This window comes from Myotis yumanensis, unplaced genomic scaffold (assembly GCF_028538775.1).
Source record: "Myotis yumanensis isolate MYYU_CA2020_CCGP unplaced genomic scaffold, mMyoYum1.0.hap1 SCAF_9, whole genome shotgun sequence".
NCBI classification, from domain to species: Eukaryota; Metazoa; Chordata; class Mammalia; order Chiroptera; family Vespertilionidae; genus Myotis; species Myotis yumanensis.
The window spans coordinates 50,276,186-50,348,274 of record NW_027223760.1 but is presented as its reverse complement, the minus strand read 5'-3'; the positions used below and the strand labels follow the sequence as shown (position 1 = coordinate 50,348,274).

The window sequence follows — 72,089 nt, the reverse complement described above, 5'->3', positions numbered from 1 at the left end:
CCTTTAAAACTTACCTCACTAGCCACTGAACTGTATGTTAGAAATGGATTTTTTTGGAGAGGGATGTGCTTGCTCTCAGACATTATTTCTCATTCACACAGTGCCTGTCTCAATGTCAGGCCAGAAAACAAGTTTGTGGCCACTGTGGAAGAGAAAAAAAACACAAAAGCTTCTTTGTCCTCATAAGCACTGTAAGCAATTTAATTATACTCTATAAATTATCTTTTTCATGAACCACATGGCCTGCTGAGTAAAACCGTTTACTGATGGCCCATTCATAAACATGATAAATAATAATGTTACTAGCTGCTATTTACCAGTACTTAGTATGTGTCAGGCGCTGTGATAAGAACTTTATGCATTATTGTAATTCTCACAGCAAACCTGGGGGCCATTCTTATTCACTTTTATAAAGAGATCCACAGCTTAGCAGAATTGTGTGATAAGCTGGAGCCACACAGCTGGCAGTAGCCAAATTTGAACTCAGAAATGTCTGTGAGCCACGCTCCTCTTCCCCAGCAACATAAAAAACCTAGAGGAACATTGATGGTGGTTGTGTGGGAAGGCAGGGTCAAGGTTAGAGGAACATGAATAAGCAATTGTCTGGAGAGGTGACTTATCTGGTACAGAGCTAGGGAGGAGCCGAGACACCACTTCTACTTGCTGCCGGCCAATATGTAGTCCCAAGATGCCTGGATGCCTCATGATGACCAGGCAGACAAGCAGGAAGTTGGGGACAAAGGGCAGCAGCCTGGTTAGGGCCAGAAGGGCCCTTCAGACCACTCTTTTCAGATTTCCCAGTGGTTTATTAAGATTCATCCCTGCGACTGTCCTTTAACCTAAGACCTTCATTTCTCTTCTGACTACATCTTTCAGAATGCATAACAGGCATCCCTTCTCCAAGCTTTCCATTGTGAGGTCAACTCTACGTCTAAATACCTCTTGCCTCTCAGCTTTTTACATGTGAGAGCCCCCACAGAATATCATAAAATATGGCTAAAAGTGTTTACTCCTCAGGGAAATCATCTTGCATAATTATGCTTTTATGAAAATAGAAAAAATGACACAAAAAGCTTCTTGCTTCTGGGTGGCTAATTAGTAGCCCAGAGTGTTAGTTCTCAGGTAACATTCAAAGATGCTAAATTATTCATGGACAACTTCCCCAGATTCAGAGGCTGAGTGCAAGCCCCAGATGACTCCGGGAAAGCCCACAACTCGTTCACTCTGCATTTGGCTTAATTAACTGAGAAAATGGATTCTACATTTGCTCAGAAAAGCTGTTTAGTGAGGCACCAGTTCAGTAAGTAATATTCACAGCCCCCAGTAACTGCTCTGTCATCCACCGCCCTCCCACAACTACTCCCTCAGACGCACAGGATGTTCATGCCAGGAGCAAACTGGGTGCTGAGAGGACAAAAGTAAGAGTAAATAACCTACAGCGTCTGCATCTTCACAAATAGAAATGAAGCACCTGAGATGCAGGGAATGAAAGGAGCCCAGTGTTTGTGTCACAGATGGAAGGTCATACCTGGGGAAAGTCCATCAGAGCAGCAGAACCAGGCCCGTCCCCTCGGGGTTTCCTCCTACCCCAGCTCCTTCCTGGTGAGCGGCAGAGTCAGCAAAAGAGAGCCATGGCTTTCCACAGAGAAGGTTGTCAAGTCCATTGGGTTTAAGTAGTCTTCCTGAATTTTTCTCATTACAACAGCCATTCCATGACCTGTTTCATTTCCACCCCAAAGGGCTTACAACAATTCAGTTCTGACACTACCCAGAGTTAACACCCATGGGTTTAAGGGCCAAGTCCTCTACAAGACTGCCCTTACTTCAGATGCCAATCACACGTTCCAGGAGTCCCCAGGCCACCCACACTTCTGACTGACTTGGCTACAAATTTGAGGGTTCTCATGACCACCTCCCTCGGTTTTGACAATTTGCTAGAACACTTCTTAGAACTCAGGGAAGCAATATGCTTACAACTGGTTTGGTTATAATGGATATACACAGGGCCCGTTCTGGGAGGGTCCTGGGTGCAGAACTCCCATGCCCTCTCCCAGCACATCAGTGTGCTCACCAGCCATGAAGCTCCACCAAGCCTGGGTATCCAGAGATTTTATTGGGACTTTCATTAGTTTTCAATGTGTAGGCCTGATTGATTAAATCATTGGTCATGTGATTGAGATGCTATCTCCAGCCCTCTTTCCTTCCCTGGAGGTTGTGCTGGCCCAAAGTTCAGACTCAATCATGTATTTGGTGTTTCTGGTGACTATCCTCCATTCTGAAGCTACCTAGAGCAGTGATGGCGAACCTTTTGAGCTCAGCGTGTCAGCATTTTGAAAAACCCTAACTTAACTCTGGTGCCGTGTCACATATAGAAATTTTTTGATATTTGCAACCATAGTAAAACAAAGATTTATATTTTTGATATTTATTTTATATATTTAAATGCCATTTAACAAAGAAAAATCAACCAAAAAAATGAGTTCGTGTGTCACCTCTGACACGCGTGTCATAGGTTCGCCATCACTGACCTAGAGGCTCACCCTGAATCACCTTGTTAGCATAACATGGTATTCCTGTCGCTTAGGAAATCCCAAGGCCCTCTGCAGAGCACTCTTCTCACTCCTGGCCTGGCTAATAACTAACTCCTCTCTGACTGTGACAAAAGAGATGGTATTACAGAGCATTTGCCCTTCTTATTCAAGGCAGAACACATTCACCCATACACAATTCACACACGTACCTTGGGGAGTAGGAGCTCTCTCTTATGGATCGATCCTAGACCTTCACTTTCTTGTGGAAACTGGGGTAATGGGTCAGTTTACAATGGCAAAAGAGAAAAAAAAAAGAAAAAGGCAGAGACACTAAATTGCTCTACTTTAAAAGACCTATACTAGAGAAGGCATAGGAAGAAGAGTCAGAAGAACCAGGAGCCTAAATTTGAGGAGTACTTTTTTGGGTGCTTTACACATGGAAGATAGAAGGAGAAGAGAAAAGAACAGAAGAGAAAGTTTTAAGAACTCTCTTTCCAAGTGATAATATAACATAGCTGTTATGGGACAGAATATTTGGGTCTACATCCAATTTCTATTACCAGCTGTGTGACCTTGGGCAGTTGTTAAATCTCCTTGTAGCTCAGTGTCTTTATCTATAAAGCAGGGGCATTAATGGTTTCTACCCCCTGAAGGGAGCTTCACTTCACACATAGTGCGTGCTTAGTAAATGTTACTCGCCTTCGGTGGGAAATCCCTCTTTGGCATTTTGTCAAGAAATTGCATGAAAATTTTAATTTTAAGCAGTTTTTGGAAACCAGACTGATATTCCTGCAAATGTGACACCATGATAAGACAGAGTCATGATGTGAGCCTTCAAATTATATCTCAAAGATGGCCTGGGCAGGTCCCCCATTACATAATCTCATTTCCTCCCACCAATGTCTTGGCAACACTCATCTCACAGGAAATTCCTTTGTTTACTGGGTGATCCTCAATAGGACATAAACTCCACAAAGGCAAGAAACATGTATCTGTTATTTATCATTGCATTCGCCATGGATAGCAGAGTGCCTAGCACCTTGTAGCTGCTCAACATACATTTCTGATGAATGAGCAAAGGAATTAATGGAGTAAAGAGTGACTGAAGGAGTCAATCCATAGCCAAAGGTATGACAGGGTAGGTGAAGCACTGGTAGGTGCTGTCCCCCAAGAGCACAAGTGAGTCTTGGGCTAAAGTGATAGGATACTGTAAGTACTCCATACAAAGTAAGAAAATAGTCGTTTGTATCCCAATTTTGCCAGTTTTGTGGGCAAGTCTTTCAAAATTCTCTGAGCCTGTTTCCTTACTTGTTAATGAATTAAAATGGAGATGATCATACTGACCTTCTGGGTGGTTAAGAGGATTAAATGACATACATGAAAGTCCCTAACTGCACAGTTAATACATGTCTGTCCACTCCAGAGGGAGATCTGACACGCGTCATGTCACCTCTTGGTATCATATTGAAGGCAGTCCAGGAACTAGATTCAGGGGATATAATAAACCAATCAGTGATGCCACACTGCTAGTTGGTGACTTTTCCATTGACCCTTTAAGAATTGGCCAACCTGCCCCATACACCAAAAGGTTTCGTGTTTGATTCTGGTCAGGGCACATACCTAGGTTGTGGGTTTGATCCTGGTCTGGGCGTGTATAGGAGGCAACTGATAGATGTTTCTCACATTTATGTCTCTCTTTCTTTCTCTCTCCACCCCCTTCCTCTTCTTTAAAAAAAAAAAAATCAATAAAAACATATCCTTGGGTGAGGATTGAAAGAAAAAAAAAAAAAGAATTGCCCAACCTATGATACTTTGGCAAATATCAAAACTCAGAAAAGAGCAATAGAAAGTTCATCATAATTATAAGTCAAATACAAAAAAATTTAATTAGTGTAAGAAAGATTCTATTATTTGATTATGACAGTAACTGGTGAAGATATTGACTGAAAATGAGCCCTCTGGTGAATTTAGGATGTGAAGCTTAACAAATGAGATATTGCTATCTATAATTTGCAAGGCACTAATCACAGTTACTGAATTGAGGGACATTATCCTTGACTTGCAGACAGTATAGTCAGTACAAAAGCCAGAAATGATGAATTTGATGTGATTCTACCTGACAATGTAAGTGTAACATACTCTCAATTAATTATATCATTGGACTTTAGCCCGGGGAATGTAGTCATAGAAATGTTATGAAGTCATTTTATTCTCAGTGACTCCTGCATATGCTAGCATTTTTCCAAAACCAAGAAAAAGAGGCCATAACTTTCTGTTTTCCCTAATTATTCTACCCAGGGTCTCTTTTCTCATCAGTATTTACCCAGAATGTGAGCCTTATACTTGACTTGTTCAACATGCGTTCAGAACTATCATAACTTGTTTTTTCCCCTGTTATTATCCCTCCCCCCCAAAACAACCCAGATTATCAGCTATGAAGGGTTTGTCACAGCCAAATTAGTGTGTGGATGTTCCTGCACAGACGTCAAAATAAAGTCTCTAACAACCATTGACAGAGAATGTTGACTGACAGGCTAGGAGATAGATTTTTGGCAAATTGTAAATATTTATCAGCCTATCTTTCTTAACATTGGAATTAATTTTCAGGTTTACAGCCTCCCTGGCATGGGCTTTCAGATTCCTTGGAAAGTGGTAATACTGTGTATTGAGTGCCTGCTCAAGGCAGTCTTGGTTACCTTTGTGGAGGAGTGAATCACCTTTCCCCTCTCCCCATGTTACTGGCCCTGCCGCAGTTCGCCTCAGTCCCGCCATCTGCTCTGCTCTAGGTTAGGCTATGAGAGGAGAGGAAATCGCTCTCTGGAGCCTCTCCTTCAGATGTCAGGGCAGTGCCGGGGACAGGGCTGGGACAGGAACAGGTGTGCTGCACTATTGCAGCGTGAGCTGCCAGATGAGAGCAGGGAGCTCCACCCTGCTCCTCCCAGGTGCACGTGGGCTTCCTGTGGTGTTCACCCTGGACGCCTAGCTCTGGGGACGCAAGGCAGAGGCGTTGCTGACAGTACAAGTTACCATCTTCGGACCCTATGTATGCGCCAGGCTCTTTGGTAGGCAGTTCACATACGCTGTCACAACAATAGGGCCAGCAACCCTATGAGGGAGGTACTACTGTTATGTCTATCTTACAGACGCAAAAGCTGTGTTCAACAGAGTCAACGTAAATTGCCCACGACATTGCAGGGTCTCCAAGACTCCAAGTTCTCTGCTTTTGATCCCTCTACCATATTGAGGTCCCATTTCATACTAAATATAAATGCAAAAATCTCCTCATGCTAGGTCATTTATTCCCTCAACATATTTTGAACATGTGCTCTGTGCCCCTCTCGTGGGCACGGAATCCCTGCTCCTCTCACCTCCAAAGGATGTCACTCCAGCAATTCTCACCTCTCTTCTGTGTCAACTTTGTCCTCTCTACTAGATCATCCTATCAACAAACAAATATGCCATTATTTCTTCCATGTTAAGACAATCATTTTTTGACTCCACATTTTCCTCAACCTATCAAGCCATTTTTCTGTTTCCCTTTAGAGCAGCGGTTCTCAACCTGTGGGTCGTAACCCCTTTGGCGGTTGAAAGACCCTTTCACAGGGGCGCCTAAGACCATCCTGCATATCAGATATTTACATTACGATTCATATCAGTAGCAACATTACAGTTATGAAGTAGCAACGAAAATAATTTTATGGTTGGGTCACAACATGAGGAACTGTATTTAAAGGGCCAGAAGGTTGAGAACCACTGCTTTAGAGCAAATGAATCATGGATTCTCCCTGGCATTCAGTAATCCAAGTGGCTGATAGTCCTCTATATTCTCTCCTGAGGTTTAAGATTATGGAGACAACACCTTTACCTCAGGTCACTTCCTTGAACAGATTGAACATTCGATTATAATTTTCATTTCAAATGTGCTGTGGTTTTTGTGGTGTGGTGTGTTTTGTGTGTGGTTTTTACATTAAATTGGAATTTGCAGTAAAAAGGCATGAATTCAGCTCTGGAATCTACAGAATTCTGTAGATTTTTTGGCCACCCTCTGCCATTTTGCCAACATTGCATGACACCGGGGCCGGGAGTATGGAGCAATCAGTGGGAATCTATTGCCACCGGGAGAGAAAGCACTTCAAGTCTCCTCCCAGTATGTCTGCGAAGTGCTCTTCTTCTACAGATGGAGCTTACTTGGTGCAATATTTTGCTATAAAGTTTATATATAAATCATTTTCCGTAAATGAGTTATGTTTTACTCATAGTTGAGTAGCTTGCCGGGTAAAAAGACAGATGAAACAGGGTGTGCAAAAAAGAACATAGAGTCACAAAAGAGCATTATGTAAATTATTGTGGATTCCTTTGTAATCCAGAGGATGCTTTTGTATTGAAAGCATTTATCTTTTCTGCAGCTGCAAATGTTCATGTATCACACGCACTTTACCAGGCACACCTGCGTGGGAAGGAGGGTATTATTTGTTAGTATGTATTTTTATAGATGTTCTTTTTGTACTACATGATTCATTTGAAATTCTATAATGAGCATATATTTGGGAGTTTCTCTCTCAGATTAGTTTTAAAAGCAGTTTTAAATGACTCATGAAATATAGTACACAGAAAGCAACATCATAAAGTAACTGTAATATGGTTATTTCCATAAATTTGAGTTCCAGTTATTTATACAGTGTTCTCAGAAAAGAGGTTGGGGCTATGGACTGAGGACAAACTCTCTAAAAGAAACTCAGTATAAAGTTTTGACGTAAATGTAAATTGTTGTGGGAAGAAGGAAGAAAGAGTGGGGCCCAGCCACTGTGCCTCAATGGTTGAGTGTTGACCCATGAACCAGGAGGTCACGGTTCCATTACTGGTTAAGGGTTGTGGAAGAGGCAGTCGATGATGATTCTCTCTCATCATTGATGTTTCTATCTCTCTCTCTCTCTCTCCCTCTCCCTTCCTCTCTGAAATCATAAATAAATAAATAAATAAATAGGAATGAAAGAAGGAAGAGGGGGAGGGATGGGCTAAGAGGAGAGAGAGGGAAGGAGAAAAAGGAAAGAAGGAAGGGAGGGAAAGAAGCAAGCTTTTTCAATACCTTGTTGTCATTGAGTACAAGAAGGCAAATCTGGGACCAAATTGCTAAATAATAAGTAGCTACTTTTTCAACAATTAACAAAGTATTAAGTACTATTCTTAACTTTGGATATGAAGAAACTGTATTTGGCTAACAACATACAGATTTTTAAATCCTTGCAACATATACTGAGTTGAATTTTCAAAATTTCTACAAGTCAATAGGAAAAAGACAATCCAATTAAAAATGGGGGAAAAAAGCTTAAACAGTCATTTCACAAAAGTGGATATTCAAATAGCCAATAAATAATGGTGTCCAACATCATTACTTATGAGGGAACTGCAAGTTAAAACCATTACGAAATACCAAAACACACCCACCAGATGAAAGAAAATTAGAACACCATTATGCACCAGCTAGAACTCTGGTAGGAGTATAACTTGGTATAACCACTTTTTAAATTATTTGGCATTATCTACTGAAGCTAAGCATATGCACATCCTATGGCCCAGGATTCCACTCTTCTCTATATACCCAACCAAACGCAAATTATAGGCACCAAAAGACATGTACAGGAATGTTCAAAGAAGCATAATTCATCTTGTCACTATGACATCTCAGTGAGCAGTGGTACTCCTGAGAGTCCCTGACACATTTTCAGGAAATTTGTGAACCAGTTCTGCTGCTAATTTGAATCTGCCACGATGGGAGTACTTACATGTCGGAAATTGGCAAATGCCACACATCAGCCTCACCTCCAGAGAGCCGGTTGTTATACGTTTACCAACACAGCATTGCATGGATCACTGTGCTGACCTTATGAAGTGGGAAACTGAGGCTCGGGCAAGTCACATGCCCTCTCGGAAGTTAGCCATCTCCTTCTGCAGAGTCGGGACTTGGAGCCTGTTCTCCAGCTTCCCGCCCATGCTTTATCCCTTAAGTCTTGCTTTGTAATTGCAGCATCACTAATGATCTACTTCATTAGAGGTATAATTTGAGTTTAATTGAAAAGCCTAACTTGTAATTTGAACAATCATTTTCTTCATTTGTTGTCCTACTATTTTATTATTTAAAAATTATAGGGACCCTTCAAATGGCACAGCAGAGGGAAACTTGCTTAATTACGTTTTCATTAATTTTGCTAAGCAGGCCCTTTACCAATGATTGCATAATTTGGTCCCAGAAGCAAAATCACGTAGTATGCTCAGAAAAAGATGGCTTTCATCTCATCAGAACAAAGCAGTTCACTGGCAATAATCATATTGTTTCATTCCACATCAGGAGACCAGTAACCTCAGAGCCATGATTTATTACCCTGAAGGGCGCCTGTGGAAGGCAAAGCTGTGGGGTCAGTGATACCAAAGCCTAGTGTTGAGGAACTGACGTGAAATCGGAGGATGGTGATTCCTCAACCCTGGCTGCAACAGTACATTTTAAATGTCCGGGAATCATCCCAGACCAATGTAATCAGAAGCTCTGGAGATGGGACCTGGTCATTGGCATTTTTTTACCAATCACTCAGGTGATTGTTCATCCAAGACCAACTCTAGTCAAAAAGGAATTGTTTTCTTCCTCTGTCTTCACACAGTACTGCTGGGTCAACAGTTGGATCTACCTCCTTACCAACTCAGGTAGAGCCGGCCCCACCCTGAATTCCACGCCCATTCTAACTCCACAGCCTATGCTCTGGCACCCCCTGCCAGCAGACTTCCAAAGAATTCAGAGCTGGACAGAGTCCTTGACTACCTTCCTTCCACTTCTAGAATAAGCAGATTGCAATGCATGCAATTAAGATTAAGATCTTATTAAGATTAATAAATGATTAAGATCTCATTTATTCTTCCTCAGTTAAGATGAATTACTTACTGTCTGGCTGGTGGCTCAGTTGGTTGTGCATCCTCCCATACACCAAAAGGTTGCATGTTCGATTCCCAGTCAGGGCACATATCTAGGTTGCAGGTTCAATCCCTGGTCAGGGTGCATATGGGAGGCAACCAATCATCGTTTCTCTCTCCTCTCTCTCTCTCTCTCTCTCTCTCTCTCTCTCTCCCTCCTCCACCCTCTCTCCCTCTCTCCTTTACCCTTCCTCTCCCTCCCTCTCTAAACATCCATAAAGAAGATGAATTACTTACCTTTTTACTCCCCATTCACTTGCTCATTCATTCCTTCATTCCATCCAGCAGGGGAAGAGTACATCTTTTGAGTCAGTTTCCAGTCCTACAGCTCTTTATGCCTCTCCCGTTAGAACTGTGTGATTACAGACAAGTACTTGACTTTCTAAGCCTCAGTGTTCTTTCCTAAAACATGTAACAATGCCTGGTGTGTACTAGGTTTACAAAAACCAAGTGATATATTAAGTACAGAGAACCTAGTGTAGTGTCTAACCCATGAGTATATGTCATTGATAAAGCAACAATGTCATCAATTGATTTTTTAAACAAATGTTTTGGGCACCACCTATGTGCAAAGCATTATATGATGGAATATATATATATATATATATATATATATATATATATATATATATATATATTAAGGACTGCCCTCAAAAAGTCTGCAAGGTAATAAGGAAGACAAGATGAACATATGAATCATAATAAGACAGGAAGTGCGCACTTCCATAAAAGTGGCATTGAGACAAGGAGCGATATTGTGGCTTTTCATAGGGAATGGGCTGAAGAAGTAAAGTATTTCATTTAAGTTGTGAATCTACAGATGACAGCTCCCAGGAATAAAGTTGTATCCAACAAGTATTTACTGAACTTCGACCTTTCCAATATTGTCCTTGCATCCCACCATGACCTCTGCATGTTAGGATAATAGCTCCTCATTGTCCCTTCTCATAAAACCCATTCCCACCTCCAGGCCCTGGCTCATGACACTTTTTAATGTGAAAGGCTCACCTCTTTTTCCAGACCCATATCATGTTTTAAGACCTACCCAACCTCTTCCTTAAAGTCTTCCCAAACAGATATTGGACCTAAAATAGCCTTTATTGAGTACTTGATTGTAAGCTCCAAGTATAGTGTTCCTCAAAATGAATTACCTGGAGCATTTTCTAAAACACATATTCACAGGCCTTAAACCAAATCTACTGAATCAATCTCTGGTGGTAGGAGCCTTGGAATCTGAATTTTATAGACATGATAGATTATATGCACACCAATGTTTAAGAACCACTTACCAGTCTATTTAATATCATCTGTTTATGTTGCTGCCTCAACCAGGATGCAAATGTTTCCATCTTAAGAGAGTAGCTCTTCCGTAGCCTCCAGCTCCATCACAGTGATTTCCACAACCAGCACCTATCACTGTGCTCGGTCTGTAGCAGAAGGGCACACACACCAACCTGTGTCTGTGCCCACATGTATTTGAAGGAACCTAGAGACCTTACTTGGAGACTATTGTTGAGGGTACAATTTCTCCAATTTTAGAGAAAAATGATATATAGTCTGAAAATGTCACCCTACTTGTCAAATGTAATTAATGTAAATATAACATTTTAGAATGATGATGGCATTATCCTTTGCTTTGAATAACTCACGGGGTTGAATTTCGGAAAGAAGTGAAGGCAAGAATTGTTTAAACAAGAATGTTGAGCTTAGTATGTCTCAGAGCTTTTATCATTCGAGTGTATTGCTACACTGGTGTTTTGACCTCTAGCTTCCTTAACCTGTGTGTGGGTTTTTTCCCTCAGGGAAGAATTTCTTTAAATAATTTTTTAATGTTCCTGTTTCTCCTGTGGTAACAGATAATTGTTAGCTTAATATTCTTTAACTCGACCTGAAATAGAAAACACAGTGTTTTACAAATCTAGTTGGGAAAGGAAAGGGAACTGGTGACTCTATTAAATGGAGGCTCTCAGGAAAAAAGGTTTATCATGGTTTATCAGGGTCCAGCTTCAGCTTTCCTGGGAGTTTGCAGGAGCCATTCACGGGGCTCACCATCACTGAGGTGTCTGGCTGCAGAGTAATTCAGGAAATGTGGAGGAATTCCATTTATGTTTCTGTATTTGGTACATCTTGTGACAGAAAAAGCATTTTAGAGTTATTGGATTCAAGAGAAAGCCCAGGGTAATTTCATTCTCAGCTTTCTTCAGATAATGGTCCGGCAAACTGATAGCTAAGTGGTGTCTGTGGCCTGCTAATTGCCTTGTTCTAACATAAACAGATAGAAAGAATGGGGTACTTTAGCATGTGAAGATGTGTATCGGTTTACAGGTAACAGGTTGGTGCAACCCTCAAGTTCTAGAAAATCGTAAAACTGCTAAAATGCCTCTTCTCTTGGCTCCACCCCTTAGACACTAAATAACATTTGACAAAATTAAAAGTTCAATGAAATACCCCCTATGGGAAACCAGTAAGTAGAGCTGCTGAGTGACTTAGAGTTTATTTTCAAGATTAATTTTGCATAAGTTATTAATGAAAATAACTTATGCAAAATTAATATAGCTTTGGATCAAAGAGAAAATGAAAAGGCAGATATTAGGTAAGCTATATAGAGAAAAAAGAAAGAGCAATGAACCTTTCTAAATTAATAACTCTGTGGAAAATATCAGCAAATTCTGAGTTTGATGGATAGAAATTTAATTCTTCAAAATGCCTACCTTTGGAATTTGTGTCCACAAAAGATGAAAAAAAGGCCTTTATAAAATAAATCAAAGAAAGAGGTAATTTAAAAGCATTCCCTTATCTAGGCATTATCATGCATAAAAATATATTTAGAGCATTTTCAGAACTTTCTCTACATTAATATTATAAAATTAGATTCTCTCTTAGTACATTATAATGTATTCTAAGTAGATATTAAGCCTTTGAATAAATATTCTGCATTTTAATTTTTTCTCACACAGTTCACTAATTTTAAGCCATAAATGTGTTTTTTAATTCCAAGGAAAAAATTTTAAGGCTGATTTTTGTGTTGTCATTCCAATTTAATGGTTTTTTTAGGTGCCAAGACACAATATGTCTTCTTAGTATGACTCCAAGACACAATAATTATGATCGTTTCTACCAGTTTTGTAGAAGAGAAGCTTGTTGCATTATTACATCAAAGCATGCTGGGAAAAGTCATTCATTGATTCAACACATGTTACTTGACCGTTTTTAGTGTTAAGCACCAAAATAAGTGCCATAGCAAAACACTGAAAATTGTAAAATGAGACCAGTATCAAACAACTCACAATAGGAAAATTAAATGTTCACAAATGACAAAAACATAGTGAGTGCCATCAAAACTACAGATAAAAGAAGATAAGTTATGTGAGGATTTAGACCACTTATATCCCACTTTCTGTTGAATCTTCTACACCAGGAAGATACCTTGGCACTTTGTAGGTGTTCCTTGAAAAACAAACAGGTAGCATTTGACCTGGGCTTGAAATATGGAATGATCCATGCAAGACATGAATATGAAAGCAATTTGTAAAATTCAGAATTATATCTGTGGGAAAATGAAAGAAGTAGTATAACTAAGCAGATGATACAATTAACCATAGAGCAAAAGAGATTGCAACTCTAACTTATCCATTCATAATTAAAAAGATATTAACTCCATGGAGAGGCACAGCTAGCAAATATAACAGCAATAAAAGCTGTCATTAGTTTAGCATCTATCATGTGCCAAGCCCTGTATATACACCATCTCTAACTTTCTAATAACCCTGCATGGCAGGTGTTATTACTGTCATGTTATAAATAACAAACTGGAGTCAGAGAAGTTAAATGTGACCAATATCCTACAGCAGCAGATCTGACTCCTGACTCTCTCTCAGATTCTTCTTCCAGATTACTTCAAACAAAACAGCTGAAATCAGGGAAATACATGCATATCAATAGTGCAGGGAAATGTATTAAAGTTTCACCATTTATGTTCAGTTTTCCTTGAAGAATGATTTTCGTTCTGAAATCCCAGTCGATGCCATGTGTTTCGGGCATAGTTTAGTGGAAGTGTCCAAGCCCAGGTAATTGCTAGGGAACAAGTGGGCAAGAGAGGTTTCCACTCAGAGATGGGCACAGAGTGGGGAATGCTAGACATGTGACATTGCACATGGAGGGTCAAGAGGTTCTATCTGGCTTTGGGGACACTATGGAGGTTCACCATCCTGAGGATGGGAAGGTTGGATCAGCCATCATCCCACTGTTTAGCTCCTCACCTGGTAGAGCCTGCCAGAGGCACTGATAACAACACATAATAAAAAGAACCTTGACTGCCATGGCCAGTGTGGCTCAGTATCAGCCTGTGTACCAAAGGGGTCACAGGTTCGATTCCCAGTCAAGAGCATGTACCTGGGTTGCAAGTTTAATCCCCAGCTCCAGTCGGGGTACATGCAGGAGGCAACCAATCGACCTCTCCTGCCGGGGTTCTTGATCCAGCATCTTGAAGGGTTCAGCAATCTGGAGAAGGGCTGTGTGTAACTGAATAAAGAGTCCAGATACGAAGCATAATTTTGAAAGGTATTTTGGGGTCAGAGGAGCTTAGCTAAAAGGAACTAAGTTCTCCTTGCCTCAGGACCCCTTGTTGTTTATTAACACAAATTGTCCTAAGACAAGGTGGAGATATACACTTCAAATGGTAGGCTTTGGTACAGTATCCATTGTTAGAATGGAAGAATTTGCCTACGGCTGTTCAGGTGTTTGGCCAGTAGGAGGCAATAACATCTACAGTAAGATGCCCTTAGCTGTCTGGCAGTAAGCAATCATCCTTTTCAGGTTTGGGGAAATGCCCTTGCCACTCCAGATGATTCAGCCCTTGCTGACATGCTGGAATTGGCTTCCGGCACTGTCCCTCTCACATTTATGTTTCTCTCTCTCTTTCTCTCCCTGTCTCTCCTTCTCCCTCCCTTTCACTCTCTAAAAATCAATTGAAAAAGTATCCTTGAGTGAAGATTAACAAAAACAAACAAAAAAAGAACCCTGACCATTTTTTAAACTTCCGACAAGTTTATCATTAGGACATTGTAGATGTTTTATCTTGTTAACTGCCATTAGGTTTTCTGCCGTAGACTTAAAGGACATACTTCTATGTTTTAGCTGAAATATTTTGGGGGGTCATGAGTTCCCAATACAAAATTCACATGTGGGAGGATAGGAAGATGGCAGGATCATCTCTTTGTCTGACTTGCCACATATAAATTGCTCTTTCTAATCTTCCTTGAAGATGTCAATTATGTGGACCTGTTTTCCCATGATGCGCATGGTATAAATGGTTCAGTACCCACGAACAAAGCTTTCTTTAACATCTAAATGAAAGCCTACTAGAGTGAAATATTTAACATGCAGATTGGATCATGTGACTCCTCTGTTTAAATTCCTTCAATGACTTTCATTTGCTGTTAGAATAATAGCCAAACTCTTTACCACAATTGGGGGGGGTGGGGGTCTGCTTGCCTTTATATCTTTGACCTTGGCTTTATAAGCCTGAATGAATTTACTGCCCCTGTGGCAATGTAGATCCAGAAAATAAGGTTCAATTTAATTAAATACTATTCATTAAGTATCTATCATGTGTCAAGCTCATGGTAGATGAAGGAAATACAAGTTATATAAAACATGGACAATTATGCAGTCTCATGGGGGAAGCATATATAAATCAATAGGTATATGCCCCCTAAAAAAAAACAGAACAATGAGGTACATGTCCCCTAAAAAGTAAGTTCAAGATGTAGTGATGAACAAAGTAGGGATAACTGTTGGGAGGTAGATAACCCGGGAAGACTGCACAAGAGGATAAGGTGCCCGAATTGGGCTTTGAAGGATGAAGACTATAAAGCGGAAAAGAACAGTTTGGAAGAGCAGCCAGCATGTTACAAGGCCCAGGAGCATGAAGCCACTCTCTCAGGATTTTGTCATGTTGGGTCATAACACACACGAGAGACAGGGCATAGAGGGGGAAGACAAAGCTGGGAAAGACCGTGAGGGACTTGAATATCATGCTGGGTGTTTGGTTGCTAGTCTTCAAATCAACGGTTTTCAATAAGTTTTGAGTCTAGAGATCTGAATGGCAATACATCAGATTAAAAAAATATATGAAGTTATACAATGTTATGTGTGTAAATATATACCAGTATAACTAGAGGACTGATGCACAAAATTCATGCAAGGGGCTCAGCCCTCGCAGCCCCGGTTGCCTCGGCCCTCACGCCCCCTAGCTGCCTCGCAACCCTGCAGCCCTGCCCACTGGTCATTCCGGATGGTCATTCTGGAAGGTCGTTCCATTGCCCAGTCTAATTAGCATATTAGCTCTTTATTATATAGGATGAATATTTCTAATAAAGAGATGTAGTACCATGATTATTCAAAACTGTAATTGTACATTAATTTATGTTTTAAATGTGAATCTTGAATCTATTTATCCCTGACAAGTTGGCCCCATCCACCCAGGCCATTTGGGAAGTCACCTTCAGACAGTTCTCTCACACCCCAGTGTCTTCTTTTTGTCTGAGGGCTTTTTCTGGTGGCAAAAACATATTCTTCAGGACAAATGTGCCTAGACAGGCCCTGAGGTGCCTGTGAAACAATGAAAGAAGGGTGGCAGTGAGAAAATACCCCTGCTTCCTCAACCCTCGGGCAATTCTCAGACACACGGGGACTTTTGCTGCTAACAGGACTAAATGAAGACCTTTGTGTTTGTTTCTGTGAAAGGAAAGTCAGATTGAGTAGCTAACAGAGTCATTTGGACTAAATGAGAGCTACATGAGCCCATGTATCCGGTGTCAATCTGTGGCAGATTGAGTCACCGGGGTTTTATGCAGAGCTGCAAGGAAACAATGCCAATTACTTCCACCAAGAGAAAGGAATTGTCCAGCTGAGGAGTGACTTTAGCATGCTTATTCATTCAAGGAATAAGACCTTTCTTCTTTTTTTCTTATATTTCCCTCATTTCTTCCTTCTTTCCTTCCTTCCTTAGGGGGGAAAAGGGGATCTTGGAAGTTAAAAGGCAAAACTAACATAAGAAGTTCAAATTTGTCCTAGGTGTTTGCTAGTGTTGATGTTGGGGATATCAATCCATAACCTTTTTTACTACTTTCTGTTTGCCAAGCACCATGCTAAGAGCTTTAGAATCATGACCTCACTTCATCCTCCTAATACCTCTGAGATAGGTATTATCACTCCCGTTGTATTGAAAATAAGAGAACTGAGGCTTAAAGATGTTAGGTAACTTGCCCACAGGAGCCCAGTGAGGAGAAATAGAGTCTGGCAGATAGGACTCAAAGCCAAGTCCCTCTGATGTCATACCCTGTATTTCTAACCACTGTACTAGTGCTTCTTAAGCTTAACGCGCGTGGAAACACCACTGGAAAAGCTGGTTAAAATGCAGGGGCCGGCGATTCTGCATTTCTAATGAGCTGCAGGTCATGCTGGTCAGTGGACCACATTTGAGTAGCAGGGCTTGGCCACTTACTGGCATTAGGATCTACTAGAGGCCGGGTGCACGAAAATCGTGCACTTGGGAAGGTCCCTCAGCCTGGCCTGCGCCCTCTCGCAGTCTGGGAGCCCTCGGGAGATGTCGGCTTAAGTCGGCAGTCACACATCCTTAGCGCTGCCGTGGAGGTGGGAGCGCCCCCCCCCCCCCATGGGAGCGCACTGACCACCAGGGGGCAGCTCCTGCATTGAGCGTCTGCCCCCGGTGGTCAGTGTGCATCATAGCGACCGGTCGTTCTGCCGTTGGGTCAATTTGCATATTAGCCTTTTATTATATAGGATTCTTTCGGGAAAGTGAGAATCCTATTCCTCTGAATTTGAAAAGTTAAAACAAATGGTAAAATTCCATGTTCACTTTAAAATCTTCAGATAGTTTCTAGTCTCACCAAAATTTAAAAAACAATAACAGTGAATTCTAAAGTTTTTAGAGGAGCAAAACAGTTTTAAAAATTTATACACTACATTTTAGAATAGTTCCCATTTTACAGAAAATTTTCCCAGAAAGTACAGAGAGCCCATATATACCTTCTCCCTACACACATAGTTGTCCCTACTACTAATATATTGCATTAATGTAGGGCATGTGTTACAGTTGATAGGCCAGTACTGATACAGTAACTGAAGTCCATTCTTTACATTAGGGTTCACTCTTTATCTTGGACATTCTGTGGGTTTTGATCCTGCCCTGATGGGACCCACATGCTGGAGCTCCCCATAGTCCTCTCCACATCCTTCTGTCTCCCCAAGATCTGCCATTCAGCACATGTGTGCTCTGTTGTTTTTCTTATGAAAGGAAAAAAACATTTTTTGGTACTCATGTCTCTATCAAAAATGAGAAAATAAAAAAACAGAAAAAGCTTTGTTTCCAGAAAAGTGGATGAGAGAAATCCATCGCTCTACTTGCATTTGTTTTTGCCCAGTCCCAGTTATTTTCTGAGTTTGAGACGCTCGCTACAGAACTTCTTGCTCCTGCAGCTTTGTTTGTCCTCTCCGCCCCCAGCCAGGTAGGACAGCTGATTCCATACAGGAGAGCGGGCACTCCGCGCTGCAGGACACCTGGCACTTCCCAAGGGCACTCAGTTCTCCTCTTCTCGTCCCCTTCAGCTGCCACCCCCTCCCTGCCCAGAATATACCACAGTGTCAGGTTCCTCCCCCGCAGGCCAGCGCTCTCCTAGGGGCTGTCTTGAGTTTCTTTGGTACAAAATACAGGATACTCACTTAAATTTGAATTGAGTATGTTCGTTGTATTCATTTAGTATGTCTACTGAGACTGACAAAAAATACTACACACGTTTTTTAGTTTATTTGAAATTCAAATTTAACCCAGTGTACTGTTTTTGTTTGTTGTTATACGCTTGTTTTCTTACTAGATTGGCAAGCCCACTTCTAAGATACCTCCCAGCTGCTCAAATATCACCCCCCTGAAATCAAGTGTTTCTTTTTTTTAAATATATTTTATTGATTTCAGAGAGGAAAGGAGAGGGTGAGAGATATAGAAACATCAGTGATAAGATAGAATCATTGATTGGCTGCCTCCTGCACACCCCTCACTGGGGACTGAGCCTGCAACCCAGGCATGTGCCCTGACCCAGAATCAAACTGTGACCTCCTGGTTCATGGGTCGATGCTCAACCACTGAACCACACCAGCCAGGCAAGTGTTTCTTCTTTTGCTGGGACCTACTCTGTGCTCTTCCCCACACAGATCCACTTCTTAAGTTAGTGTTCCTATTCTCACTCTAACTCCATAGTTGACATATAAAATGTCCTGTCACCCTTTCTCTGGCATGATATTATTGATAGACCTCTCTGCTAATTTTCACTTCTTCTTGTCTTTCCCTGTCACCAGGGCAAACGTCAGGACAATCCTTAACAGAAATAGGTTGGCAAAGAAATAGGTTGTTCTTCCTAAGAATCCTTCCTTGGCACCATCTTCTTTTTAGGCGCAACCTTGTTTGTAGGCTGCCCTTCGTTTGTTTTGCCACATTTGTTTGCTGCTATTCACCCCTCTCTTTTTATGTTATGCAAAATCTTAAAATTACCCCCTTTCAATCCTCCCTTTAGTTTACTAGGGACAAGGCACTTTGCAGTTATAAAGTTGCCATCTTTTATATATCAGGGTCATTTTTGTTATAATAGTTTTAGAGCCAGAGTCATAAAATGTGAATTATTTGCTCAGCCCCAGGCTTGATGAGCCATCACCATGGACCCGTGAGCGCATTCTGGGTGGAACTGGGGAAGGTTTGCTGCTTTGTTTTTATGTCTCAGTGGCCAACCAATGAAGGGACTCGTTTTGTAAGTAGAGGTTGCGAAGGTTTCAAAGGGCTCCTCTGAGCCTCACTACCCTCTCTCCAGTATCCAGCCCATAAAGGCTCTCAGACCTTGTCAGGTAAAGGCATGTGCTGGTGTCCTCCGTCACTGCATTCCTATAAAACTAAGAGGAATAGCCGAAAGAAGTAGAAGTCATTTTGAGAACTAGATCATTCAAGACTTACAACATACTTTTTGAGTTTCAAAGCTGAGAGGGTTGGGAATTAGAGGTGGCACATAGGGAACTGTGAGAGCAAAAATCAGAACAGAAATCTTAGTGTGTGAGCATGTCCATCAGGGTCCCACCCCTCAACAGAACCACCCCAGCTACACAGGAAATCAGTCTGTGCAGCACCAGCGTTTTGGACCCTCACCCGTACTGTCACTCCAGTCACTCACCCAATGGGCTACCCTGGACTGTTCTCCGAAATCAATCTCACACCAAAGGCGGAAAGGAAACTGCCCGAGACATATCCAAAAGAATTTGCCAAAGTAACATTTATGTTTTTTATCTCTTCTTAGGTATCCCTGTAATCTGGGCCAAATGACTTGATGCAGCTGGGTTTCAGTCCATTAAGTTTGTTAAAAAAAAATTTTGGCTTCACCAACTTGGGTGGTGGTGGTGTTGTTGTACCATTGCAGTGAGGTGAAAATCGCCTGTCAGTGAGATTTTTTCTTTCTAATTAATTTAATCAAAGCATCAAGAAACAAATTTGTGAGGAAAGCTAAATCAGAAAGAGTCCAAAGGTAGTAAATGGTTACCTGTTGACATTGATATTCAACCATTGGTTTTTTTCATTTTGTTTTTGTTTGTAGACCCAAGTTCCTTTAGGGACTGTGCCTGAGAGGTAAGGGATGGTGTGACAGTTCTCACTCCAAGCCTTAGGGTCTCATTGAGGTCCCACTTTCACTTTTGCTTCAAAAGTTGATGAATGCCACCTACGCAAGTTAGACAGTAGAGTAATAATATTCTGGTCCATCTTTTTTGTATGCAGCATTTTCTTTATCAAAGATATTATTTTTCCAGAAGTTAAATGTACCCAAATAATTAATAATGGGCTTAGAGGTTTTAAGCTTGCAAAGTTGAATATTATGAATGTGATTACAGTCACCTGACTTTTATACAGGTCTCATTAGCATGAGAGCAGGAAAAATACTTCACAAGTCTGAAAATAGTACAAAGATGCAAAAGAGCACAAGTTCTGACATGGGGTGGATTGTTAAAGGCATCGATTACACACAGCCTATTTATGCGTCCTCTGTGGTACTGAAGCTCTGGTGAATTTGGGATAGATTTGCCCTAAATTATGGAATTATATAATGTTACAGCTAGACTAATGGCTGAGGCAATAGTCTAAATATCTACTACGGGAGATAGGAGGTGAGAACCAAAGTGAGTGTGTGATTCCTCGGAAGTCACAGTGTAGGGCAGTGGTGCTAGGGTCCATGGCCAGATTCCCTTTACACAGTTAGACAGTAGAGTAATATTATTCTGGTCCATACAGCATCTGTTCCAACCTTCTTCTTGTTTGGCTTCCTGGACCATAGATGCTGGAGCACCTAAACACTGCATCTCCAGGCTCCCTGTCAGCTGGGATTCCACACATGTCCTGGTGAAAGGAAGTAATGAGCAGCGGGACTGTGAATCTTATTTGAGCCTCAGGGATGCTCGAGTAGAGTTTGGTCTTTATTTAAATGTTTTAATTTTTGTTGTTCCAAACAAATTTTAACTTTGTATTTAAATTTGTTGAAGCATTTCACAGAGAATTTGTCTCCAGGCAAAATTCCTAAAAGCTAGTTCTGAGCCCACATACGTTACACGATTGCTTGCAATCACAGTACTTTAGCTGCATTTGTTTAAATTTATTTGAGCAGTGTTTTATAACCAAAGCTTTAGCTGATCTAGTCTCAGAAAGATTCTTTCAAGATAAAACTGTCCACTGTGAACTGAGAGAACAGTGTGATAGAGAATGAATGTCCACCTTCAATTCTGCAGGTCACTGTCCTGACATGGTATCAATCAGTTTGATCTTCGATTTTTTGAAGTATCCATGTGTTTAAATGAGAGACCTAAGTACTCTGTGCCTGGTTGTTGAGATTGTCATATGACCTGTAACTTAGGGACTGTGGCTGCACTGAAGAGTGGCAGCTCGGCAGGTGACCTGTGGGGTGCAGGGTGATCAGCTAAGTGTTTAGGCTCTGGGATGCTGACCACTCTCTACCCCCTTTGGTACATGATCACATTCACTTCAGCTTCTTCTCATTTCTTGTGACCAAAAACATACCCAGTGCATGTGATTGCGACGCCAGCAGCTGCAATATAAAGCCTCTGTGATGCTCTTGCCCTGGATGCTCTCTCTTCTGGATCCCTTAAGGCAGCGGTTCTCAACCTGTGGGTTGCGACCCCTTTGGCGGTTGAACGACCCTTTCACAGGGGTCGCCTAAGACCACCCTGCATATCAGATATTTACATTACGATTCGTAACAGTAGCAACATTACAGTTATGAAGTAGCAACGAAAATTTTATGGTTGGGTCACAACATGAGGAACTGTATTTAAAGGGCCAGAAGGTTGAGAACCACTGCCTTAAGGCTAAGTAAACACTGTGCTGGCTAAGCCTATTTGCCTTGAAAATTTGAATGACAATACAAACACTTCCATGTGTCCGCCTGGATACATCCATGTTTGTGGCAGATACAGGTAATTGCCTCCCATTTTTCTCATTAATAGAACCCCTTTTGTACAGGAGGTAGCAATTAGTCCAGTTGCTAGAATGGCTCACAGAACTCCAGAAAACCCATTTATCATGAAATCGCTGACTTATTACAAAGGATATAATTCAGGAACAGCCAGTTGTGAGTCTATATTTCCCAGCCTCCTTTGCGAATGTGGGTGTGGACAGTTACGGCTGGGAGTAGTTGGATATAGGACTTCTGGGAGAGCCCCAAATAGAAGGGATATAGACTCAGCCTTTGACTCTTCCTCCTTTTTGCTGTTTGAAACATGAACTTTAAAAAAATGTATTAATTTTTAGAGATAGAGGGAGAAACATTGATTTGCTGTTCCACTTATGTATTCATTGGTTGCTTCTTGTATGTGAAAGCCATTAGGAAGGAAATGTAGAAAGATGAGATGGTGGCTTGAACTGAAGAAGTAAACGTGTTGATAGAAAAAATGAAATGAATGTAAGAGAACTATTAAATACTTTGAATGAACAGGACGTGGTGATGGACTGCATAAAGCTGAGTCAGTAGGCAAAGGAATTTATTTCACATGGAGGAGCAATATTGTGATTTATAAGAAATAGGTATTTGGTCATTTGGTTTTAGTCCATAGTTCCTGACTCATAGCTCCCCAAACTCTTAAGTTTCCTAAGGGTTTAGAATGATGGGTCTTTTTCCCATGTGAATGAGGTGACTTTCAGAAGCACCTATGGATGGGGGTTCAGAGAGCTTCCAGGTTGGTGAGCACAGAGGTGGGGGAAGTGGGTGGCTTAGGGAGCATATGGAAGCTCCACACCCCGTCCCACATCACACACCTTGCCCTGCGCCTCCTTCATCTCTGGCTGTTCCTGAATTATATGCTTTGTAATAAGTCAGCGATTTCATGATAAACGGGGTTTTTGGAGTTCTGTGAGCCATTCTAGCAAATTAACTGAACCCCAAGAGGGGGGACATGTCACTGGGACCGCCCACCTATAGCTGGTTGGTCAGTAGCATGAGTAAGAGCCTGGGCTTTGGCTGGCATCTGAAGTGTGTATGTGGTGGGGAGAGTCTTGTGGTACTGAACCCTTAGCATGTGGGGTGTAATATTATCTATGGGTAAATAGTGTCAGGATTGAGTTGAATTTTTTTTAACACTCTGCTGGTATCTGAGAATTGTGTATTGGGGGGAACCCCATACCCCTGCACATTGGAATTGTATCCGGGAAGCCAATTTAGGAGGTGAGAAAAAGCAAGCCATCATGGATAATACTCAGTCTTTGATAATGCCAGCTGGGTAGCTGAATTCATAAAAAGAAGCCCAGACTGAAGGGTAATCAGATTTAGGGCAATCAAATGAATTCACTTTTGAACTGTGAAGGGAATGAGAGAGATGACACTCAAGAGGAACAGATTTGCACTGGAGAGAGATTTGTGAATCATCAAAATACGTGGTACAGAGAGTCAAGGGAGGTGATGGAGTGAGGAGGGGTCTAAGGCCAAAATCCTAAGAACAAAATATAAGGATGTTTGGTATGGTTATTAGAGTAAACAGGGTCCTGAATTTGAAAGATATGCTGTTTTCAGATTTGAAGGCCATTTGTGTGACCTCAGAACCTTGGGAAATTTGCTAGTCTCCTCCTTTGGGAGAGTTGCTATCATCTAGTGTTCACTGCCACACCTCAGTGTCTCCCTGAAGAGAGGACTAGAGTGGTGTCGGCCCCATCTGTTGGCATGACTACCAGGTGACCAGTGTGTGACGCTCGTCCTTGAGAAACTGACTCAGAGACCCTCTGAGAGGGTAAGACCACTGGAAAGCAAGTGTCTAAAGGGCCACTTGATGAGTACAGAACCAATAGGTGCTGACCCAACAGGGCATCCATCTATCACTTCCATCAATTCAATTACTTTTCCTTTGGGAGGAAGTACAATGCTGCAGTGATTAAGGCACAGGTGCTAGGCAAACTAAAAAGGTTCATCCCAGCTCTTGCATCAGCTCCTTGACCTCAAGGAAGTTATTTAACTTCTTTAAGCTTTAGATAATTCATCTATAACATAGAGAAAATAATAGCATCCCAAATCATAGGGAAGTTAAGGTTTATATGAGAGAATCCATATAAATCCCAGTGTCTGGTGTATTGTAAGCATTCTATGTTAGCTACAGGTGCTGGGTACCAGCTATTGCCTCTCCTCTCCAAGTCACCCACATTACCAGCTGTAGGATAACGGAGATTTAAATACTTCTCTTTTGCAGAGAGCACAGTATTAAGCTTTGTCATTGCGGGTTATTACAGGAGAGGGATTTCTTGCTGGTTTCTTGCTCCTGCTGCTTGGCTGTCAGTGGCACGTGTGATAGGATATCCAGTGGGACTCCCTCTAGCAGCACACCAGGATGTAGTCTCTTGTCAAGCTTGTAGCCTAGACTGGTGATCACTTAACATGGCCCTCCCAACATGGACACTGAGCATCCCAGACCCCATGGCACCATCTCACCATCTACAAGTTGGTTTCTGAGGCCTGACTCACTGTGTGTGCTTGCCACCAACCCCAGCCGGCCTGCATTCCCCAAGTTGTTTCCCCAGGCTGCAAACTGCCATACTGCTGAGCAGAACCCTTATACCCCAACTTCCTCTGCAAGCCTGCCTGCCAGTCTCAGTGCACCACCAGAGGGCAGTTTCTGCTGGCCCAGCAAATACAGACCAGCTCCAGCCTGGGCAACACAGCAACCAGCTCTGCTAGCCCACACCTCCCCCAGGGAGCTCTGAATATAGAATTTTACTATTCTTCTACTCTGGTGCTTGGTTCTCCTTTCAGTCATCTAATGTGAGTGACAATATTCACTAGATTTGTCATTACTATGCAGATAGTTAATTCTTTTAAAGTTGCTTAGCAACTATTATTCAACATTTGGCTTTTATCAGTTTTTGCACTGAGATGATTTGAAACCCTTGAAAAGGGCGTACTATTTCAGGTATCTAGCACTGAACTCTATTTCTTTGCTAAAATAGCACAAGTTAATATTAAATTTGTATAACAATAATACATTTATTTAAGCCCATAATTGCCAATTGAGCCCAGCATTTCTGTATGTCTCTATCAGAGATCTGCAGAACACAGAATTAGTTGGAATAAATCCATTGTTTCAAATTCACTAATCTTGAGAGTCAAGATGCATCTCGATCAAATTAATTCTGAAAGGTTGAAAAATGTGGTCAGTGATGGCGAACCTATGACACATGTGTCAGAGGTGACACGCGAACTCATTTTTTTGGTTGATTTTTCTTTGTTAAATGGCATTTAAATATATAAAATAAATATCAAAAATACAAATCTTTCTTTTACTATAGTTGCAAATATCAAAAAATTTCGATATGTGACACGGCACCAGAGTTAAGTTAGGGTTTTTCAAAATGCTGACATGCCGACCTCAAAAGGTTCGCCATCACTGGACTAGATGTATTTACCAGCCTCTTCAATTTTGATACTTTCATATGAATCTAACTGACATTACAGAGGTCCTCCAGTAGTCTAACAGGTCTCTTACCAAGAGAATAAATTAGAGATCAAATAGAAAATGCAAACAACCCTCAGTGTTGTTGACTGCAAAACCATGCTTGAACAAGAATAGCATTAAAAACAAATTTATATGTCTAAAAATTTTTGACAGAATTCTACAGGTTTGTCCAGTTTCGAGCTCTTCTTCCTTATTTAATCCAAAAATCAAATCCCATCCAGCAAGTACTGATATTTACCTTAATAATGTAAAGTTCTGTCCACCGGTGACCTGATCTATACGTTGCAGAGAGGGTTCATAACATTCCCAAATAAAAATACATATTTCATTAACACCAGCATTCTCAAAGCCTAAAAGCTCAATACATTTTTTAAAACCAATGATAGTTAAAATAAGGGGTTCTGAACTTGAAATGCTTTTGTTAAGCTTTATTGTACAGACTAACATTTTGGTTTCCCAGACTCAGTAATACTAAATTGCCTATTGGGTTTAGTGGCTTCTTGCATCAGCTCCTGCAACTGTCCTATTTGTTCATCACGAAAGTCATTAAGTTTCTCTTCTGGGAGGGCGGCTCCAAAACATGCTTTTTCAGTTGAATTTTGGCTGTTTTCGTTAGCTTGTTGCCATAGCACTGCTGCATACGCCTAGTAAAAAGAGAGAAAAATGAAGGTTACAGGTATAAAATTAAAATAAGGTCTGTATTCATTCAACATTGGAGGACTTAATTCTAATTCCAAGTACCTGTTTTTCTCCATCACTGAGTCTTCTGAGCTTGATGAAAAACATACAACGTTGTGTCTTTACTATTCAGTAATAATTTTTAGTATTTTAAGATATTTAATAAGCTTTTAGCAAAGTTCTTTACCTGAAAAGCTGCAGGGTAGGGGCGATTGAGGGTGGGTGAGAATTGTCCGTGAATGGGCTTCAGAAATGAGTACAAACTACCCAAAAATCATGTGAAAAATTGTATGTAAACAAGCATGGCACTGTCCTGAAGCCATAGCTTTCATTAGGTTTTCAAAGGGTAGCCACGGGTCTTAATACGTCTAAAAGTGGGTCTCAAAATTTATTAAGTTCAACCCCCTCTTCAATTTAAAAACTAATTTAAATCACACTAGAGATTAAAAAAAATGTTTAAGCCTTTAAGTCTTCAATATTTAACAATCATTTTGTCAGGAAAAATATTCTGTATTATTTTTATGCTGTAATTTTTCTCTCATTCAATCACCATCTTCAGCCTAATATTCCAACTACTATCGTCATACACAAGTGACACTTTGAAGCAGATTCTCACTTTAAAATTAATCTTCAATCAGGCTGGAAGTACTACTGTATTTCAATTCGTGAAGTTAATGATGATGTGGTTAAGCGAATTAATTCATTAACTCTAGATAATGTTGCTACTCTAAGTGGTTTAAGAGAATTAAATTGCTTATAACTGCCATTATCACCAAACAAACTTTAATTCTAGACATTCCCTTTTTTTGGGGGGGGGGGGGGGTTGTAATTGGTTTTTAATATCAACACAACACTAAAGTGGCTTACCCACTTTTCAGCAATGCATACTTAATCCAAGCATGGAAAAGAGAAACAACGATTTCATGACTAGTGTGATTTTTCTTTATATTTACTTTTAATTGAATTTACTGGGGTGACATTGGTTAATAAAATGACATAGATTTCATACCATCCCAAGTCAAGTCTCCTTCTATCACCATTTATCCCTTTACCCTTTTCTACCTCCTCCCTCTGTCAATTACCATACTGCTGTCTGTGTCCATGAGTCTTTTTTTTTCTTAATCCCTCCCCTCTGACAGCTGTCAGTCTGTTCTCTGTATCCATGAGTTAGTCTCCACTTCGTTAGTTTATTTTGATCATTAGATTCCACAATAAGTTGTCATATGATACTTGTATTTCTCTAATTGGCTTATTTCACTTAACATAATGTTCTCCAGGTCCATTCATGCTGTCACAAAAGGTAAGATTTTCTTCATTTTTTATGGCTGAATTGTATTCCATTGTGTAAATGTACCACAGCTTTTTTGTCCACTCACTTACTAATGGGCATTTGGCCTGCTTCCAAATCTTGGCTACTGCAAATAATGCTGCAATGAACACAGTGGTGCATATATTCCTGGATTTCTTTGGCTATATTCTAAACCTTTACTTGTATAAGAAATAATATTTTCTTCATGTTTTATAGAAATCCAATTCATATAGTGAACTAAGAAACACTTCTTAACCAGTTTATACAGATTCACTGTGGCTATCCTTTCCAGAGACAGCAGACTGAGACTACTTAATCCCATGAGAGACCCATTTGCAGATCTTGAAAACCTGTGATTTGAGGGACAGGCTTCTAATTTAGTACACAGGTAGTGGCTGACTGCAATCTGCCCCAGGGATGGAGAGGCTGGCAGGTACCAACTTAGCACTCTTCCCTTGCCCCAGTGTAAGGCACTGGTACACGTCTGATGCTCTGTTCCTTGTGGCTGCTGCCAAGAGGACACACCTCTGATAGCCTGACTCTGATAGCCAGCAGACTTGTGTTCACAGGTTCAAAAGGAAATAGTTAACACTTGGAGTGGGGGAAACGAGTTAAGTCGGCTCGCGTGAATTGCGCGTACTCCGCGGGAGCCGTCTTAACTCGGTTCATATAGATTTGCGGTGGAGTGCGGGAAACGTGTAAACTCGGGCCGATTGTAACTGCGTATTACCAAATATTTGTTTGTTTGCCGTTCACAAAGATACCTACCTGCGTATGCGAACCGTTTCATACCCATTGGGGTAATAGGTATCATAAAAATCCCTGATTTTGCGCGGGAAACCTAAATAATTGCCCGCGCCATCTTATATTTTGGCGGGAAATTCACCCGACACCGTAGTGTTAACTGGCTGCCACCCCAGGACTTAATACAGAGGGAGCAAACAGAAATGCCAGTTTTCCCTGAAAGAGATATATTTGCATACGTTAGGGACTGCTGCCTGAGAGTCCTGGTCCAGGTAGCCTGCATGTAGGTGCTGACTGAGATTCTCCACTTTGGGATATTGACATGTCTTGTACACAGTCAACTAGTTGTTATCTCAACTTCTAAAATATCTTTGAAATATTTTTCTTGTATATCCATTAGGGTTCAAAGAAGAACCTGATAGTTAGCTTCAAGGGTATCTTTTCTCAATCCTGTGACTTTTATTTCCAATAGGGTCATAATGATTACATGAGTAACAAAGTTTTGTCCCTTTTAGTTCTTGCTGTTATTTTTGTTTAATTCTCATTTTCTCCTGCTGTCAATTAAGCCTACATTTACCAGCAGTTTTTCTTCTTTCTGTTTCTGGAAATATTTCTTAAATACCTTTAAAATTATTATAATTTCTTAAGTCATACACATTTTAAAAGTCTAAGTAAAACACACCAAAATTATTTTCAAATAGGTTTCACAAGAATTTCCTTACCAAAAGAATAGATTTGAATTGATACTTTAGCACATGCTTGTGAATTCTGATAAAATTCACTTCATGTACCATTAAGCTACCATTTGTACTGATAGAGTGACTTGTTGGATTTGTGCTACCTGCCCCACACAGGATAACATCGAAGTGGAATAAACTTTCTTATGCACCTGGCATACAAAATTTGAGACTGACTGTTGTTGTTTTTTGTTTTGCTAATCCTCACCTGAGGAAATTTTTCCCATTGATTTTTATTTTTTTATTTTATTTATTTTTTAAATATATTTTATTGATTTTTTACAGAGAGGAAGGGAGAGAATAGAGAGTCAAAACATCGATGAGAGAGGAACATCGATCAGCTGCCTCCTGCACATCTCCTACTGGGGATGTGCCCGCAACCCAGGTACATGCCCTTGACCGGAATCGAACCTGGGACCTTTCAGTCCGCAGGCCGACGCTCTATCCACTGAGCCAAACTGGTTTCGGCCCATTGATTTTTAGAGAAAAGGGAAGAGAGACCTGAGTGGGAATCGAACCCAGGACCCTTTGGTCTGCATGCCACAATTTTTAAACATGGGATAGAGATAGTCACAGAAAGCCAAGAATGTATGTATGGAGAGAGAGAGGCTAAAAAGATGCCCACAAAAGTTTGGGGAGCAGTCTTTAACATTTTGTTCTGAAAATCTCACCTCTGTACTGTTTTGATCTCATAATAAAGATGTAAATAATATTTAATTAAATGGGAAAGAAAGCAAGGAGGAGAGAAGCTTTTAAGTAGAAATTTTGGAATGGAGAAAAGTTATAGGTTTGGTTTTTCATGATATGTCCTACCAACTGAGACCAAATCAATTTGCCTGTTGTAATTAATTTGGCTGTAAAGATTAACACAAGAAATTGTAAATTCTCATTACTTTGTTTAATCACATTTTTTACTATTTGCCCTTCTTTGTTCTTTAAAACAAAACTGCAACTAAATAACCCAAAAGTACAGTTAGAAACATTCTTGATTCTGTAGAAAACATGACATATGGAAATCCAAACTATCAAACTCTATAAATACAAAGATAATTGCCTCACAAAAGGATACTCATATTTAGAAAAACATTTAGCGTAGGCTCCTAAATGGTATAAGAAGCCGCCGCCTTTTGAACTACATAAATCAAATTATAAATTCCCTTACAAGATAGGTATATATGGTGCTGCTATGGCCATAATTTCCTAGAAAACTAAAACGACAATAATTTTCCAGTTTCAGCAAATTAAATTATTTGTACTCCTTCAATATAAACTCCCAAACAGAAGGACAACTACTATATCTAGAAGGAAAAAGTTACCTTTCTTCTACAATTATTGTAAGATTTTATTAGCAACAATGAACCAACAAACTTAAGTTTGGAGCATTTAATCAAGCTTTCCCTAGAGAACTGATTAAAAATGCCATGCCTCCTCAAGGAACAAAAACACCCCCCCTCCATAAAAACCTGAAAGTTACCTGAATTACAAAAACTAAATTCAAAGACACTGTGGGGATTTGAAGTACAGCTGCTCAAGTCATTAATGCAGAATATTTTATATTACAGAAAAGAGGAATCTATGCTGGCAATGATAGTAAATTTGACTTATTGTCTCTCTTTGACCCAGTTTTGTGATATTCAAGTCACTGATGATAGATTTTCCATTTTTATAGCATACAAAAAAAATCATCAAAAATAACCTATGCTATTTCCTAGCCCCAATGCGTCACACTGATTCACAGAAAACAAACAATACAAAGTAGCACTAGTGTCACCAATAAGTGTATTTCTCAGGTGGCCGTGAAGCTGGGCCCCTCTGGAATCAAGTTCCCCAGGCTCCTCTGCCCAATACAGTAAGCCATACACAGGACTCGCCTGTGACTCCAGGCGGTGGGGGAGGGGGAACATATGTAATACTTTCAACAATAAAGATATATATGAGATTTTGTATTTAATTGGGATATCAGAAAAGCCTTAAAAAATAGTGTCATGTTAAGTAAAATAAGTAAAAGGACAGGAACCATATGATACAACCCATGTGGGATCTAAAACAAAACAACAAATGAACAAAAACTCGGACACAGACAACAGTATGGTGGTTATCAGAGGGGAAGGGATGGAGGAGGATGAAGAAGGTTAAGGGGATCAAATATGGTGGAGGAAGGAGAGTAGACTTTGGGTGATGAGCACACAATGCAAAATACAGATGATGTATTATAGGATTAAAATGTTAAAAGATAAAAAGAGAATCTTAAAAGCAGCAAAAGAAAAAATATTAGAGGAAGTCCGTAAGACAATCAGCTGATTTTTCAAGAGAAACTTTTTAGGTCAGAAGGGAGTGGCACAATATACTCAACATTATGAAAAGAAAAAAAAACCAACCAAACTACTCTACCCTCAAGGATATCATACAGAATTGAAAGAGAAATCAGGAATTTCCCAGACAAGCAAAAGCCAAAGGAGTTCATCACCACTAAATTGGCATACAAAAAAAATGTTAAAAAGAATTATTTAATTGAAAAAGGAAAGGCCAAAACTAGCAATAAGAAAATATAAGAAAAAAATGTCATCAGTAAAGGCAAACATAATAAAGGTAGTAGACCAACCACTTATAAAGCTAGTATAAAGACAATTAAAATGGCAATAAGTATATACCTATCAGTAATTACTTTAAATGTTACTGGAATAAGTGCTCCATTTAAAAGACCTAGGGTGGCTGAATGGATTAAAAAACAAGACCGTTACCTATAATGCCTACATGGGATACACACAGACAAAGTAAAGGGATGGAAAAAGATAATTCATGAAAATGGAAACAAAAAAGGCGGGGATAGCAATACTTATGCCAGACAAAATAGACTTTAAAATAAAGGCTCTAACAGGGGACAAAGAAGAACCCAACAATTTCACTTCTGGGAATTTGAAGAAAACAAAACACTAATTTGAAAAGATGTATTCATGCCTATGTTCACTGCAGCATTATTTACAACAGCCATGCTATAGAAGCAACCTAGGTTTCCACCTATAGAAGAATGTCTAAAGAAAAAGCGGTGTGTGTTTATCTATAGATATATATAGGCATTGGGCAAAAATAGTTTTACAATTGTGAGAACATGAAACAATTCTTATATTATTATTTATTAATTACTGTATTATTTTCCATGCAAAGAACTGTAAACCTACTTTTGCCTACCCCTGAGTACACACACAAAATACCACTCAGTCATGAAAAAGAATAAACTCTTGCCATTTGGGACAACATGGATAGACCTATAGGATATTATGTTAGTGAAATAAGTCAGAAAAGGGCCAATATTGTATCATGCCACTTACCTGTGGAATCTAAAAAACTAAACAGACTCATAGATACAGAGAACAAGCTGATAGTTGCCAGAGGGCTGGGTGGTGGGAGAACAGGCAAAAAAAAAAAATGAAGGGGATTAAGAAGTACAAACTTATAGTTATAACATAAATAAGTCACAGGGATAGGATATAGAGTACAGCATAGGGAATACAAACAATAATATCACAATAACTTTGGTGACAGATGTTTACTAGACTTCTCGTGTGATCACATCATCTAGTATATAAATATCTAATCACTATGTTGTACAACTGAAACTAATATAATACTGTATGTCAACTATACTTTAATTTTAAAAAGCTTTGCATTCCATAATGAAAAAAGGAGAAATAATTATATAACTAACTTGAGAACATATGATGCATTCAAATTATACTTTGAAATCTTTTTAGAAAATCTTTAGGATGTTATCAAGATAATAAAATGAGCAGTATGTTTTCTAACTAATTTCTAATTTATATTCTGGCCTTCATCAAAAACAGTGTAACAATCTACAATTTTCAGACACTCTCCAATGCAATCTGCTACAAGATCAAGTGAGTTACTATATCAAATTAAATAATGTATTTTTTTAAATCACACATGAAATTGAAAGTAATTTTACATTTCAATTGTGGTTATGTGCCATGATCCTAAGCAGGCTATTATTACATTAAATACTGCTTTGTTTCTAAAAGACAAATATTAAGAGAAAATTAAAATACACTGTGTCTTAAAAGTTATTTTCTGCATTTAAATATTATTCTAATGAATCAAATGAGAGAATGTAACATTATCATACAACAATATTCATGAGTTACCCAGAAACAATATATCTATAACCAAACCAGAGAAAAAGTAACTCGATCACTACAGGAAACTATGATTAAACATACAAAAAGTGAACTCTGGATATTTACTCTTAGGTTTTAAAAAAGAAATAGGAAGAGGAAAAAATTATTTTATAGAGCATCTTGATAAAAAAAAAAAAAAGTAAAAGACATAGGAAACACAATGCCAAATCCATCACTGGTCAAAGAACTCCAAGCTATGGTTTTCCTTTAAGAGTATCCTCATAGCCATGCATAATACATCATTTAAACTATATTCACTAATATATTTATTTTACCACTTTTCCTATAGTTTAAGTTCACTATATAATTGTTTATATAGATAAAATATCACTTCAATATATAGCTAATTATGAGAAATTATGTTAGTCTGTCCTCCCTCTGGCCCCAAAATTGGTTTCACTCTAAAACATCACTGTCATTCACTGTGAACAACTCAAATAATCAAGATGACGAGTGGTATAACTGTCCTAGCTTTATAAAAGAACCATGAACCAACACACCTTTAATTGAGGCGAGATAATTATTACCTTGCCTCTATACCAGAAACAATGACATTATCATTTAGTCATTCTCTTATGTTAGAAACCACAATGGTGTCCTATTTCCTACTGAATCAAATGTAAATTCTATCAACCAGCCTCAGGTAGGCCAACATTATTTTCTATTTAAATTTATCAAGTATTTCTCTCTCTCTCTCTCTCTCTCTCTCTCTCTCTCTCTCTCTATATATATATATATATATATATATATATAAACCAACTCTACTCTGACATTTACCAGTTTTATTAATTTTTTACTTATATATTCATCACAGCCATTAGATCTAAAGCTCCTATGTGGCAAGAAAGGTGTTTTAGTCACATGATATACAATGAACAATCAATGAATGAATGAAGTCCCAAATCCCCTTTCTCATTAGATCCATCTCTGTATCTGCTTTATCCTGACTAAACTTCTACTCCAGCTATTCTCTCCACCTGAAATGCCCTCATTTTTGTTGTTTACCAACCTAAAACTTTACAGCAAGCATGTCAAACTTGTGGCCAACGGGCCACATGCCTTGTTTATTTAAGGGAGATAGGGAGACTAAGTATGAAACTGCAGCTATAAAAACCCTTTATATTTTGAGATTCACATTTTAAAAAAAAAACAATACTAGACAGAAAATTGGGTAAGGTCAAAATCAGTGATATTTTATAAATATTATATCAAAATGATTTATTCAATTCTACTCATCTGCATATTAGATAGCAATATTATGCTTTCCCTTTTCTGTACTTCAACCAGAGGCTTACAGATTTATTTTTCTTTATAGGTAATATGCATCTATTAAAAAGGCATTTTGGCCCTAACTGGTTTGGCTCAGTGGATAGAGTGTCGGCCTGCAGACTGAAGGGTCCCAGGTTCGATTCCAGTCAAGGGCATGTACCTTGGTTGCCGGCACATCCCCAGTAGGGGGTGTGCAGGAGGCAGCTGACTGATGTTTCTTTCTCATTGATGTTTCTAACTCTCCATCTCTCCCCCTTCCTCTCTGTAAAAAATCAATAAAACATTTTTTTAAAAAGGCATTTTGTGTGTGAGAAAGATCAGCTGAACATCTGATCATGTGATTTCAGACTAAAGAATTAAAAGTGACTGTCTCTGGAAAACATGAATGCAGAAATGAGGAAGAATGTGATAGAATGATGACTTTTTAATGTAAATGTTTTGGTATTACTTGACTCTTGAAATCATGTAAACTTAAAACTTTGAAAAAATAAAAAGGATGTTTAATGATTGTCTTTCTGGCAGGTAGTGCATGTGTTCCTGAACGAGACCTTATTCCCTAATTGCTTCTTAGATTTCTCATCTGTATTTCCTAAAGTGAAGTCTTCCTTCTGATTTTCCTGTCAGCCTTATCTCTGTCTTAAGTCTCGAAAAGAGCCAGCATCAGCAGCATCTGGGAACTTGTTAAATATGTACATTCTCAGGTTGATCCCAGATCTACAGAATCAGAAACTACTGTTTTTTTAAAAGTCCTCCAGATTAGTCTGAGATCCCCAGAAGTTTGAGAACCACTACTATAATGTTCGACATTCTCTTTTCCTGACTCTTTCCTTCACAAAGTCCAAACATATATGTTAGTGCTCAGCCCATGCAAAAGATCAGTTCTGCTTAACTTAACTACCTGGGGAGAAGGGACCAATTATTCTAAACACTGCTCTTTATTCAACCCTCTAATATCCAGGAACTGAGAGGTGTTTAATAATAAATTTGAAATATTTTAAGTGTTTAATGAAAAATAATAAGGAAAGGATGCCCTGAAGCCCTTTTCACCAAATAAAAATTATAACTTAAATAGGAGCAACTACTATATCATATAAAACTGGGTGTACTGACAATATCACATACTTTTGACTGCTTTGTCTCATTTCTCTCAATTCTTACAACCAAAAAAAAAAAAAAAAGTCATAGACTGTGTTCTGTAGCACATCTATAAATGCCAATAAAACAAAACTTATGATTATTTTTAATGTCACATATAATGTGTGTTAAATACTTCACACTAGTAAGTATTTGCAAAAGTCAATTCCCATTGTAAAGATAAAAAGCTAACATGGGCCCTGGAACATTACTAAAATCAACTGAATGTGTGTTGGAGAAGAAAGCAATATAGTTAAATGGAGCTTAACTTAGTACCAAAGTAAATTTCAATGGAGTAATCATAATTTATAGTTACATTTTCTAAAAAATTATCAATATAAAATTAAAGTGACTACAAAGATTCATGTCTTTGCAAGATTTTATATAATTTTATTTAACTTTGGTATATCTTACATTTAAAACTTTAAAAAAAAACAGAAATATTAACATTTTTAGATGGTCTAAAAGGGTTGGAGAAGGGTTACTTTCTCAATAAAATCTTTAATCATTAGGTTAAAATGGAAATTTAATGTATTCAATATGACCTCAGGATGAAAATAATCGACCTATAATTCATTATTAACCTGAGAATTAAAACTAAGATTTTTAGTTGCTACAATGATTCTGATCTCAACTTGCTTAAAACTGTAGTCTGGTCAATTCTCAGACCACCTTTGGAAAATGATCCTAAGGTCAAGATCAGCTGAGTGGAGTATTCACCAAATTTAACCATATATGGCCTGTATGTCTCTTCATTATTGTGATGATTGAGAACTGTTTATTATGAAAATTACTAGAGGCCGGGTGCACAAAATTCATGCACAGGAGGAGTCCCTCAGCCCGGCCTGCACCATCTCCAATCTGGGACCCCTCTCGCAATCCGGGACTGCTGGCTCCTAACAGCTCACCTGCTTACCTGCTTACCTGCCTGATCGCCCCTAACCACCTCTGCCTGATTGCCCCTAACCTTTCTGCCTGCCTGCCGGCCTGATCACCCCAACTGCTGCCCTGCCAGCTGGATCGCCCCTAACTGCCCTCCCCTGGCGGCCTGGTTGCCCCTAAGTGCCCTCCCCTGCCAGTCTGATCGCCTGTAACAGCTTCTGCCTTAGCCCCCAACACAGTGGCTTTGTCCAGAAGGATGTCTGGATGGATGTCCGAAAGATGTCTGGTCTAATTAGCATATTACCTTTTTTTAGTATAGATAACATATATGCCCCTAAAAAGTTATATTTTTTTTACATACTTACCCGTTGTTTTTTTTCTAAATATATCGATTTTTTTTATGGAAAGGAAGGGAGAGGGATAGAGAGTTAGGAACATCAATGAGAGAGAAACATCGATCAGCTGCCTCCTGCACACCCTCAACTGGGGATGTGCCCACAACCAAGGTACATGCCCTTGACTGGAATCGATCCTGGAACCCTTCAGTCCAGGATCTATCCACTGAGCCAAACCAGTTAGCCGCCCCCCCCACTTTTTTTTTTTTTTTTTTTAGATTATCCACTTTTGTAGATATGGCATTAGTTCATTTTTCCATTGATTTTTAGAGAGAGTGGAAGAGAGAGGGAGAGAGAGAGAGAAACATCAATGTAAGAAACATCCCTGCAGTTGCCTTCCTTAGGAGCCCCGACCAGGGATCCAACCTGAAACCCAGGTATGTGCCCTGACCTAGAATCAAACCTGCAACCTTTCCATGCACAGGACCACGCTCACGCTCAACCAACCTATCTACTTCAGCCCGGCCATTATATGATTTCTGGAATTTTATTTCAATTAATTCTTGCAAAGTCTGTGGGTTAGGTAATATTCACATTTTGCTGATGAGAAAAAACCAAAAACCAACCTCTTCATTTTGAGACATTATTCTTCACTTATTGCCACGTTTTCCTGCCAGCCCTAGAAGGCTCCTGACAGCAGTTTCACTGGGTATCCAGAGTGGGAAGCATTCTCCTCACCACCACCCTTTCCAAAGCCTCCTCTGCACTGGCACTGAGGCTGCTCTGGAGGGCGCCAGGCTAGGTAATGCAGACAATGACAGGATTTGGACCACTGGAGCCACCGTACCCACCTCTCCTCTCTCAGCCTTTCTCTGCTGTGCTGGAGATAGGCCAAGATTTGAGGTGCTAGCACTTCGGACACAGGAGGTGCTGCAGTTTTTCCCTCTCCAGAGCTGCTGTCGCCGCCTGGAGGTTATAGGGCTGCCCTGGAAGTCCTCAGCATCTTCCCGTTGGGGCAAACATGGTGGTGGACTCCACAATGGAACTGCTATTTTTAGATACTTTTAAACACCCCAGGCTGAGGTAAGACTCCATGTCTTGATTCTGACTCTGCTTCTATACTGTGGGACGTGTACAAAAAATCCTTAGGCATGCCTCGACTTTCGCAATCAGGATCACGGGCCGCAGGCAAGGCGGCTCCTGGGTCCCGGGGGTGCCGCCTTGCCTGCGGCCCGGCTTTCCGATTGCGATCACCGGCTGGGGGACGGGCAAAGGCGGCCCCGGTTCTCCGATCCAGGGCCGGGGGCAGCTCTTGCCTGCTGCCTGGGTTTCCGATCACTGTTCTTCCGTCCTTCCCCTTTAGCCTCCCATCATTGTGCCTGTGTATGCAAATTAACCGCCATCTTTGTTGGCAGTTAATTTGCATATTGCCTGTATTAGCCAATGGGAAGCGTAGCGAAGGTACAGTCAATTACCCTGTTTGTCTTTTATTAGATAGGATTCTATAGTATATACCATTTTATATATACCATATTTACCACAGTAAAGTTTCTGGGAAATTTATGGGCATAAACACATAGGCCTAGATTTACTAGAAACAAAGAGGATAAGTAAAAATTCTAGACTTTAATCAAAATAAAGAAAAACTGGACCCATATCTGTGATGGCCAATCCCTAAAACAACTCAAAATGAAAACTATGAAAATATAATTTCTGATCATTTATACTGTAGCTGCCCACATAGCAGATCTCAATCCCAACTATAAGCTCTGGCTTATTTCTCATAAATATTATACCATACTGTAGTAAAATCAGCTTAAGAAAAATAATTCCCTTTTGCAAAACAAATTTGCCACTTCATATACAGTCATATTTATTCTTTCTACATAAAATAACTTCTCAAACAGAATTAGGAACCTATCTTTAAAGGGATAATAAATATAATTTAACTATAAATTCTCAATAAAATGTAAAAAGTTTTGATTTCCATAACAATTTTCAATTATCGTAATAATGAGACGTACAGGCCCCTCAGCTGAACTGGACCTGAGGACCCTTTTCCCAAGGTTGTCTGACTGACCAAACTACAGTTTCAAGCGAGTTGAGAACAGAACTACTGTAGCAACTAAAAATCTTAATCACTACAGGTTCCAAGAAGAATGAGACAGTGACTGTGTAGGCTGGACCTATCTCTAATGCTGTCTACAGAGTAAAGAGGAACCCTACCAGCATGCTTTCATTCTCACCTTTCTCATTTCCCAGTTTTTTAAGGTTATCTTAAGACATTAAGGACATGCAGAAAAGTGGGGATGCTGCACTCCACAGGGTTCATGCATCCATATCTCTAACAGGTTTCCCCATTTCACTGGGTTAGTCCTAGCCTTACGATGAGACCAACTTTCAAGGCGTGTACATAAACTCCCGTGCATACAGATAATAAGTTTTATACTATGTCCTCATACAATAGAACAGGAATGTTTTAAAGAATACATATTCACAAAATTGAATATCCAACTTTAAATAGAATTTCCTTAAAGTCTCTATACTTCAATAGTAGACAAATTGTTAACATGATCTAAACCAATATTCCCAGGAAATGCTTTTGGTGTTTCTACTTTCAATAACACAGCCTATAGTAGTACAATGCCTTCCTTTTCCAATTAAAAAAAAAGTTAAAACTTTGGTAAAATACACTTAGGGAGCAATTAAAACTTTCATGATCATATCCTTTCTTTTCCAGTCTAATTATCAATTGATTTTTAAAAGACAAGTAACCTGTAAGTCATTAGAGAGAAATTATTTTGAAATTCCCGAGAGGTTATGATTCAGTCTATAGTATATTTATAAACTATACATATTTTAATTTAATGGGACTTTTTTTGGCAGTTCCCAATAATTAAAGCCTCTGTTATTCTATCCTGGAAATTGGCAAGGTACATTCGAATTTCTTATAAATGTCTTTTCATTGACTTTTCACAAATGCCTGCAGGCCTGTAATAAACAATGGTAAATAAGAGAGAAGTAAAGACTGGAAGGGAAAGAAGAATGAGAAGAAATTATTTTTCAAGTTGATTCAGCAGAGATTAAAGCTCTAGTTCAGCGATTTTCAACCGGTATGCCACACTGGTGTGCTCCAAGACTTTTTAAAACATGAATCACTAACTATTTAGTCAGGGGCACTGACCTCTTTTCCCTTTGATTATCAAACAAAAAAAATTACAATGGCCAACACAACAATAGCCATTCAGGGTGAATGAATCAAAATTATACACTTTTTTTGTCAGATTGGCAAAAAATATAATTTTGGGTGTGCTGCAGAATTTAGTAATTAGTTTATGAGCCATAAGATGAAAAAGATGGAAACTAGAAATAAGCTACCTGAGGGGAGAGAAACTGGCAAAGTGAAAAAAAAAAGGTAATAGAAAATAAAGAAGACACTGAGTATCCAGGTCTTTATTTCTTTCAGTACAAATTAGTGATTTTCTGATAAAAACTAAGCAGAGAAACACTGCTATTGTAATCATTCCTTCTTCCAATTCCAACCAATAGCAGCTAATTGTGAAGTAAGAGTCCCACCGGCTATACAGTATTTTTTAAGAGCTGACAAAGAAATTGGCACCAGAATGTGTTACTTAACACCAAATTCCAAAAATAATTCTCCCATTAGAAAAAGAAAAAAAATGATATATTGCCCTAACTTCACAGGTTTCTTAACAATGACTGTATTCTTCAAACCTAAGCCTCAGCAGCCCTTTGCTGTTCTTTCTAAATTCCAGAGATTCAACATTACCAAATCCAAAGCCTGACCTCAAACCCTGACACCTCTGCCTTTCACTACAGTCCCATATTTTCAGCTGCCTACAGTGCGGCTCCATTTGGATACTCTTCCCTTAGTATCCAATGGGGAACATATCCTTGTCGTTATCATCGCTCCTTTCCCAGTGTCCTCAGGATAAAATCATTCTCAAACATTAAAAATCTTAGAACCAGATGTCAGCAAAAACAGTTAAGTAGGGAACTCCAATGGTTCAATTCTCCACAAAAGCAACAAATGCACTGGCAAAAACTGGCAAAACCAACTTTTTCAGAACTCTGGACACCAACAGGAAACTGGCAGCAACCAAAGAAACATTTAGTCAAGAAAAAGAGCTGCGTCTGTCAGAGAGCTCTGTGGTATTCTAACTCTCTTGTCTGTTCCATGCCCTCCAGATGGGCAGTGGTGTTAAAGACAGCAGCTCACGTTCCCAGTCCAGGTACCCAGTATCAGAGGGAATAAAACAGATCTTACACTCAAAGAATTAAGATTGTTTTTTGTGACCTGTTTGGCGACTTCCTGGAGGAGTAGCTCAAAGGGCACTTGCCTTTATCTCATCGACTATGAACTCTCCAGTGCTGGGGGCACGAGGAGTCAATTTATAAGACATGTAAGGCAAATGTACGAGTCACTGATGCCTAGGACAAGGAATAACAGTTGAGGCAAACAACAGACTAACCAAAACACTTGGAATGAGAGGCTGGTAAACGAGATGCTTTGGGGAGTTAGAGTGCTGAGAAGCACCACATATTTCTGGATACTTAGAAGATCACACTCATGAGAAATATCTACAATATTGAAAGAGTTTAGATTCCAGTATCACTGCCTGAACAGGACATCTACACACGTTTCAAGAGCAAGACATATATTTATATATTAAGCCACTGACACTTTGGGACTATCTGTTATGGAAGCTGGCATTAACTATACAAATATTCCTAGTATCAAAGGAACCTAGAAGATAGGCATGCTATTTTGCTATAAAATAAAGAACTTAAAGACAAATGACTTCCTTTTAATATGTTCTGTTCAATTAGATTCTCAGCAAATATATTTTCTTTATATTGTCACTAACAAAAACATTAAAAATAAAAACAAATATAGCCTGTTTACATGTGTATATACATATTTCAATAAATTATTTTGAGCAGAAACACTGCTATTGTAATCATTCCTTCTTCTAGTTCTAACCAATAGCAGCTAATTGTGAAGTAGAGTCCCACAGACTATACAGTATTTTTTAAGAGCTGTAAAGAAATTGGCACCAGTATGTGCTACTTAACACCAAATTCCAAAAATAAATTTAACTGGATGTTAAATTTCATAATATAAATCATTAGGTAAGTGAAATCACATATACTCAAATTTAATTTGTCTTAAAGTTTTAAGTAATCAAGCAATGGCTTGAATTTCTATAGAAAACATCTATCTTATAAGGAGAATTTCATCTGAGTCAGAGAGTTTTAGCATTAACATCTGGGAACAGTAACTATGTAAATAACTATAGATTACTTTCAAGCTAAAAATGAAGAGTAACAGTCAATAGAAAGCTATTCAAATTGTATTTAATACCATGCAATTATTCTCAATTATAATGCTGCAGACTAGGAATCTATTATCTGAATAATAAAAGGAGAATCATTTGAAACAATGGGAAAGCAAAGTAACAAATGGAAAAACATGCCATTGTTAAGTTTATCTGGAATAACCAAGGACCTAAACCTGAATTCATCTCGGATACATATTTTTAAACAAACAAAAAAACACAGTAATTTCACAAAATGAGCTAAAAATATACAGCCAAAAAAGAATTCAGGAGGCAGCATCTCAAAAAATGTCAAATAGACATAAAATATTAACTTCCTCAAGCATGTTGCCATATGCCATACTTAAATGTATTATGAATTTCTTCTCTGAGTAACATCAAAATGCCTGTGATTAGATTTGCTATTTATCATTCTTAAAGAGCGCTGTTCAGGCACAAGCCGGGCTGACGGCTGGTGAGCACAGCAGCCCACCTCTGCGGCAGCAGTAAGGATATCCACAGGGAGTGAGCCTAAGCTGTCGGTTGGACATCACCTGAGGGCTCCCAGACTGCGAAAGGGCACAGGCCTGACTGAGGGATCCCTTCCGCCCCCCCCCCCCCCCAGTGCACAAATGTCGTGCACTGGGTCTTTAGTTATTTAATTAAATACAATTTTCTGATAAATGTATAGTTCATAAATGCCGAAATAAGGTAACAGAAATATTATATAATATGTATACATGTAACACATACTTATATAATATATATTAATGTATAAAGCAAAATAGAATATATTATAGCCTAAATGCATAAGGTACATGTTTTCTTTAAAAGGATTATAGCTACCCAACCAACCCCAACAAAAAATGCATAATTTTCTATTACTTTGGAATAATATATGGTAGCATCAATTGTCCAAGTATTGCTTTATACAGAATCTATTAACTAGAATCTCTTAACAATAAGAACATGTCAAAAATGTCCAAAGATGTATATACACCTCACTTTATAATAAACAATATTTAAAAAGCTGCGTGAATCAAATTTTTATACACTGAATTATAGAAAATAAACAGAATGAAAGGGTTTAATCCTAAAAACGTTGTTAATGTTTAAAATTCCCTTTGGAAATAATCAGTTTTAATTAATCTCAGTCTAGGTTCATAATCTATACACTGGGTTTCCTTAAGTAATCCTGGTCTATATTATTTTTTAGTTATTTCTTTCTAGCATTACAGCACATGTATCTTCCCATTTCAAAGAATTACTCATAAATATAGGGAAACTGGAAAGGTGTTTATAAGATGAAAAGAACAGATTGTTTTTTTAAAGACAAAACAGTGAAAGCATTCAAATTCTATATTCCAAAAGAATATAAATGTCAGCCTCCTAGAAGTACTCTCCTAATTAACCAGCCCTTAAAAGAAAAGTTTTAAAACAAGTAACCTAGCAATGGCTTGGATTTCTATATGGATGTAGGAACCAGTATACATCCAGTCTGGTTGTCAGGAAATAAAAGGGAATTGCATAACAAGGATACCATGCACAAAGGAATAATCACTTGAAGAAGTCTGGAGACTATAGAAAAGAATCAATTTAGGGAGGCAGGAAAAAAATCTTTGAAATTCTTTTAGTTTTCTAGACTCAGTCTCCAGTGTCAGATGTGAGTACCTCGGGGATACACAAATTACAGCAAGGCAATCCATTGGAGCAAGGGAAGAAAACATCAGAATTTCTATTTAGGATTTTTATTTAAAAATTTTGTTTTACTGGTATTTAAATTGCAGGGTGTCACATAACTGTTTAACACTGTGAAAGTCATGTATGATTCAGGCAATAAGTAATATAAGGTTAGTTCCCCAGTTCCCCATGCCACCAAACTGAGAGAAACCTCTCCCTACAACCACAATCTGCCCCTGGAGCCTGGTATTGGGACATGCTATAGTTGGCCAGGCCAGTTAAGTGGATTTACAATTTATGTTATTTGGTCTAATGGACAGGAGACTTTAAAAGATGCTTATAAAGAATCCTGTTGTTGAAACAATATTAATAATGCAAGCACAAGCAAAAAAGATAATAGTGAACAGATAATTTTCCAACTACTGAATAGATAACTCTTAAAGATTTAGCATTTACCATTACTTAATAAAATCCAATTTTCTGATTAATGTATAGTCCATAAATGCTGAAATAAGTAAAGGTAACATAGAAAGTAAAGGCACAAGCTCATCATTATCAGACACATTAATGAGATCAAAACAATGGCAATAATGTATCCTTAATATGATGTGATGACAATGGCATTTACTTCTGTGGACTTTCTTCCCCAAACCCATAACCCCAGTTTATTCATGAGGAAAACACCAGACAAATCCCAACTGGAAGACGGTCTACAAAAAATAAGTAAATTAACTAGATGTACACTGTTCATACATCACCAACTACTTATTGAGCACACACTAAATGTCAGGTGCTAGAGATATAAGCATAATCACACAATTTCTGATTCAAAGGAGCTTATAATTTAGTGGTGAAGCAGAGAAGTAACGGAGTAACTAGCACACAATGTAATAATGAAGAGGAGGGAGTGCATAATAATTGCCATAATTAGAAATGAACACAGAGTTCCATGGCAGCTCTTGGGCTGAGAAATGAGACGTGGGACAGAGAGGGTATCTAGGACAAGGTGCCATCTAAAGGATAAGAAGTTGGTTAACCTAAAAGGAGGGGTGTTCCAGACACAGGAACCAGTATGTACGGTATTCTAGAGCTACCTTATCCAACAGAGTAGTCACAAGCCAATGTGGCTTGAGCCCTTGAAATATAATACTGTAGAACCTGAGTTCTTAATTTTATTTAAATTGAAATGTAAAAACTGAAGTAGTTCAGCACAGTTAAGATGTCATTTCTCCCAGAGCTGATCTCCCCAAGTTTCAGAAAAATCATTCTTCCTGATGTTAGGGCTTTTATAGTTACAGCAAACGAAACAGTGTGGTGGAGTGACCACCACATAGACCAATGGGACAAAATAGAGAACCCAGAAACAGAGTCACACAAACATGCCTAATTGATTTTTTAGGAAGGTGCAAAAGCAATAAAATGGAAGAGAAACAGCCTTTTCAACAAATGGTGCTGAAGCAAGTGGACTATATACCAAAAAAGGAAGAAGGAAAAAAAAAGAAACAGGCTAAACCTCACATCATATGCAAAAGTTAATTAAAAATAGACCATGGGCCTAAATGTGAGTGTGAAAGAAAGAAGAGAAAATCTTCAGAGCCTAGGAAGAGGTAAAGAATTCATACTTGACACCAACAGCATGATCATAAAAAGAAAAAGTAATAAAGTGGAACTCATTAAAACTTTCACTCTGAAAAAGTTAAAAGAATGAAAAACAAACTACAGATAGGAGAAATATATGCAAACCACATCTTACAAAAAAACAAAAACAAACTAGTATCTAGAATATATAAAGAATTCTCAAAACTAAAAATATAACCCAATTAGAAAATATGCAAAAGGCATGAACAGAAGACATTTCACCAAAATCGCATACAGATGGCAAATAAGCACATGAAAAGATGTTTACCAGCTCGGCCAGTGTAGCTCACTGGTTGAGACTGGACTTATGAACCAAAAGATAATTGTTCGATTCCTGGTCAGGACACATGCCCAGGTTGTGGGCTCAGTCCCCAGGGTGGGGTGTGCAAGAGGCAGCCAATCAGTGACTCTCATCATTGATATTCCTTTCTTCCTCTCTCTCTCTCTCTCTCTCTCTCTCTCTCTCTCCCCCCCCTTTCCCATTCTCTCTGAAATCAATAAAAATGTATTTAAATAAATAAAATAGCTTGGATTCTTGTACACAAAAATCCAAAAACACGAGGAAAAAATAGACAAGGTATTTTTTACAAAAAGTGAAATATCTTCAATTAAGTTACCTAACAGCTGCAAATAAAATATAATCCCTTTCTAATAACTTCTTTTTCAAGATATCACTCTGAACTTCCATTGTCATAATTTATTTTTCCTTAACACATTGCAGACAGATCACGAGAATTCTCACTTCATATTACAGTGTTTTACAAAGTAGCATACTTTAAAAAGATAATAGCTTGTAAGAACATGTAATAAATAACTTCAAAATGCAAAGGATATTTAATTTTAAAGTGTGTCTTTAACATTTATATAAAACGTTTTTTGTATTCATTTAATAGAAACTTATTTGGCTACTGGGTAAAGCTAGCAATAAAACTACTGGTCCACATGGTGATACTCCTAATACTTGACAAATACAAGTGCCTTGTGTCATATCTGTAGTTTTCTTACTCTTCTTCTGCATCTTAAAGTTTCTTGGGGCCCCAAATAATATATTTTAAAAAGCCACATCTCCTCAGTCAAAGGGAAACAAAAGAAAAATAAACAAATGAGATTATGTCAAACTAAAAAGTTTCTGCATCTTGAAAAGAAACTAACAACAAAATGAAAAGACAATTCACTACATGGTAGAAAATATTTGCCAATAATACATCTGATAAGGGATTAATATGTAAAATATATAAGGAACTCATATAACTTAACACCAAAAAAAACAAACAATACAATTAAAATATGGGCAGAGGATCTGAATAGACACTTCTCCAAAGAGGACATACAATAGCCAATAACATGAAAAGATGCTCAACATCACTACTCATCAGGGAAATGCAAATTAAAACCACAATGACGAGAGGCTGGGGTTGATCAGTGGTCAACCCATGAACCAAGAAATCACTGGTTTGTTTCCTGGTCAGGGCACAAGCCTGGGTTGCAGAATCCATCCCCAGTAAGGGGCCTGCAGGAGGCAGCAGATTGATGTTTCTCTCTCACTGATGTTTCTATCACTCTTTCCCTATTCCTTCCCCTCTCTCTAAAATCAATGAACACGTATTTTAAAAACACACACAATGACATATCACCTCACATATCTCAGAATGGCTACCATCAATAAATCAACAATCATAAGTGTTGCTAAGGATGTGAAAAATAAGGAACCCTCATGTATTCTTGGTGGGACTGTACATTGGTGCAGCCCCTTTGGAAAACAGTATGGAGGATCTTCAAAAACTTACATGTACTACTACCCTATGACCCAGCAATTCCACATCTATCCAGAGAGATCAAAAACACTAACTCGAAAAGAAGGTTTTCTCAGTTAAAGAAGTCAGCAATTAATCATAAAATATATATGCAAAATCTTACATGCAATTTCAAGAAAAAAATTTAATACCATATTGTAAAAACTACATTTTTTCAGAAAAAAGTAACAGATATTACAGATAGAAACAGCTAAAAAGAAGGCACACATTAATATATCCCAAGAGCAATTATTCTGTTTATTTTCTTTTTGTAATGTTCATATAATTACTATAAAGGTGGGGGTTTTCTTTGTCTTAAAGTAACAGATATATGTAATTTTTATTTTTTAGTCTTATTTTTGAAGGCTGTTTTCATAAAGAACTATTTTTAGTTCTAGCAATAAATCAAATTTAACAGTCAATAAATCTACATTTCAAGTACTTACCTATACATGTGTTATATGATTTTATTTTAGTGCTTCTTTACAATCATGTCCCAGTTTTTATTACAAATTATACAAACAATATATAATAAAAATCATGTGGACACTGAAAAAGGCCAAAATGTCACTAGTTAAAACTTTAAAAATGTCATGTTATTCCCCCTCTCTTTTTAACTAGTGAATCTAACATCCTTCAAAACACAAAACAAAACCTTGGACTATTTAAGTTTTCCCAAAATTTCCAAATCTTTATTTTGATCTTTTCCCAGTCATCACTCATATAATTCAATATTTTTATAATTAATCTACTGTACCTATGTAAAAGTTGTATATTCTTTAAATTTGTATGAAAAGTATATTTGTTTTAATAAGACCCACAAACATGAACTCAAAACACAATAATGTATTTGGTAGCTATCTGCCTTGCAAGATTGTGAGCTCTGAAAAAGTTATATCTGATTATATCTTATGGATTTTTTTATCACTATAAATTTCAGGGTCTAGGGTAGTATATGAAACATGGTAAGCATTTAATAAATATTTACAGAATGAATAATTTCTTAAATTAAGACGGAAAATTTCAGAGAAGAACTGACAGTGATAAAGTAGGCAACTAACAAAACAGTCAAGAGAACATGAGATGGCCATTCCAAACTCTAGGTAAATTAATACAAAGAATGAATCAATTCCTTCATTTCTAAAATCAAGTCAAAATTCCACATTTTGGGTTTCATACATTTATCTATAAATAATAAATAACTGTACTCAATTTCCCCTAAATTGACTTTTTAAGAAAAAAATACATTTACCAAAACAATTATTTAAAACACTATTCAGGGGAAATATATAAAACCTTAAAAATGGGTTAAATTTGTATATGAGAAATGGAAAAAAACACAAAACACGTATTCCATTTTAAAATTAGTTAAAACATTTAAAATGATAACAATAAATCTATATCAGATAACACAAACATGAAGATTACTAGTTGAAATATGAAAAGACAAATACTATTTCAAATAAAACTGAAAGTTTTTTCCATTTGTCTTTCCAGATACAAGGATCTTCTGCCATCATGTGGCAACTTTTGAAATTACACTTACACAATAAATGTTCATATAATTACTATAAAGGTGGGGGTTTTCTTTGTCTTAAAGTAACAGATATATGTTACTTTAAGACAAAGTATCTGACTAGTATTTATTTCCCAATATTAGAAAGGATGAATCCAGTTGTAAACAGGTAAACATTCTTAGAAGAATTTAGTGAAAATGATCATGCATAGTTGCTCCTAGCTTCTTCTCTCTTCTTCCTAAGAGAAAAATGGTGTTCATTATAGCTCAAGGAACCACATGACACTCATTTACATTTTTTTGGTTTTCAAGACTCTTAGCAGTTATGACTATTCTGGATCTCTACCAGTTCATGGTCATAAATTCCTTAAATAATCTTTCTTTATCTCCCCCCCCCCATGTTAGGCATAACTTTATTAAATGTACAAAGAAGCAATGATATTAAGCTACTTTAACTTGTCCTGAATAATTAGGAACCACAGATGCCCAATATAAGTTTTATAAAGACCAAAAGCTTATTAATAGCTACACAGCACAATAATCATAACAACAATCATAAACTGAAACAGCTATTCATACATTCATATGCCTAGTGATTTGACAGTCTATTTAGATAAAAACATGAATTAAAGTGCTTGGAATAAGCCTAGTACCCTATGAAATACACTGAATTCTCAAATATCTATGAAATACAATTTAAGAATTACCATAATCAGGGTAAAGGCTTTTGCTTAAACTATTAATCTTTATAAAGATTATAGTTCACACATTTGATTGGTTAACTTTTTTTTATCCAATTGTGGACATTAGCATGTTTGGTCTTCATTCGAAAAATAATCACACATTTTTCTTTTAAGAAAAAAAAAAAAGCAAGATTTACTGAGCATCCGTTATAAGCAAAATACTGTCCTAGGAGCTTCAAAGTACACAAAGATAGGTAAAACATAGTTTTTGTGCTCAAAGAACTTACCATCTATTAGTGCCAAAAATGTCAACAAATAACCATAAGATAATGTAGAAAGCATTGAGTACAAAAACTAATGTTTTAGGAAATTAGAAAACACAGAGTTTTGCTTTTTACAATAAGAATTAATGTAACCACATGACACTCATTTACTGAGCCAAACCCTGGCTGGTTTGGCTCAGTGGATAAAGTGTCAGCCTGCGGACTGAAGGGTCCCGGGTTCGATTCCAGTCAAGGGCATATGCCTGGTTGTGGGCTCGATCCCCAGTAAGGGGAGTGCAAGAGGCAGCCAATCAATGATTCTCTCTCATCATTGATGTTTGTATCTCTCTCTCTCTCCTTTCCTCTCTGAATCAATAAAAATATATATTTTTTGAAAGAATAAATCAAGAACAGAATTGATAGTAAAAGATTAGAACCGTTTTAAAAGACATTTTAGGATTTGGACAGAAAAAGACAGGAAAACATTTAGGCCAAATAGACAGTGAGAGTCAAAACAATTTAAGGCCACATTCAGAGAATAATGCTCAGTGGAATATAATTTGGACACAGAATACATGACAGAGAATGCTAAGATGTAGAGTAGGAGAAATATATTCAAATCATATTTTGCACAATTTTGAATTCCAGGTTAAAGAAAAGTTAATGGGAGAACAATGGTGGGTGTATTTTTTTAATATATTTTTATTGATTTCAGAGAGGAAGGGAGAGAAACAGAAACATCAATGAAGAGAGAGAATCATTGATCAGCTGCCTCCTGCACGCTCCCCACTAGGGATTGAGCCTGCAACCCAGGCATGTGCCCTTGACTGGAATCAAACCCGGGACCCTTCAGTCCACAGGCCGATGCTCTATTCACTGAGAGAGGTCAATAATATGATCAAAGTTGTGTTTTATAAGCTGATAGTTAAGAGACTAAAGGCAAAGATTATTTATGAAATTAGTACAAACATCCAAAGGTAATGAAAATGGAGATAATAGGTCACAACTCTGATACGGTAAAAGAAAACCATCAACAGGATTTAGCAACTATTTGGATATGGAAGTGAAGAAAGAAGTAAAATAATGAAATTACAAAATTTGTTTTCAGCACCCTCACAGCTTTTTCCTAGAAATCTTGCCTTCTTCCTATCAATCTCCTTCCTCTTCCACACTAGAGCTTAGAGTTTAGTACTGTTGCTATTCATTCCCATTTTCCTGATGAGGAAAATGAGGCTTGGCGTGGTTAACCAAATTACTCAAGGTCACATAGTAAGTGGCTGAATATTAACCAATGTCAGATAATTATTGAAGTGTTAGCTGATAATAGTTTAAAATGGAATCTCTCAAAAGAATAGCTATATTTTTAAAGGAAACTCAACAAGATTCTCAAAAGGAATGGCAAGATACAGGGTAGATATATTAGAGAACTGTCTAATCATAAATTCAATGGTTAAGGGGAAAAGAAGTAATCCTCCATACTGATACGACTCATTTGCCCCACTACGAAAAGATCAGCACTCTCAACTACGACTCTGCAGGGTACAGGTCTCATTCTCTCTTCTACAGACTTGTAGCCCACTTACAAACTCCTTAACACTGACCGTGTATTAATCTCTGCATCTCCTGAAAAAGAGTAGGCAGTGAATGAGTGAGCAAATAAACTCAGTCGGGCCACTCTGCCTAATCCTCCCTGGCACAGTGTGCCCCAAATCCTCACACAGGTCAAGGCCTACATTTGGAACAATGTCTCTAGGCCACACCTTGAACTTGTCACTCAAACCTCTGCTCCTGATTCTTTGCTTTCTTTCCAATTTTTGCCTTTAATAATGTCCTCTGGGTTATTCCTGACACGCTACTTGTTAAGTCCATGGACAAATGGCGGTCCTATATATATATATTAAAGAGGTGTTCCTCCTGGATCCTATGACATTTCCAAGGTTTCCCTAACCCACTGACTTCTTCCTCAGTTATGAAGGAAGAGCTTTTAGTTTCCGTGGAATCCAACAGTATGCATGTTAAATCATGAGAGGGCTCTCCTTTAACTGGCCATCTAGAAGGTTGTGCAGGGGGTCTGAGAGATGGGGTCAAGTTCCCAATGCTGTCAGCTTTAATTTGTATATACTTTCCCAGAGAACCAGTATACCAAATAGTAATTAGCTCCCAGACAGCCCTGCAGGAAGAAGTCTATTTAACCACAGTGCAGTTAAATAGTATACAACCACAATTACATCTTATTTTTGCATTAGAAATCTACCATATTTATGCTATATTATGAACTAAATATCTGCTTATGGTTAATTCTAGTTAACAATGTTTCAGTATCCAAACTAAAAGGAGGGTCAATTGTCATTAATACTTCCCAGTATTAAACAGGGCTTAATAAACTGGTGGGTCCCATCAAAGTACGGTAAGTAAAAAGCTAACAAACACATAATTAAAAGCTACATATGCATCTACTTCTATGACTACAGACTAAGACAAAGTAAAAGTATTTTTAAAACAAAAAAAATCATCAAGATTTGGGATTCCAGTTATGCTTTCAGGAAAGTAAAGATAAAACTACTAAATAATGTTTTAAACTTGGTATAACTTCACACTAGTCCTGTTACTATTTAAGAAAATGTAGTTTAAAAATATACTATAGTTCAACCTTAACATATGAACTCTTGCCACCCTTAATTTAGGGTGTAAAGCATATTTTGATAGCATTTAGTTGAAAAGAATAGAACTAAAATAATTTGGCTTGTCTCATCTATCAAAAGTGCCAAATCTGAATTTGTTCTTCACATCAAACAGAAATTAAATTTTCTTCTTTTCAGACACATGGATCGACATTTGTAGATAAATCCTATTTAAAACAAATTTGATGTATGCAAATGCAGGTTTACACAAAGAAACAAATTATGGGCTGAATATTCCCTTCACAAAAGGATTCACTAAAGAATGTATTTAAATAGTAAGCTTGCTAATATACATAAAATACTGTTCCATTAAAAAAATCAATTTATAAACACCTTTCAGAAATATACTCAGTATGAAAGTAGTTACAAAACTACTTCAAAAGCTTCTACTATTAAAATCTTTGTCCCAACAGCTTTATAAATTGAACAGGTGAAATTAATAGATTAAATACAATAGTTGGAAATGGCATAGAAATGTATATTATAACCCTGACACCAAAAAGTGGCGGGTTCAATTCCCAGTCAGGGCACATATCTATATACTATTATAATTGTCCTAATAATAATCATGAGACCCAAGAAACAAAGAGCAAAGAATCTGCTTTGCCTCCTTTGTGGAGACAAGCAGCACAAAAAAAGAAAAATCCAGAGATTCCCATCAGTGTTGCAGTTTTGTTCTGTTTTTTTCTTGTGCAGCTGTCTAAGAAGTGCTCTGAGATGTAGAACACAATGTCTGGGAAGAGGAAATCCAAAGTTGATGATCCAGAACTGGAGCATTTTGGACTAAGGGAAGCAAGAAGGACCCCAATGGCCCCAGTTGGCCACTACCTGCAGATACCTTCCTGTTCTGTTTAGAGTTCCACCTAAGATCAAATTCCCAATCCCTGGGGTCTCCACTGAAGTCCGAATAGATGTGGGGTCATCTGATAGCAAACATGCAGCCTTACCATGTAGGATAGTGAGGCCAAAGGAGACATATGAAAAGGATTTAGCTGACTCAGGAAAATCTGATGGTGCAAAAGAGACAGCCTGTTGTCTGAAAAAAAGGAAGAGGAAGAAGAAGAGGATGACAGGAGGAAGAGGAGAGGGAGCCATTTAAGCAAGAGACGAGGACAGAGAAATAAAACGAAATATATACCTCAGCATGAATTCCAGAGAAGGGCAAGTACCATCATACACCTCTTTGAGGTGTCTCTGACTTCATTAGATTTAATTATAAAATTAGAATATAGTCACATTGCAGTTTCCAAAGTCGCCTGAGAAATTGGAAGTGACTTACATGAATTAGTCAAGGTGTTATAAGCTGCCTGGAACTATATCAAACTCGTACATATTTCCGAACATTTAAAATAAATTTCTCACTTTGCGCATCTTGCTCTTAGCCTTGTAAAGGCATTTAAAGATGTTCATGGCATTTTTTAAAAGTGGTGTTAATGCCGAAACCGGTTTGGCTCAGTGGATAGAGCGTCGGCCTGCGACTGAGGGGTCCCAGGTTCGATTCCGGTCAAGGGCATGTACCTGGGTTGCGGGCACATCCCCAGTGGGGAGTGTGCAGGAGGCAGCTGATCGATGTTTCTCTCTCGTCGATGTTTCTAACTCTCTATCTCTCTCCCTTCCTCTCTGTAAGAAAATCAATAAAATATATATTCTAAAAAAAAAAAAAAAAAAGTGGTGTTAAGTATAATTATCAGTTAGAAATCCTGAATTATCAACTGCACTTATCTACAACTTATAACGTGAATAAATAACAGATAAACTGCCAGATAAACCTGGAAGTGTGAGGCAGTGAACAAGGTGACAGTGGAAGGGTTGTAGTTTAGACTAAGTACTGTGAAGCCAGACCCACTGATGCTGCACGCTGATGTTGTTGTAGTGCCTGTGTATATATGCATATATGTATTTGCTACTCCATTTACTGCCATTCTTAGTGTAGAAGGGGGGGAAGTTCCTCTGATGGGTATAGATTTTTTTATTCAAAAGGATAGTTTTAAAACTAACTACAGACCTCTTTACCTTCAGAAAAGTAGAGCCACCACATCGAAGTCCAGAAACCTTTGCTACTTAAACATACAAAAAAATAGCAGAATGTATATTGCACATTTCATGTTTCTAATGATGAAATGCTTTTGAAAGTAAAAAAATACCTTTTATTTATATATATTTAAAATATATTCAAATAAAGCATAAATATTTTACTGTTTGAGAACTTAAAAGTCAAAATGCAAGTTTTAGACATATTTCAAGTTCTAATGATTTAGGAGTAAAGAGCAAAAACATGCAAGATAAATATAATCCTCCCATGGGAATTAAGTTAGTTAAATCAACACACAATGGGAAATAGTATCTGAGTTCCTTCAGGCCCAGAAGACAAATTAGGTAGCTTAATCAACTAATACAATAATAATAACACTATGACAGAAAGAAGGTGCTTAAAATAAAAATAAACTAACACGAGCGGGCAAACTTGCTAGTATGTGTTCGGCACTGTCCAGGAAGAGCAGTGAGGCAAGACCCAAGACGCCTTCCACTGCAGACACAGTGAGGCCTGATGAAAAATCTCTCATGCCTACCCATTTCCTGTTATTTTAATTCATGTTTACCAGGCAACCTTCTAAACACTAATTCAGTTTCCCAGAAAGCTTAATAGTCCACCATTCCTTACTTGCAATTCTGAAGTCAAAGAAGTTTAAAAAAACAAAAGCTCTTTCAAAACTTATCTGGCAGCAAATCCTGACCTAAAATAGACATGAAGCCTTTATTTACTGTACTTAATATAAAGAGTCACATGCTTTACTGCAGAAATATTAATGTATTTTATTACAGGGTATACCACCCCAGATTCCATTGGGTGTTTCTTAAAATGCAGTAATATGCCTTATTGCCTTTCTAAAATCTATAAAATTCTGAATTTTGAGACATACTATCAAAGAGAGTTCGTTCCCTGGATCTACAGGTAAATATTCTGACTCCTGAAAAAGGAGAGCCCTCTTCTCAATCTCCTGTACCCTACCCACAGAAATGAGTAAATCAGCATTCCAATTTATACTTTAACACTACATACATATACAAACTAGTAGACTAGAGGTCTGGTGAATGGGATTCATGCACTGGTGGAGGATGTGGCCTGTGGAATCGGCCCGCTGTGGGAGCAGCGGCTCCCCCAGGTCAGCTGAGGGGTGCTCCCACTGTGGGAGCACACCGACCACCAGGGAGCAGCTCCTGCATTGAGCATCTGCCCCCTGGTGGTCAGTGCGTGTCATAGCGACTGGTCGACTGGTCATTCTGGTCATTACACCATTCGGTCACTGGGCTTTTATTATATAGGATTCCATCAGATTCCATAGTGTGAATCTGATGCCAATATCTGATTGTCTCTGAGTATAGGTAAAGTCTAATTCCAGACCTACAAGATCAATGACCAGGACTTATAATCACTGACCTTATTAATTATAGATTTTTTTGTAGATTCCATCAGATTTTTTACATAGATAACCATATTGTATGTGAATAAAGACAGTTTTATTTCTCTCCAATCTGGGTGCCTTTAATTGCTTTTCTTGTTTTTATTTCAGTGGCCATTTACAATGTTGAATAGAAGTCTACACATTTAGCCCTAACCGGTTTGGCTCAGTGGATAGAGCGTCGGACTGTGTACTGAGAGGTCCCGGGTTCGATTCCGGTCAAGGGCATGTACCTTGGTTGCAGGCACATCCCCGGTGGGAGGTGTGCGGGAGACAGCTGATTGATGTTTCTCTCCCATCGATGTTTCTAACTCTCTATCCCTCTCCCTTCCTCTCTGTAAAAAATCAATAAAATATATTTTAAAAAAAAAAAGAAGAAGTCTACACATTTAGACTTTTTTAAAATTTCATTTCTAAAACTCAGCAAAAAAATCATATAAAATATATAGCTGACATAATTTATTGAACATGAAGAAGTCTAAGTTTAACCTACAAAATTTATAGGGCAAAATTTTAAAATATACAAGGTAACAGTATTTGACTCAGTGGATGTGTCTGCCTCAACTGCTTTGTGACATAAGACTGGTAACAAAAATAGTGAGTATATCCAACTGCATTTTTTAAATAACATCTATTGGCTTTCTTATAATTACTAAAGGAATACATGATCTTTGCAGAAAATCTGGAAAAATCTGAGGTACAAGGAAGAAAATGATATCCTTAATCATTTCACTGTATCATCAGCAGTTTTCCATAACAGAATTCTTCTAATAGCTGCACACTAACCCACCCATCACATGGTTATGTTATAATTTCATTCTTCTTCCATCACTGGACATCTACACTGCTTTAAATTTTTCAGTATTACCATATACATGAAGCACAGCAATTAACAACTTTGTATATAAATCTCAGGTGACCTCTTATAAGAGGTCATTTTGCCCATTCTTTTATTATAGCTGTTAGTGTTTTCCCTATCCAAGCAAAATAAGCTTTTTTTATACTAAGGCTATCAATCACATATCACATTATCCCAAATATACTCTATGTCTTTTTTTAACTAGTTTTTAATTCAGAAGGCATACATTCTATGTTAATTATAACTATTATAAAGACAAAATGTGCTGTATTTTTATTACCCATTCTATTATTATAGTAACACATAACCCTGAAACTAACAGGAAAGATTAAAGAGAAAAATCTTATATTTTAGTGATTTAAGCTATACTAAAGTGGTTTAAGCCATCTGATATAGTATTTTTAACTCAGCTCCTAATAAAATTATATCTTGGAGGTAAAAGAATGTTTTGGTCTATCCCTAATTTCAAGGGTAAAATACTATTTCCCTTACTGAGACAACTGAAGTCCAAAGAAACCTTCCAAAAATGACACAGAAAACGTATGTGCCTGACTAGTACGAGAGTTTAACAGTTATATCGCAGCAACTTCCATTCTTATTTCATTATTGAAAAAATATATATTTTGAGAGAGGTGTGTCAATTAGCATCTTGGGCTAATAAGCAAAATAAATCATGACTTAAACATTTATCATGCTAGAGGTGTAAAAGATAAAAACTTGTTTAACAAGCTTTCCTTTCCCTTAGGAAAAATACAAAAAGTGAAGAAAAAATAAACAGCTCAGATATACAAAAAAACTGAAGCAAGCATAATTCAAAGAAAAAAGAATCTATAATCATTTTACACTGTAAACGTTTAATAGCTTTTGGAACTTAATTTCCAAAACCTTAACTAGACTTTCATGAGGTAAGAGCACAAGATTTTTGTCTATCTAGCTGTGGGATACAAATCATTTTATTTTTATAGGTCTTAGTTTCTTCATTTTTAAAATGAAAGAACTGCAAATTTCTAGCCCAAGATGGCAGACTGGAGAAATCACAGGATCTTATTCCTTCTCCCTTCCACAACCTCACTGAATTGATACTAGAGAAATGTGTTAAAGGAGCAATTCATTATGACTAAGAGAACAAAATGGAGCCATCAGCAGCCAAGAGACTGCAACAAATTTTTCAAGATAGAAAGAGGAATGTAACAAAACAGCTCAGATAGAGGAAACCACAGTTTAGAATACAAAATAGAAAATACAGCTGAAGATAAAGCCAAACTGCCATAACCAAATGAACACAAACTCTAGATAGGTAAGGAAATCAGAAGTGGAAAAGCAAATTCAAGGGAGATTAATTGAAACTCTGTAACTCTTGTAACTCTAAAATTAATTTTCCAATCAACAAGCCTACCTGTAGAGTTCTCAGTCAGTTCCTTTTGCTTTACTTGCAAATATGGACAGTTAACCAAATTCACAAGATATGTGAAACATGAAAGAGACCAAATAAAATTTTAAATGTCCCCAGAAGAGATAAATTAAGAAATAAGAATGTTGCTCTTTATTATAAGCCCTCCTATACTAAGTATTTTTTTTTAACTACATGTATACATTACTTTGACTTTTTTTAAAAGTTTAAGTGAATTAACTGGAAACAAGAGTTTACTAAAGCAATGTGAAGCTCCCTTTGTTTTTTATTTATTTTTTTGTTAATCCTCACCCAAGGGTATTTTCTTTTCCATTGAGTTTTAGAGAGAATGGAAGGAAGGGAGAGAGACACATCGATTGGTTACCTCCCACACATGCCCCAACCGGAGATCAAGCCCGGTACTGAGGTACTGTGCCCTTGACCAGAATCGAACCTACGACCCATCAGTCTTGCAGGCCAAGCTCTAACCACTGGGAAAAACTGGCTAGGGCAGAAGCTCCCTTTCATTCAATTCTAATACTCCCTATGTAAAATGTCATACATTTATTCTTATTATGCAACCATAAAACATATTTATTTCATAAGATAGTAAGTAAAACCAGTAAAATTAACATTATGCATATATAATCCTTTATCTTTAATTCTGTGCAAAAGTTTACTTCAAATTTTTAAGACTACATATTATGTATACATACACAATACAGACACCCCTACATACACATACAGATCTAGCATATTGATGCTGTCACGCTATTACCACTATTTTAAATCTGTAAATTCCAATAAATTTTAAATCATCTAAAAGGAACATACACCTCTATGTTCCAATAACATAAAGTCAATAATATATGCAAAATTGATCAAATATTGATTTTTTTAAAAAAGACTTTTAGTTAGTTTATACATAAGCACTGTTATAATATCTCATGACACCAATAAAAGTTAAATGTTCCTAAATAGAAACATCTTAAAAGCTTCACTAAAAATCCAAATACTTCAGAAGTGGAAAAGAGAAAAGTTTTATGTTCCAAGGATACACTGTTTCATATTCTTCTTCTTCATCATCCCCTTCCAATCATTGGTTAAGGACCACAATATGGCCAAAATTTTTTAAAAGGTAAAGCTCAATGTAGAAAACATACATGTGTGACATCACCATTCAATAAACCATCACAAAAACCCTACACTGAGTAACACACAAAATAAACAGTACAACTGAGAGGTCCTCAAATGACTGGCTCATACTTGGTAGATATAGCCCACACACACATGATCCAACTACTGAACAGAGAGGTTATTCATTCCTTCCCCCGCCCCCCAAGCTAAAACACAAACTACAAATCAGGATATTCAAAAGCAACATAATGAGGTCCCCAAATTAGGTAAGAGAGGCGTACAATTATAAAAACTGCAAAATACCCACTCAACCCTAATTATACTAAGTTTAAAAAACTCTAAATATAGGTGACATGCAACTTAATCATACTTTTATCTGATGATCCACTTCAAAGTCATAAATAAGAAAAAGATGTCCCATGTGAGCTTCAAATGGATGGTTACATTAAATCTGAAGCACTTCCTCCTCTCTAAAACAAATACAAAAAAAAGTAATAAAACAAAAAAGCAACTGTTATGAGATCTAAACTATCATACAAATCTAAAGAATTAAACATAATCAAGAAGGAAAAAAGTATGCTCCTTTGCAGAAGTAGTTAGGACAAACAAATACAGAAGAGAACAGAACAACAGCTCCCGCATACTACTACTTACCTCTGCATGTTGTTCCCTCTTTCTAGAAAGTCTTTTTCTTGACACTTTCAAGTAACTTTGACTTGCTCAAGACTCAGCTTTGACATCGCATGTGGTCTTCAACTTCCTCCATCCCCTCTTTGCTTCCATAGCAGTTAACAGCCTTTCATACTATACTAGAGGCCCGGTGCATGAAATTTGTGCACTGGGGGAGGGGGTCCCTCAGCCCAGCCTGTGCCCTCTCGCAGTCCAGGAGCCCTTGGGGAACAGGCCTAAGCCATCCATCAGACATCCTTAGTGCTGCCTGGTGGCAGGAGAGGCTCCCGCCACCACCACTGCACTCGCCAGCCGTAAGCCCAGCTTCTAGCTGAGCAGCGCTCTCCCTGTGGGAGCGCACTGACCACCAGGGGGCAGCTCCTGTGTTGAGCATCTGCCCCCTGGGGGTCAGTGCGTGTCACAGTGACTGGTCGCTCCATCGTTCTGTCGATTTGCATATTAGCCTTTTATTATATAGGATTATAACTAGAGGCCCAGTGCACGAAATTCATGCGCGGTTACGGACCCTAGGCCTGGCCTTCGATCAGGGCCATCTTCCCCGGCTGCCAGCAGCTGGCCCCGCCACCCACCCCCCCCCCTCCCCCCCGACCCCGGTTTCCCACTCACCATCAGGTGATTGGAACCTGACCGCAGGGGAAGAGACCGAGAGGTCTGTTGTTCCTGCCTGCTCGTGGCCCCGCCCCCGCTGCAGGTTGCTCTCTGTGTGTGGGGCGACTGGTGCGGGGGGGGGGGGGAGGGCTTGCCTGATGCCACCCACCCCCGGTTCCCCGTTTGACATCAGGCGATCAGAGCCTGCAGGCCGGGGAAAGGAACCGAGAGGTAGTCAGTGTGCCTCATAGTGGTCGAACGGTCGTTCTGGTTGTTCCATCGTTAGGGTCAATTTGCATATTACCCTATTATTATATAGAGTTGTAGATTATATTCTACTAAATTTTGGACACCATGAAAATAAAATAGCTATTATTCATTTTTGTGTCCTACATGACTAGCACTTTACCTGACAATAGTAAGTAACCAATAATGATTTATAGAATGTTTAAGCCTTTTTAGATTTTCCCAGAAACAGAATTTCCACTATAAACATCCCCCAATAGATGAAGAGCAAAGCAGCCATTTAAGAAAAAGCACAGAAACCAGTTAAGAAAGCAATAGACACAAACAAATGGGCCAAAAAGAGAAAATCAAACACAAGGAGTCTCTTCAGAGCAGCTCCTGGGAGCTCACTGTTTTCTACTCTGTCTCATCATATCATAAATATGTTTTACTTGCGACTTAATTTTCAACGCTTATTCTGATTTCCCAGAAAGTAAGTGGTGAGAAGTTCTTCTCTCTCCACAACTGGGTAAGCACCGAGATAAAAAGGGAATGCACTGTCTAAATCAGCTATACTTCAACACTGAGCATAGTTAAACCTTTAAAATGCCATAATAAATAAGACCCCTGAACTACCCAGCCCCAACTCCGCTAATAGTCGCCTCCTACAAGACGTGAAAGTAAGATTACAATAGATATTTTACCAACCAGTTACCAAACGTTCTCCCTAGCAGATTCCCAAAATCTCATCCTGCATTTACAATCTTTCTCTTATGGTAAGGAATTATATAAAATCACTATTTACTTTGTAAATATGCATTTACAGTTTTATCCTAAAAATAAAAGGAAATAGTTTTCTCCTACCTACCCCAAATTGTTCTTGAAGAGAAACTTTCCAGCTGAATTCCCTCTAATACTGGCCACAGTTGTCCGTGATGACAAATGAACAGAATAGAAACTCTCCTCCTAATACTGAGGTCTCTAATATTCCCAATCCTTCCCCTTTCTTTTTTCCAGGGGTACCCAACTTTGCCCGTTAAGTAAAACACATTCAGAATCCATTAACTTCATAAGTAGTTTCAGAAGTGTGTGAGAGAATCTGAGACCAACTCCATGTAGCACAGTAAATGCACAACTATGCCACTCTCAACTAGCATGACATAAACATAGGCATCAAGCTTGTAATACTCAGATAATGTGTACCAAGTTTATAATCATCATTAATTATGTCACTCTCATTAGCCTGATATAAGCGTAAGCATCAAGCTTGTAATAATACTCAGATAACATGTACCAAATTTGTAATCATCATTTACCAAAAGCAACAGAAGTCCATAACTAGTATCACCAAGAATCATCATCAATTAGGTGTTCTGAAGAACACAAGGGGAAAACGACTCAGAAGGCCGAACGAGGAATATCACTCCCCGTACTGCTGCCCTAGCCAGGGTTTTCTCCCCTCCAATTCATTAGCATCTTCTCTAGCCTCATCCCTGGAAGAAAGAAACTGGCTCTCTTGGTAGAATACACCCTACTTATTCTAACTCCCAGACTTAGACTGAGGTACCTTGTAAATGATTAGAATTATTATTTTATCCAAATAGATAATTAGGTTTAAACTTACCTTTACCCAATTGCCAACTATAGGATCCTAGCCCCATGGAACACACTTTTGTTCATTAAAAAACAAACAAAAACTAAAAATGCTAGATCAATAACAGGGAAGAAGGGACAATGCTTCCCTACAGAAACATTTCCAATTAATAAATTCAGAATAAATGAGAGAAACAAAGTCACACTGGAACACACGGCAAGATCCATCAGTGAATGCTAAAATTAGTTGGCCAACTTTAAGGAGAAGAACCAGGATAGCTGTACAGCCTCCGAGTATCTCCCCCAAGATACGTATTAATTTCAAAAAGGAAAATCGTAACTTCATAGTGGAGAAACTTGCATATATCACCTTAACCAAGTGATCACGGTTAACATCACCAGTAATAATAAGTAACTGATACAATGTGCCCTCTACATGATGTACTGAGAAGGGCAGGTCGCCCTGGTGGAACCCTTCGCAATAATGCATATAACCAATCTAATCAAGAGAACACATCGGACAAACCCAAACTGAAAAACATTCTACAAAATAACTGACCAAACCTTTTCAAAAAAGTTATGAACGATAAGAAGAGATTGAGGAACTGTCACAGACTAGAAGAAATTAAGGAGACAGGTTAACTAAATGCAATGTAGGATCCTGGGTTGGATGCTGGAACACATTAAGAACATTAGTGGAAATAACGGGCAAAATGTGAATAAAGGCTGTAGTTAACAGTACGGTAGCAATGTTAATTTCTTAGTTTTGATTATTGGTTGTATACAAGGTTAACTCAAGGGGAAGCTGAGTGTGAGACGTGTGGGAACTCTGCACTGTCTTTATAACTTCTGTAAGTCTAAAATAATTAAAGAGCGTTGGGGGGCGGGGGGGACACCCAAAAAGCTGAATTCATGATACCAAGCCACCTAGGTTGAGCAGCACGTTTTACTTACCCAGTTTTTTTAATGCCTCAGTCTCTCCTCCAGCCTGCTACCAATTTATACTGAGTTCCTATTCCTTCCCTAGAGAGCTTCCAAGTCCTTATACTTTAGGACCTCTCCACGTGTCTTTACTTCTACCCAAAAGAGCTAGGCTCGCCTCCCGTCCTGCCACAAACTGGCCTGGCTTGAAAGATGTGACTTAAAAAGCTTAATATCTTACATTGCCACTAACAATTTACAAAGTGCTTTTAAAAACACTTACATGCAAACTTTAGAGGTGTATATTGCAACTCCTGCTATTTCACAGATAAGGAAATAAGATAAGAAAAATGAAGTGATCTGACATATTTATTCATAAATGCCAGAACCTGCGTATGAATCCAGTTCTGACTCCAAGACCAAGTTACCATATTAACATTGTATGCGGGCCGTTTTTGCTAATTTTTTGCGCAAATGGCAACGTTCAGTAAAATTACAATAACTTTAGTTTTACATATTTTTTTTCAATGAAACTTTTTGTGATTTACTATGAAATGTATACTGAATTATTTTTCTTAAATTTTAAACAGACAAATACTGGAAAACTCACTGGAAATTGTGTTTACCGGTCAACGTAAAACGTATAAATACGTTTCCCGTATACAATGTGTTAAAAGATGCCAGTCTGCATATAAGAACATTCACCTTCCCTAGCTCCAGGCAGGCTAAGGACATCTAATAACCATGATACTTAGGAAAGATCTACATTTCACCTTTGTCCTAACTGTCCCTCTTGCAAGCCTCGAAGATTCTACAATCACGAATTCTGGGATTCAGTGACAAGGGGGTGTGTTCATCCCAACCTCCATGATTTTTTAAAACAGACTACAGTCAGCTCTTCAGCCATCAACATGTCAGGCTGAAGAATCGCTTACCTCTGTTCTTCTACAAACACTGCTTCATGCTATCAAACACCTGAGATGTCGCTCTAACCTCCAATTCCATTCATTTCTTGATATTTACAAATCAGAACTAGGGGCAATCCTAGAGGATCCCGAACCCCACCAAATACTCTGAATACCCTTTCCCCTCACTAAAAAAAAAAAAAAAAAAAAAAAAAAAAAAAAATTTAAAGTGTGTGTTTGTTGGGGGCGGGGGTGGGGGGGAATCAACAGGTTAATCCCTAATGCATGTGTCTGCTTTAAATTTAGTGCAATGTTGCAGGGCAACGCGACCTGAGACTCAGGAGAAACCAACTTGCACCTGACTTAATTGACCAGCATTTTCCCCCTTCGACGCGTGTGGTCCCCCGGGCTTAGCTGACTTCTCTATCAGTCAGCTGAGAGCGCTACTGAGGCCACCCAGGTGCACTGAGGTTTAAAACACAGTCCTTACGGAAACAAGCCTCGAGGTTTGGAAACTCCGAGGTCCCGACCAAACCACTCGTTTATTCACAGGCGCTTGCTCGGTGCGGGGCATGGAGGGGACCTGAGCTCCTCGAGCACCTGACTCAGGTGATTTATTCACTTTTGTGACCTCCCTTCTCACCCCGGCGGCGCCTGCACAGCAAGGGGCTCGCACAGCCGACACGAACCGCAGACGCCGGTGGACCGGCACCCGGTCCCGCGAGGAGCGGTGGGCGAAACGGACGGGCTGGGGGTGCAACTTTGGGGATAACTTTTGAACAGCTTTGCACTGTTGAACTCAAACGGAACAGGCTGCCGCTGCGTGGGACCCGGGGAAATCGGGTGGGACAGTCGGTCTTTCACGGGAACAAACCGGGACACCTGGGGGGATGGGGGCCAGGGGGACGCTCAAGGGTGGAGGGCGGAGAAAAGGCGGCAGCACTTGCCTCCCATTCCTGCAAGAACCGCCGGGCCTCGTCAGCACCAACCGCCTTATGTCGCCTAAACTCGTCCTTCACGTACTGGTCGCCCAGGGCTTTGAGGTCGAGGGGCAGCGCGCGGTGCAGCAGCAAGATGCGCCGGTACAAGGCCCGCACCCGCGAGACGTGCGCGGCCGGCATAGCGCCGCGCGGGGGCCTGGGGCCGCAGACCGCGCCTGCGCACGGGGCGGCGAGCGGCGGCTCCGCGCCGGGGATCGGGGAGCCAGCGGCCCGGCGGAAGTGGGCGTGCGACCTCTAACCGGGTTGGTCCGCCCTAAAATCAGGACCTTCCGGAAACGGAGCTACGGCGGCGGGCGGGGCACCTGCCGGTCGCTGTCGGGGCGGGGCGTGGAGTCGGGTCGGAGCCGCTGAAGGGCAGCGTCCGGGTCAGAGAGGACGCCAACTACACGATAGGCCTGAGCCAGTTGTCACCCCACAACCACACACCATCATCTTCCTCGCTGCCCTCCTGATAAAAGGCCTGAGAAAGCCTTCAGCGAAATCCGCCTCCTCCAGGAAGCCCGCCATGCTTACCTCGATGCCAGAGGGATTCGAGTGGGATTGGTCTTTCCACCCAGGAGCCTACCAACCCTCGTACTTTGCACGGTGCTGGGCTCCTGCTCGAGTCAAATTGGCTGCAGAGAAATCATTGGGAGGCATTTTTAAAGTATTGTTTGCAGGGCCAGGATGCTGGAGATTCTGATTAGTCTGAGATGCAAAAGTAGAATCAGGACGTTTACAGATCTCCACCTTGTGCCAAGGTGATGCTGAGGGTGTGGCCGGTTTCCAAAGCTGTCGGCCACCCGGCCTCGTTCTGTCCGGTCACACCTTTGGTCCTTTGGCAAATCCTAATGGTTCCACCAGCAAAATAGGCAGAATTCGGCCATTCTCACAACTTCCTCCTCCACAATTGTCTCTCTAACTGGACAACGTGGTAGCTCCTTGGATTCCTGCTTCTGGGCATGACCAACTTCAGTCATTTTCCACCTAAACTGTAAATCAGATGTCACTCCTCTGCTCAACAAAATCCTCCAGTGGCTTCTCATCAGAGTAAAACCCAAAGTCTCTCCACTTTTAGATCTCTACATTTCCTCCTACTGTGTTGTCCCTAGTTGGCCAGTTCTAGCCACACTGGCCTTCCAGTTCCTAGTTCATCTTCGACTCATGACCTGCTGGTGATAAAGGGGCAAGAGTGTAGTAATAATCAAGATTCCCTCCCGGACCCCAAACTCTTGCCCGTGCAAACTTTTGCAAGACAAAGACATGTATCCCACTACCAAAGGCAGAGACTTACTCATTTTATTATCCGATTCAGGGCCTACCACAGTGCCTTACAAATAGTAAGCACTCTTAATATTTATTACCTTGAATGGACTTTTTCATTTTGCTTAAATTTAGGAAAAATATTTATTTAAAAGAACACAGAACATTTTCAAAAAAATGAATTTAAATTGGTATTATGACAAACCACATGAAGGGCAAGGATTGACCAGCAGTGTGGTTATTTACTTCAGGAAATTTTTTTCTAACCATACTTCATCTCTTAATATCCCTGTAAATTAAAAATTAATTTCTTGTTCCAGTTTACTTTTTTCTGGTTTCCTTTGGGGTTAAAGTACATGTATAATAAATACTTCTTTTAGAGTTAAGGTTCTTATAAAAATGTGGAAAAAACATTCTGCCAATGAATTAATAAAAAAGTAACAATAAAAGAAGTAATTCAGCCCAAAGAGAGCATAAAAGGTCCACAGAGCATTGGGCAGTCAATGCTCAGAAATGGCAAATGATGGGTGAGAGAGAAGCCAAGGCATAGTGGTGTGGTTATGCCTTGAGGTGAGAAATCAAGCAATGATGGTGGGAATAATTATAGATGACTATTTTTTTTCAATGGGCTGGACAGTGAATATGTCTTGTAGACAAAACTTTCTCTTTGTTAAAACTTCCCATTGACCTTCCAGTTTAGGCTGACCACTTTTCCTCTTGTGGTCAAAATAGGCAAGAACTGAAAATAAATTCTAAGTTACCTTCCGTGCCACTCATCCAGATCAGCACACTCCGTGCAGGCCTTTCCTTTATCCTCCCTCCACATGTTTCCTTTTCCTTTGTGTTACTCAACAAGTCACTCAGCCACTCTGTGCCTGGGTTTTCTCACATGTCAAAGAGCTGGATTAGGTCATTCTCACTGCCTTCCAATTTTACTAGTCTAATCATGATTTCTCCAGGATTCCCTTCAGTATTTTCTGTACAAGTAGAAACGGATAGGTAACCACTTTGAAATGAGTGCTTTGAAAAGATTTTATTTAGGAAGAAAGGGGAAACCTTTCAAAACTTGATATGGAGCACATTACCTAAGTCTTTCAGGTTACACAAAATATAACCACCACAGTATACCCATACCCAGAGGGAAGATCAGCACAGCAACTGCACAAATACAGACAGAAGAGATTGCTAGAGAAGTTTTTTTAACAACCAGAGAGAGAACTTTGAGGTCAAAAGAGATAGAAATCAGTGAATAAGAAAAACAAAAACAAAACGGCCCAACTGGAAAAGCTCAGCAGTTGAGCGTCAACCCAGGAACCAAGAGGTTGCTGGTTCGATTTCCAGTCAGGGCACATGCCCTGGTTGTGGACTTGATCCCCAATAGGGCGTGCAGGAGGCAGTCAATCAGTGATTTTCTCTCATCATGTATGTTTCTATCTCTCCCTCTTCCTTCCTCTCTGAAATCAATAAAAATATATACTTTTAAAAAAAGACACTTGGATTCTGGGAAAAGTACCCAAGATATTAAGGCACTATGTTAAAAACTGGCTGCTAAATAGCCAATACTTCACCACTAAAGAGTTCCTGTAACAATGAGATAAAGATTCCTCTGTAGCTAACACTATTTTAAACCATAAAAGTAAAAATGATCTCTGAGGAAGAGAATGTAAAAGTGAAAAGAGGAATGATGTAACTCTGGGTGATATTCACATTTACAAAGCGGAAGGTGATTCAGAACTGAGGGGCTGTCTGAAGGGCTCTCTCCAGAATCATCCACTTCCCGCATCACATCCACTACAGCACAGTGCTTCTCCGAGGAAATGGTTTAAACTTTCCAAATAACAAACATTCAGAACACAGCTTGCTTATATGGAGTTGGCGTTCTTCATAAAGATCCATAAAATCTCTATTATCTTTATCTTCTTCCTTCCTAGCCTCCTGCAACCCAAGCCTTCCCCTAGAACTCTTGATTATATCCCAGCTCTCCGAGAGGTCGCTTCATAATGATCCCCTCACTTTTCTCTCTCATTGGCACCTCCAATTATTCTCTCAGGAGATTATTCCATTCAGCTCATAAACATTTACAAGAATAATTCACAATGGGGAAAAAAATCCCTCCCATCTATTCTGCCTCCCCTCAAACTACCTTCCTATCACAATGCTTCCTTCAATAACAGACCTGAAAAAAATAATGCATTTCTCCACCTCCATTCTCATTCCCCACCTGATCTCTTTTCGTCTATCATTGTCCTCAGAACTCCTCTAAAATCACTGTCTTCAGTCACTAGTCACTTGCTTCTGTTCTCACACCTACCTTCTCCAGACCTACTAGAAATCTTCCCGTGTTTTCGCTTCCATACATTGCCGTCCAGGTGATCCCCCCGCCCCAGGGTCCCCTTACCTCTGTGTCCTTAGCTGGCTTTAATTCTTCCCACCCCCAAAATGTGAACATATCCAAAGGCTCAGTCCAAACAGTAGCTCCCTGTCAGTGTCCCTGTCCTGGCTCGCTGGCCACAGCCATTGGTGATGCTCTGCTGCCCCCACCTGGCCAAGCCCATTCTAACCACCTCAGAGGCCCTTCCCTGGAAAAGTGCCAAGGCATCTTACCAAATCTCACACACACTCCTGACCTCTCTAACGTTTCAGCCTTCCTCTCTATCTAAGCACTGGATACGTTCAAAGTGGATGTCCTGAATCCCTTTAGAGCAGTGGTTCTCAACCTTGGCTGCACATTAGAATCACCTGGGAATCTTTTTAAAATCCTGATCCCTGGGCCTCATCCTCCAGAAATTCTGTTTCTTTGTTACTAATGTTGTGGCCCCACCCAAGAGGTTCTGGGTTGGCAGGAGGTGCTCACTCTCACACCCCTGTCCTTGGTAGCTTGCTTGCCTGCTGCTGCCGTTGTGGCCCCACTCCATAACGAAGAAACAGAATTTCCGGAGGATGAGGCCCAGAAATCAGGATTTTAAAAAGATTCCCAGGTGATTCTAATGTGCAGCCAAAGTTGAGAACCACTGCTTTAGAGTCTATGTCCCACCTTAAACTTGTCATTTTCCTCCCAAGACCTTTCTCTCTCCACCATTCTTCAATTTACCTGGACTCGGGATTCAGGAGGCATTTATAATATCTTCCATTCTCTTCATATGTCTTGTTATTGAGGAATCCTTGTTGATACTTCTTTTATAAATTAGTCACTTTCCCCCATGTCATTGACCCACCTGCCAAGACTCATATCCCTTGTTTAAATGCTTATAACAGCCTTCTCATTGGAATCCCTTTCTTCAAAACCTTACACAGCTTTCCCATTGTCTCCTGTGTATAGTCTGTTTCCCCACTATATAAAATTGGATGAAAAATTATATTACAACTAAAGGCAAGATTTGCAGTCGAGCTAGTATTAACTTACTTTTTTATTACATTACTAGTAGCCCTGCGCAAGAATCCATACGCAAGTAACTCACTGCTGCTTGCCTCAGCTGGCCACCCACCCACCACCGCTGGTAGCTCTCCACTGCTCATAGCTCGCTGCCCTGCCCTCCTGTAGCTCTCTACCCACTGCCCCGCCCTCCTGTAGCTCTCCACCCACTGCCCCGCCCTCCTGTAGCTCTCCACCCACTGCCCCGCCCTCCTGTAGCTCTCCGCCCACTGCCCCGTCCTCCTGTAGCTCTCCGCCCACTGCCCCGTCCTCCTGTAGCTCTCCGCCCACTGCCCTGCCCTCCTGTAGCTCTCCACCACTTGTAGATTGGTCTTGATGTTACAGTGTAACAGATAATTAGCATATTCCTCTCTTATTATATAGGATATGTGTATGAAAGTCTATTTTCATTATAACATACAATTGTATATTATACACTTTTTTTAATTGAAGGGGAAAATCTAAATGATGAATACAGACAATGATTTTAACTTCATAATGCCATTATACTTTTAACCCACATAAAGCAAAAGAAGTAAATATGTAAACAAATGCAAAAAAAAGAATTGATAAGGAAAGCCATTCTTTCCTTCCCCTCCAAATTAGAATGAGTTTCATGCTCTCAAATCTAAGGTGACCAAATCATATTAATATTCAGCTAGATTCCAGCTCTGCCATTTTTCAACTATGTGATCTTGAACTAGAGGTGTTTATGATTCTGGTTTAAGTTTATTCCTCTTAAAATAAGAATAATATTATATACCTCAAAAGCTTCTTGTTCATTTTAATGATATAATATGTAAAAAGGATTCAGACTAGTTAGTCTGTAGCACATAGAAAGTGTTGATTAATGTTAGCAATGATGTAATGATGTAAATTGATAGCCGATAGAAACCACATTTCTTATTTTAAGAAGTAAGTTGTTAAAAACGTTTTCCCACTTCAGAATATACCATTAATCTTAGATGCATGAAACTTAAATTAACTGAAATGATGAAGTGCAATTACACTGTGACTGCCTAAATTTAACCAGATTTTATACCTGAGCCTCTACTGTACACAAGCAGCATGGCTTTCCTTTGAGCAACCAGAACAGACGTTCTTGAAGTGATAATCTCTTGTAAATCTGGACTGAGTTTACTGATTCAAGATAAACCCGACAGCATCTGTTAGCCTCTCAGCATGGATGACAGAAACAGAACTTTCAGTCTTGGGCTTGTGTTGTGAAATCACTTGAATTGCTATTCCTCATGCTGGCTGAGAATGACTTTGACAAATTAAGTGAAAATTAGTGTTTAGTCTCTGTCTACCATTCTATAGCTACGATGATGAGGAAGGAGGACCATTTATCTCTGGAATGAAGAGGGGGGCCTGGATAATTCTGGGAAGTACATTATTCTAAACCAGTAACTTCTTAAAAATTATTTTCAAGGTTGCCTTAAGAGTGTTTAAACAAAGAAGCATTTGTTCTTCCTTCATAAAATAAGACTTTGGCAATGAATGGTTACAGTATTTCTTTAAAAATATAACAGCAACTATCACAGCGGTCTTAGAATTAGGCTCAAGTTTTAAAACAAATCATAAATTTACTTTAATTACTTTATTTAGTTGAACCCCAAGTGGCCTTTTGGATAGTCCGATAATGTTCTTAAGCAGATGAGATTGCTTTAAAAATGGATATATGATGGAATTACAGCCTTTCTCAAGAATGTCACAGCATATGCAGCCAGTAACAAAATATGCATTTCAAAGTTAGGTCAAATAGGATCTATATTAATAAAATGTTTATGAAGTACGTAAGTCTGCCCTAACCGGTTTGGCATGGTGGATAGAGCATCGGCCTGCAGACTGAAGGGTCCCAGGTTCGATTCCAGTCAAGGGCATGTACCTTGGTTGCGGGCACATCCCCAGTAGGGGGTATGCAGGAGGCAGCTGATTGATGTTTCTCTCTCATCGATGTTTCTAATTCTCTATCCCTCTCCCTTCCTGTCTGTAAACAATCAATAAAATATATATTTTTTAAAAAAGAACATAAGTCTAGCCCTAACTGGTTTGGGTCAGTGGATAGAGCATTGGCCTGTGGACTGAAGGGTCCCAGGTTCGATTCCGGTCAAGGGCATGTACCTTGGTTGCAGGCACATCCCCAGTGAGGGGTGTGCAGGAGGCAGCTGATCGATGTTTCTAACTCTCTATCCCGCTCTCTTCCTCTCTGTAAAAAAATCAATAAAATATATATTTTTTAAAAGA

General features: G+C 38.9%; 1 protein-coding gene across 1 annotated transcript; it reads right to left on the bottom strand.

Moving 5' to 3' along the window:
• Window positions 1-25,957: 25,957 nt before the first annotated feature.
• SDHAF3 (succinate dehydrogenase complex assembly factor 3) lies at window positions 25,958-65,374 on the bottom strand. The gene is made up of 2 exons (XM_070424314.1): window positions 65,135-65,374; window positions 25,958-26,188 (listed from the first exon to the last, which is right to left on the bottom strand). The coding sequence occupies exons 1-2, from the start codon at window positions 65,306-65,308 to the stop codon at window positions 25,985-25,987; spliced, it is 378 nt and encodes a 125-aa protein (XP_070280415.1). The 5' UTR covers window positions 65,309-65,374; the 3' UTR covers window positions 25,958-25,984.
• Window positions 65,375-72,089: the final 6,715 nt, after the last annotated feature.

Bases quoted from the DNA above. Each gene is read 5' to 3' on its own strand.
- SDHAF3 (XM_070424314.1), bottom strand. From the start codon at position 65,308: ATGCCGGCCGCGCACGTCTCGCGGGTGCGGGCCTTGTACCGGCGCATC. The intron at 26,189-65,134 runs GCAAGTGCTGCC...TCTTTTTACTAG, and splicing joins GGTTCTTGCAGGAATGGGAG to GCGTATGCAGCAGTGCTATG.